The sequence below is a fragment of the Nuphar pumila genome, chromosome 4 (assembly GCF_984573655.1).
Source record: "Nuphar pumila chromosome 4, dmNupPumi1.hap1.1, whole genome shotgun sequence".
NCBI classification, from domain to species: domain Eukaryota; kingdom Viridiplantae; phylum Streptophyta; class Magnoliopsida; order Nymphaeales; family Nymphaeaceae; genus Nuphar; species Nuphar pumila.
In genome coordinates, this window is record NC_143252.1 from 106,565,377 (window position 1) to 106,637,465 (window position 72,089).

The 72,089-nt window shown below is 37.4% G+C and overlaps 1 protein-coding gene and 1 pseudogene across 2 annotated transcripts in view; one reads left to right on the top strand and one right to left on the bottom strand.

Annotated features, from left to right (window-relative positions):
• Positions 1 to 1,325: 1,325 nt before the first annotated feature.
• On the bottom strand, positions 1,326 to 37,997 carry LOC149840440 (putative protein S-acyltransferase 7; annotated as a pseudogene). The gene is made up of 5 exons (XR_016431685.1): positions 37,647 to 37,997; positions 21,168 to 21,350; positions 2,679 to 2,971; positions 1,924 to 2,182; positions 1,326 to 1,833 (listed from the first exon to the last, which is right to left on the bottom strand). The product of XR_016431685.1 is annotated as a putative protein S-acyltransferase 7 (transcript).
• Positions 37,998 to 68,305: 30,308 nt separating this feature from the next.
• The window catches only part of LOC149840441 (bidirectional sugar transporter SWEET14-like), a 5,105-nt gene continuing 1,321 nt past the window's right edge, over positions 68,306 to 72,089 (top strand). Inside the window, exons 1-5 of the mRNA XM_090005071.1 lie at positions 68,306 to 68,348; positions 68,539 to 68,575; positions 68,673 to 68,883; positions 69,001 to 69,162; positions 70,433 to 70,552. Coding sequence (XP_089861197.1) covers positions 68,306 to 68,348; positions 68,539 to 68,575; positions 68,673 to 68,883; positions 69,001 to 69,162; positions 70,433 to 70,552 — 573 coding nt within the window. The remainder of the gene's footprint in view (positions 68,349 to 68,538; positions 68,576 to 68,672; positions 68,884 to 69,000; positions 69,163 to 70,432; positions 70,553 to 72,089) is intronic.

Below are 72,089 nucleotides of genomic sequence, written 5' to 3' on the forward strand. Positions count from 1 at the left end.
CAATGGGCCTCATGAAAATGCATGGAATGTTGTACATTTCCACAAGAATCCCCATGTTTTCACGGCATTTAAATGCACCCTTAGGGTGGTGTTTGTAATACCTTACAAAGGAAGCCACTTTCCCTAGAGAGGAACACACAGAGGGAAAGTGCTTACCCATAGGGGGGAGGTATGAACCCATTTTGATGCGAGCATATAGATGTTTGTTTCGCCCCTCTTAAGGAAGAGTTCCTCTTTCCTATGAAAGAGGGTTACTTTCATAGGAAAGTTCAGGAAACAAACACCTCCGATAGTTGCTTTTATGATTTTTCACCGAGGCACTTGGAAACACAATGACCCATCGAATGCTATGTTCATTACCGGCCTGGACTTGAAGAACAGGGATGTCAACATCCCAGAAACATGGAAACCGGAGAATTGTTTGTTTCCGGTTACAGCAAAGAAAATAGTGAGCAGTGACGGACCATGTTAAGGAGTCAAGGACCATAGTGTTGTACCATCGGTATAAATATACAGTAGTTGAAGGGCAACCAATCAGGACCACCCTTTGTTCTAGCACCATGCATGCCAGAAAGATGGACTGCATTCAATAGAATGACTGCACCGAATATCCTGAGTACTTGATCTCAGGTTTTTACCAATTCTACTGGAACGAAAGATGGGACACTAAGAAGACAGGTTAAATCCAAGATGGAATCCAATTGAGCAGGGAAGACCTAGCATTATGACAACGAACACAATCTCTAAATGCTGAATTCTGTACTCATTAGAGATGCCTAATGAGTGAAGCCACAAGTCAAACACAAGCAACTAAGGTGCAAGTACTAGCCGCAAGAGATCTATGGATTACAGAGCTGTTCGAACGAAGTCATTAAATTAGTTCACCAAAATCAGAAAAACAAACTAACTCAACCATCTAAAGAGACTTAGATTAGAGGCTGAGGCTAAACCACGTCAAAACTTATGGAGGCTTTATAGGTAGATCAGATCAGCAACCCCTTAGGACCTCAAACTCCACTCTTGACGCGCAAAGTCCTCGTTAATTTCAAAAAACCAATCAAAAACCAATAATATATACTAACCAAACTGGCAAATGTAACACCACTCTAAATTTCAAAAGACTAGAGAAGCACTCTCACATTGATACAAACTTCACAACAACCAGTTTAGAGATGTGGTGCTAGTCTACCCCTTCTACAATACAATGACCTTACCCAACCTTGCAAAAGAAACAAGTTAGACAGGTGAAAAAAATATAAACAGTTGCCTGGTGAGGCCCAAGAAAGATTGGGCTGGTCAATTATTAAGACCGGCACAGTCATCCTTTACAAGCCTGCAGCAGGACTATTGGTCCGGTTTGGCTCACCAAGCCCGGTTGCCAAAGCTAACACTTCAGGTGATATCTCCCAACTTCCACTCTTACGGCCCCAGCTAGAACGCCTTGGATGTGTTGCAGCACGTCCCTATAGGCCTTACTGCTGGCATTGCATTCCGTTCAAAATCAGGAGGTAACATGTCACCAAGACTATTCTTGCTCTCCAAAACGTCAGTACCAAGCCTCCATTCAAAAGCAGTTATCCCTACGCCACCATCTCTCCATGCAGTCTTGCCACCTACCTCGATGTCACCAACTGACTTCCCTATGTTGGGGGTAATGAAACCAGCGTCAGCTGACCCTGCCGGAAACCCCGACTCCAACTGCACCCTTGCCCTGAATTTATTCTTTGAAGGAGTGATTTTTGAGAAGAAAATTTCCTTGAAATTCTCTACTACTACTTTGTTATAAAGGTTAGCTCGCATGTCATACCAATATCTAAAGTTTTCGTAAGTTGTCTGAAAAGAAAAACAAAGGAAAATTAGACAAAATTTCCTTCTCTTTTTTCCGTTCCTCAAAACAAGAACAATCGTGGCAAGACAAATTACCTGATTTTTGCTGATAAGATACAAATGGAAGATGCTAAGGCCACCCACAAACCAGACAGCTATGAAAGTATAGACAATCAACACGATTGAAGCAGGTGTTTTAGCCATTGCCTTCCAAATGCTGATCTCCTCAGCATCCATGATCCTCTTAATATACACCCAGCAAAACCCAAAGACATATATGCAGAGCATGGTTGTGGAGAAGACAAACATGAAGAAAAATCGGTAGTTTCTCGGCAAGACATCCATTCCAGTGACACTGTTAATCACACATTCTTGGTCATCAATTTTAGACAAACATTCTGACATTACACAGCTGCAGATAAGGTCATAAAGGCACATATAGCCATTACAGAAGCACTGACCCAAAAGACTGACCAGGTTTCAGCAGTTCTTACAAGTCTGACTTCATGCAGATTTCACAAAATTAAACATGCATACATCATTTAGTTCAAGCTACAGGAAAAAGAAAATACAACTGTCAAGAGGCAAAAGTTTTGGGACAATGAGTTAGACAATCAAGTCTAAAGCAGGTAAGATCCCAGACCAAGATCCAACCACAGATCAGGAACCTGAGATTCCAAAAACAGCAGATTATGTGACAAAGAGAACTAATTTATCATTTCCTAGACCAGCTTCGCTGCTAGCACTCAATTCATCTAAAAAATGCACATATTCAAGCATCAAGTTCCAGCAAAGATGCCTAAGATAAACAGATGTAATAAGGCTATGAAAGCTCAATGGCATTTACCTGCCCAATGCATTGCCCAACCCAAGGACAATGATGGTCAAAGCCCTCCACACAGTTATTGCAGATTGAACAGTGGGAGCAGCGAGGAGGCTGGTACAGCATACAGGTATCACAGTATTTGATCTTTACAGTGATGTCATTTACAACAACTTCTCTTATGCGAGGTAGACGTAGCTGTGGGGTTTGACCATCCCCAAGTTCAATATTGGCATCAAAGCCTTCTATTTCTGGAGGATGGGCATTACGGGGTATTATACCAGGATCCCTACCAGAAGTTAGAAGGAGAAGGCCTGAAATCTGCACAAAGAGTATAACACATAAGCTCTTGAAGTTAAAACATCAATTATGAAAAATATATGGATCCCATAGATCTTATCAACAACAATGAAAAAGTTCAAATATCTATCCAAGCATTCAATTTGTTCAAACTCGAGAAAAACATAGTTTTGAAAAAAGGATTTCCTATTTTCCTTGGAAAGGTCTAGGGGATGTTTAAATAAAAATAAAAATTGAAAAAGTTTTCTTTTAACAAGTATCATTCATGATATCATCATGATATTCTCATTGTAAAAATTTCTTCAACATGCTATTTTGAGTTTTTATTGTTTGAAAAATCGTTTAAATGCGATAAATTGAAATACCATGACAATTGGTGAGTAGATTTTTGCTAGAATTAAAGACCTCAAAACTAAATGGTCCTGTTAGTAACAATATAGAAATATCAGTCATTTCAGCAAACAGATGCACAGGATCAATATGGACAAAATTAAAATTAGACCCTCAAAATCAGGATAATTCAACTGAAAGTGTATAAAGCTAAAGTGACAAAAATTTTATGCACAAACATACATTTTACAAAAAGCTCTAGATGTGGAGTTACAGACTGTCAATTATGAATAAAAAGTCTAATATATGTCAAAAACATACAGTAAACAAATAATGATCAATAAAGTATATTCGTTTGATGTCAAGCATAGACTACATATTGATACGAACCATGGAATCCTTAAAGATAGATAAGTTTGAAACCCAGTTAAGTCTAATATATGTCAAGTTAAGTTTGAAACCCAGTTAACCCTTAACACAGGAGTGTCCAGCACCAGTACATGTATGACATGGGTACAACAATGGAACGGGGGGCTAGCAGAAGTACCCATATTACATAGCCTGTGTACTGACCATATTTCTGTAATCTCATCATACTTAACTTTTAAAAAGATTTGAAGGTTTTCATGCACAAAGCACCTGTAAAATCATATGCGGAGAAAAAGAGATGAGCCTATTGCAGTAAACTCTTGAAAATCACAAAAGATGAGATAGGTCACTCCAGATGACACCATCCATTGACTTATCTGTTCAGTTTTTTCTAAAGTGTTGGATCTTGGATATGTCTAGTTATGATCTATAAAATAGAGATCAAAGTGGTTGACAGATGAAGGGTCCAGAACAAGCATGAACTGTATAAGAGGGTCAAAGGAGGGGTATGTTCCATAAAAATGTGCCTGACAGTTTGTTTTCGCATTCTGCAAACAACAGAACTTGTGTTGTAATTCAAGCTTTGTTCTGCAGATGACCAAATGTGTAAACAATTTTACTACCAAGAAAATGCTAAGAAAGCATATACCATAGTTGCCAGTTGAGGAAGCGGGAGTGGGAAGCGGTTCGGGAAGCGGAAGCGGGATGCGAAGCACTTTCAAAATTTTAGGAAGCAGGAAGCATGGAACAACTTAGAAACGAACCAAGAATCGTCTCGGAAGCGGACTAGGAAGCGAGGGGGAAGTGAAAAAAGAGAAAAAAAATTAAAAATAAAAATGAAAATACAAAAAGAAAAAAAGAAAAAAAAGGGGAAAGCGAGTTTCACATAAATGGGAAGCGTGCTTCCCGTAAATGGGAAGCGCACTCCCCTAAATTGGGAAGTGTGCTTCCCAATTTTTTTTGCGCTTCCTAGCATGTTTCCGAAGCGTGACGTTTCAGCTGAAACACGCTTTGGTATACTCAATAAAAATATGTGGCCATTTGCAAATATGGCATTTGCAAGAAAGATGCTTTCAACTGCCTAGCAAAAGCATTAGTTGTGGAATGCGACCAAACAATTCCATGGAATACATTTGTTCAGAAAAATCTGATCCAATAAATCATCTGTAGCAAGACCACAGTTGGAAATGAACTGTGGCACTCAGCTCCCATCTGAAGGTTTGATTTCTCCTTTTGGACAGTTAAGACTTGAGAAATAGTATAAGATGGATGTACAACTAACTCTGCTAGATTTAGGATAAATGCAATGCGCCTCAGAATGGTCAGAACCCAGTTTAGTTCATGCAGAAAACATAGCCAGAAGGAGATGCTACAAGCACAGCTATTAAGCATTTACCTATCTAAAGTGCTTTTCAACCAACGATTAATCATCGTAAGAGCAAAATGGTCATTGGTGAGCTCAAACCATAGTCACTGATGTCATGCTTGTGGATCAAGGGTCAACAAGGCCCGAAGACCTTGGTATGCTAGGCATGATTATTTCAATTGTATAGGATTTCAGTATACTTGAAAAATTGGGCCATAGTTCAAATTTGCAGCCTCAGCAGAAAACCTTTGTAAGAATGCTTCAAATTTCAAACCAACCAACCCAAGACATAAATCTCAACCTACAGTTTTGGCTTCCAACATGTCCATGCATAATATCTACCTGCATTCCAATCTCTTGGCACATAAAATGCTGATAGAACTTGGAACACATTAGTATTAATGGAAGAAACACAGCAGAGTGAGAAGCACCTCAAGGGAAGAGGACCCTAGAAGCAAGAATTATGTTGCTCCCAAAGCATATGAAGAAGTTAGGTTTATTATAGGAAGCAAGTTTTCAATGAAATAGTAATAAAAAATGAGAAGAATGACTCCCCATCCCTAGAAATCGAGATTCCCAAACAGAAGAAGTTCAATTGTGAACTACCCAAGGGCCTGCATTTATTGTTGTCCTTTAACTCAGGTTAAATCATGTCAAATTACAATAGTGACCTTCATCATTAAGAGTTCAAACTGTTTATCTTTTCTTTTTAATGAGGATGAACAAGTAGTCAAGTACTTTTCAGTTTTCAAGGGACAATACAAGAAACCAAAAAGGACTTGCGTTTTCCAATATGGTGGATGTTGACATGAGGTCCCTATTTGACTGTTTTTCAGGAAAAATTTGACCCACATTTGGAATTTAAAAAATGTGAGTCCCATATTTGGAATCAGATGCAAAAGGTTGGCCCCTAAATGGAATTTTCCCTAAAGAAAACATAGTACATTCACTTCTAATTCAAGTCTCATCTTGCTTAATGTCTGGTTCTTATTTCACTCCCAATTTACTTTCCATGATTCTTAAAGATGATAAAACACCTAGTTTCTCACTTATGCATCCTGTATCACTTCTCGATTTTGCTTCCCAATGTGTGGCATGCACTATGTTGTAGGCTCCTAGCCTTTTCTATTATTGAGCCACCTTAGGTTCAGGCTTAGCCAGCTAACTTTGGTCAGCCAAATGCATTCCTTCATAAAGTAATAGATGACTTGTGGGGTATTGAATTTCTCCTGATTTTATTAAGCAAGAAATTAGAAGAGATTTTATCAAGTTTTTGTTATGATGTTGAATTTATCATAAAATTTGGAAAATTAAACGCCCCAACATTTTTCAGACCACCTCTTCAAGATGTGTCCAAAATTAGAAAAACTTACATCTATAAAAAAATTTGGGAAAATTTCACATAAGGACGTAGCTTTTACCTGAAATTTCAATAACAGATCCATGTTTTCATCAAAACTCTCAAACAAGGACTTAGAGTTAAATGTCAGGAAAAAGTTAAGATTGAAAATAATTCCACCCCAACCATATGTCATAAAAGACAATTTACCATTAATAATGAAGTTTTTTAGCACTGATACTGCCCAATACATATTTTCCAGCAGTAGTGCTGTTTGAACAAGATTTTTCATTGCCAATAGACTTTGGAGAAGTCTTCTAGAAAGAAAATCCTCAACAATTAAGTTCTTTTATGACTTTTTTTCTTAAACGATCTAAGATTTATTAAGTCATTTTACATGGCTTAACTCAAGGGCAAACCATGGTATGGTAACCAAATGGAGGTAACAGCAGGTCTATTTTAGCCAAGTTACACAAAAAGATAGGACTGTAATTAGGATTTTAAAAAATGCGACAGATCTGAAATTATGAGTTAAAGTTGGGTCTGTTTATGGAAATTTCTCTTCTTTTAAAGAACTTCCCTAAGGGCATGTTTGGAAACGAGAAAATGGTAGGAAAAATGCAAGTAAAAAAAAAAACTGGTAACTTTTTCAACCATTCCAAACAAGAGAAATTTTTTTAAAGAAAAGTTTTTCTAAAAAGTGTGATTTTGATATGAAAAATTCTTTTTGATTAGTGCAACCATTCACCCACACCACAACTCATCTCATGGGCTGCCACAAAAAGAGCTTCCTCCATCTTCATCTTCCTCCCACCCACCACCATTTCCAGCTCTCTCTCTCTCTCATTTTTCTCACATTTTCCATTCCGTTTTTCTCATGCTACACAAACAAGTGAAATTTTTTCATTTAGAAAAGTTATCATATAAAAAAATTTCATAGCCAAGATTCAAAAGAAAGAAATTGCAGAGGCTTTAAAGAAAATGGACTCCGTTCGAAACTAGCGCAATTCAATGAAGAGTTTGCCGAGCTGTCACACACAGTTAGCAGGGTTAGCTTGGCTGTGTTGGAACTCGGCCCAAGAGCCAGAAGTCTTCTTTCTGAGTTTTTCCTGTCAATCTGACAAGCCTAAAAAAAACAGTCACGTCTTCGTAAAAGGAAGGAAGCACTTTTTCTCTTGATCCGTGGCACGAGGGATGGTACGCCTCTCGTGGCTACTCCCCTGTCTCCATGCTACCCACTTTTCAGGTTTAAGGAAATCCTGCTGACGGCCCCCTGAACTGGATCCGCAGTTGGCCCAGATGGTATACCTATCGAGGCTTGAAAATGCTTGGGTGAGAAAGGTTTAGAATGGTTGACAAATCTTTTTAACAAGATTTGGCAGACAAATAAGATGCCTAATGAGTGGGGGAAGAGTACTTTGGTTCCTCTATATAAGAATAAGGGTGATATACAAGATTGTACAAACTATTGTGGTATAAAACTCATGAGTCATACTATGAAACTTTGGGAGATGGTGATTGAGTATAGGTTGAGGAAGGTTGTCATGATATCGGAGAATCAATTTGGTTTTATGCCTGCAAGATCAACTATGAAAGCTATACATCTTCTTATACAACTTATTGAGAGATATAGAGAGAGGAACAAAGATTTGCATATGGTTTTTATTGATTTGGAGAAGGCATACGATAGAGTACCTAGGGATGTTCTCTGGTGGACAATGATGAAGAAAGGTGTTTCTCTAAAGTACATTAATATAATTAAAGATATGTAAGAAGGAGTAGTAACCAATGTCTGCACTTGTGGAGGGGTGACAACCAATTTTCCTATAACGGTTGGGGTACATCAAGGATTTGCATTAAGCCCTTTCCTATTTGCTATAGTGATGGATGAGCTTACGAGATCAATTCAAGAAAATGTGTCGTGGTATATGTTGTTTGCTGATGATATTATTTTGATTGATGAGTCTAGAGTTGGGGTTAATGCTAAGTTAGAATTATGGAGACAGACATTGGAAGCAAGATGTTTTAAGTTGAGTAAAAGCAAGACAAAATATATGGAATGTCGGTTTAGTAAGCAACGAAGTAGTGATGGGAGTGTAGTGAAGCTTGGTCAACAAGAAATACTGGTGGATGACTGTTTCAAATATTTGGGATCTATCATTCAAAAGTATGGAGAAATTGATGGAGATGTAAATCATAGGATAAAGGTGAAAGTTTTCCTCTGCACCTGCGTTGAGAAAGAGAAGAGAGAGAGAGAGAGAGGGAGAGAGAAAACAATTACGGCTGTCACGATTTCTGTAAAAAGAAATCGTGACCTAACTTGTATATTTAAGATACATTACAATATGGGTCCGGGTCTGGTGTATCCAGACCCGATAAATGTAAAAATAGTTACATGTTACATATCGGGTACATGGATCGGGTCAGATCCAATGCCTATACACCCTTTTCAACCCCCCTCAAGTTGATTATGGTTTTGAACCATGAACAACTTGCTTTTAAGCATCCAAAAGCGGTCCTTGGTTAACCCTTTGGTAAATATGTCTGCAACCTGTCTTTCAGTGCTGACAAACTCAGGCTCAATCTCTTTTTCTTCAACCTTCTATCTCACAAAGTGTTGGCCGATCTCAATGTGCTTGGCACGACTGTGATGTACCGGATTGAAAGACATATTGATGGCACTTTGATTGTCGCAGAGCAAGGTAGTGTGGGAGATCTTTTCTCCTACTTCAATTAGAAGATGCCTGATCCATGTGACTTCGGCAGTGGCAGCAGCCATGGATTTATATTCAGCCTCAGTGCTTAATCTAGCAATAGCTTTTTGTTTTCTACTGCTCCAAGAGACTAAATTTATTCCACTGAAGGCACAATATCCTGATGTAGATCTTCGTTCGTCAGGATCTCCTGCCCAGTCTGCATCACAATATACAGTAATTTCGTGCTCGTCTTGGCCATATGATTGTGGTAAATATATCAATCCATCTCCAATAGTCCCTTTCAGATATCGAAAGATCCTCTTGACTGCTTCCATATGTCCAGTACGTGGCACATGCATAAATTGAGACACTTGATTGACTGAATAAACAATATCAGGTCTAGTGAATGTGAGGTATTGTAACATTCCTATTATGCTACGATACCTGGTGGGGTCATCACACAGATCTCCATCATGAGCGCTAAGTTTTTGATGAAGTACAGTCGGTGTTCCCAGAGGTTTGCAGTCTTTCATGCCTGCCTTGCTGAGAACGTCTACGGTGTACTTGTGTTGAGTGAGTGTCAAGCCATGAGCCTGGTTATCAACTTCTACACCAAGGAAATAGCGTAGAACTCCAAGATCTTTCATTTTGAACCTTTGACCTAATAAGTCTTTTATTTCTTGGATATGGTCCGCAGAGTTTCCTGTGATGATGATATCATCGACATATATTAATAGTAGAGTGGTCACAGACGGGCTTTTAAAAATAAATAATGAGTGGTCCAGCATGGAACGTGAAAATCCATGCTTCTGAATCTCTAGCGAGAAGCTATCAAACCAAGAGCGAGATGCTTGCTTTAGGCTGTAGATGACTCTTTTTAGCTTGCATACATGGGTTTTACAATTTTGTTCTTGATATCCAGGGGGTTGTTCCATGTATACTTCCTCCTTTAAATTCCCATGTAAAAATGCATTTTTTACATCAAGCTGACTCAACTTCCATCCATGTTCAACAGCCAGGGAGATGATGATTCGAATCGTTCCCATTCTTACAACCGGACTAAAAGTCTCATCATAGTCTTGCCCTGCTTCTTGGGTGAATCCTTTTGCTACAAGCCTGGCCTTATATCGTTCAATGGTTCCATCTGGTTTGTACTTGATTTTGTAGACCCATTTGCATCCGACAACATTTTTATCAGGTGGTCTGGGAATAACTTCCCATGTTCCACATTCATGCAAGGCTTGCATTTCATCATTCATGGCTTCTACCCATTTCATAGAAGCGGTTGCCTGATAATACATGATGGGTTCTTCGTCCTTATTGATGGTAGTTAAAAATAGTTGAAGATCCAAGGAGAAACTATTATAACTAACCCATCTATCAATAGGATGTCGTATGCGGTTTGATTTTCTGGCTGCAAGAGTACGAGAAGACGCAGGATTGGCGACTGAGACATGATCTGGATGACTTGATGTTGTCGGTCTCTGTCTAGAATAGACAATGCCTTTGTATCTGCCCGGTACTTCCTCTGCATTCTGTGACCCCGACGTCCCAGTGTTCTCAAACACCTCTCCTTCTTGTTGCACACAATCTGAGGAACATGCTTCATTGGAGCCAGCAAAAAGTTCTGAGCTCAGCCAAGGATAGTAAATTTCAGTTGGCATATTCGTTGTGTCAGCTCCGTGATCAAAATTTTGTTCATCAAAGACAACGTTTCTTGAGGTTCTGATGCGTTTATTGGTGGGATCATAACACCTATATCCTTTGTAATCATCTGCATATCCCACAAATCTGCACTTTTGAGCCTTGTCTTGAAACTTGTTTCTCAAAGACTGATCGATATGCACATAGCAGACACATCCAAAAACACGCAGATCATAATAACTAGGATGAGTTCCAAAAAGACAGTGATAAGGAGACTTATTCTCCAGAACAACCATAGGCAATCTATTTATCACATGCACGGCTGAATGGAAAGCTTCGGTCCATAGGTTGATGGGAAGATTGTTGTCATGGAGCATACTCATGGCACTTTCAACGATATGCCTGTGTTTTCGTTCAGCAATTCCATTTTGTTGAGCGGTGTGAGGACATGACACCCTTCTTCCTATTCCGTTATTTTGAAGAAAAGAAATAAAATCACGGGATGAGAATTCCCCACCTCCATCACATTGGAAAAATTGAATGGACTCAGAAAATTGATTTTTGACAAGGGAAAGAAAATTTTGAAACAAAGAGAAGACTTCCGACTTATTTTTTATGAAATATATCCAAGTGTATCGAGAATAGTTATCAACAAATATTAGATAGTATTTACTTCCAGATCCAGAAGCAATTGGGGCGGGTCCCCATACATCAGAATAGATTATCTCAAAAGGTTTTGAAGCTCTCTTATTAATGGAATGAAAAGGCAATACATGACTCTTGCAGGAAAGACAACTTGAACATTTGTGACTGTTCTCATCCCTATTGAGACTTTCTTTTGGAATGAGATTATTAGATACAAGTTTCTCAATAAAATGACTCCCAGAATGGGCTAACCGACTATGCCATAAGAATGGCTTATTACATTCAGAAATACTAAAAACATTAGCAGAAGAGGATGAACATGACTCTAATGAGGGCTTTGAATTCAGGTGGACAGGGCGAACAGCATGACAAGGAGCTTCTTCAAAGACATACATATTGCCTCGTCTCTTTCCTTCAGCGAATGTTTCCCTCGTGCGTAGGTCCTTGACCTGCACAGAGAAGGGAGTGAATTCAACTGAAGCATTATTATCATCAATAAGTTTGGAAACAGAGACAATATTTTTCTTAATGTCAGGGGCATGAAGAACGTCTGAAAGAGTAAGAGTGGAATATGATATGGGATGACAATTTTTCCAACATGAGAAACAGGATGGTGGGATCCATCTCCAGTGACAATCTTACTTTTTCCAAAATAAGGAATGAGATTAGAAATCTTACCTGCATCACTTGTCACATGAGTGGCTGCCCCTGAGTCGACAAACCAAGTGCCTTCATCACTCTGCTTCAATTTCAACTTTGACAACACAGATATCAACAGATCTTTAATCTCTTCATTATTTGAGAACTTCCTTTTGTTTTCTGTCTGTGGACCCTTTCCTTTATTCTCTGGATTATGCCAACAATTCGCTTTGATATGCCCCTTTTTGTTACAAAGGAAGCAAGTAGGAATGGATCTTGATCCCTATGCATGAGCGAACGTATTTGGAGTGGGAAGCAGACCACGCCCTCCGTGTCCACTTCGCCCTTGTCCTCCTCGTCCTCGTCCTCTACCATAAGTTACTCCTGTGGCAAAAACTTCCTGAGAATTTGTGTGAATGTGAGATTCCTCAGAGAACCCTTTCAGAGTCATCTCATACTGAATCAATTTTGCTCGCAACTCATCAAAGGTAGGAAGAGCAGGGAGACACAATAGTGAAGTGACGATCATATTGTAGTCGGATCCCAATCCACTCAGAGTCTGTTGTACCATATCACTGTCACTCACCACGCACCCTATAACTGCAAGTTGGTCTGTGATAGTCTTCATCTTGTTTAGATATTCCATGATGGTCATGGAATCTTTTCTCAGCATTTGAAATTCCCTCTTGAGAAAAACCATTCGTGCCTGCGAAACTTGTGAATATGTTTGAACCAATTTTTTCCAAAGTTTGAGAGCAGTACAATTGTCGAGAATTGCAACAAGGACCTCTTTGGACAGGGTGGAAGTGATATATGCAACCATCGACTGATCTTTCCTTTCCCAGTTGAGGTACTCTACGTTCTTGACATACACAATTGAACTTACTCCTTTGTCATCTTTTTCCTCTCTCGTAACAAATTCGAGTGGAGCGGGAGTGGTTCCATCAAGGTGACCCAAGAGACCTTGACTCCTTATAAAAGGAATGATTTGTCTCTTCCAGATCAAGAAGTTTGAGGTAGTTAACTTTTCATAAACGAGTTGAGTGAGAAAACTTGAAGAAAGATTGGATGAAGAGGAATGAATATCCATGAGGAAGAGTTTTAACAAGAAAAAGGAACCCTTTTTGTGTTACCAGAGTATCCACAGAGTGCTCAGTCTGCAGCCAAAGATGTTTGCTGATCGTCCCTTTTTTTTTTTACGGCTGAGAAATTCAAAAATCTGCGACCAGAGGCTGTCAGAAGAAATTCAGGCTGTATTCCAAGACTGAGTTTTCTTTTCTACTTTTGAAAGGTCGGATATTTAAGCAATGGAAAGAAAATCAAACTGTATTTTCAATGTGAAAGTAATGAGGAAAGGAAGAAAAAAACTGTATTTTCAATGTGGATCCCACTCGTAACAGTCAGAAGAAATATGATACGAGAAAGGGGTTCTGAGAGTCGATATCCAGCCCTGCCCGATATCCAAGCCCAGTATAAGAAGAGGGATACGCAGGCTGTATTCCAAGAAATTTGATGTCGCAGACCTGCCCGATATCCAGCCCAGTATAAGAAGGGATACGCAGAAAAGAGAAGAAAAAAAAATTGAAGGGATACGCAGAAAAGGAATTCACGCGAAACAGGCTTTTCCCTTTCTTGATGTACAGGATCACCGTGAACCAGGGTTCACGTGAGCTCTTCGTGAACAGATTAGGAATTCACGTGAGGCGTGAATCCACTAAAGGAAAAGAAAAGACTGAAGAGGGGAAAAACGAGAGATGGAGATTGGGAATAGAGGTAGAGAGAAGAAAACTGAAGAAGAAAAGAAGATGGGAGAAGAAAGAAACCTCAAACCTTTGATCTGTCGCACCTTTGGAATCCTCCGCAACCCCTAGATGGATCTTCGCTCTGATACCATAAAAGTTTTCCTCTGCACCTGCGTTGAGAAAGAGAAGAGAGAGAGGGAGAGGGAGAGAGAAAACAATTACGGCTGTCACGATTTCTGTAAAAAGAAATCGTGACCTAACTTGTGTATTTAAGATACATTACAGTATGGGTCCAGGTCTGGTGTATCCAGACCCGATAAATGTAAAAATAGTTACATGTTACATATTGGGTACATGGATCGGGTCAGATCCAATGCCTATACACCTTTTTCAAAAGGTTGGGTAGATGAAATGGAAAAGTGCAACTGGAGTGTTGTGCGATCGTAGAATGCCATTTCAGTTGAAGGAAAAGTTTTATAGGATGACAATTAGGCCTGCTTTAGTATATGGTACGGAATGTTGGGCTGCCAAGAGACATCATATTCAAAAAATGAGTGTAGCTGAGATGTGTATGCTTAGATGGATGTGTGGAAATACAATAAAAGATAAGATTCGAAACGAGGAGATATGTAAGAAGGTAAGCATTGCATCCATTGAAAATAAGATGAGAGAGAATCGTTTACGGTGGTTTGGACATATTCGGCGAAGGCCTAGTGATGCTCCAGTTAGAAGGATGGAGAAATGGGAAAATATATTAGTTAAAAGAGGTCGGGGTAGGCCTAAGAAGACTTGGATGGAGATGATAGGAAAGGATATGAATGCTTTGAACCTCACCGAGGACATGGCATTGGATAAAAATGATAAGAGGAGAAGGATTCATGTGGAAGACCCAGAATGATTTTCTTTTTTGGTTCATATCGCCGACCCCAATTGTTTTGGGATGAAGGCGTAGTTGCTGTTGTTATTGTTGTTGTTGTGATAATTTTTCTTGCTTCCAAACATGCCATTAGATTTCACCAAGAAAGCCAAAATCCTTTAAAAAATATCTCCCAAAAACTGACATCGTTAAGAATATCTCAAGACAATATTTATTACCAACAATTAGGTAACCCACAGAAATCAGTTAGGTACAATGAATACATGACACATAAATAGGCTTATCTAACTCTCCCTTCATGTGAATAAGTAATCCCCCCCTCCCCCAGCAAATCCAAAGAGGGTAGAACTTATTAGACACTAGAGTCCATGAAATGGCATGAAAAGGGATCAGATTGGATTTGTACTGGTTTCTACCCCAACATGGTATGGCTTGATGTAGATCTCCGACAAATCTCATTCAGCTAGATAGAGTTCTAGCACATGAAAGTCGAAGTATATACCTTATTCAACACAAACTGTCTTTTTGAGGATACACTGATAATGAGAGAAATTTCTGCATATCCACCCGAAGCGAACAATAATATCAGAATCCGACAAATCGGCCCAGACTGATTTACTAATAGGATACCCTGATATGTTCCAAAATTTCTCTTTAAGAACTATGAATGCACAGGCACATCAAAACATGTTAAAACTGGAACTGTAAAGAACATGAAGACCAGAGTAACAGCACAGAACACTCCACAAATAAAAATTTAGATAAAACTAAAAGGAACCCGATTTGGTGTTCTTGGCACAGACATGATAAAGATGAAATGAAATGGGGATCTTCAAAACACGAGCTTAGATTAACAAGAGCAAGTGTCAAGAATGACACTAAAGCATAACCCTTAAAAAGGGTATAACTGGAAACAAAAATAAAAATAAAAATGTATTCTTTATTGATATGAAAAACCAATTGCTTAAGAAGCATTGGAGTAAAATACAAGAGGGGCTGCACCCCTTTATATACACAGCTGAAAGAGGACTCAATAGAGCTGTTGGCCACAGTCCAACAGCTCTATTTAGAGCTGTTGGAACGTGTCAGTCCAACAGCTCTATTAAGAGTTGTTGGACTGTGTCAGTCCAACAGCTCTATTGCTAGTCAAGTCTGGACAAGACTTGACTACCAACAGTCATTCTAGTTCAAACTGAACTAGATGACATAAACACAAAAAATAAAAATAAAGGAAAAAAATTACAGAAATGAAAGAAATGAAAAATGTATTTATATATATAATAATATAATATTATTATATATACATATATGTACAATTTTACATTTTAACACTCCCCCTCAAACTTACGGTACAATGAGCGAAAGTTTGTCTAAGAGAAAGTGAAATCGGGGAGCAGCAAGAGGCTTTGTAAAGAAGTCTGCTAACTGATATTCTGAAGTGACATATGGCAGATCAATTATCCCGTGTAGATATTCCTCTCTAACGTAGTGACAATCCATTTCGATGTGTTTGGTGCGTTCGTGGAATGTTCTGTTACTGGCAATATAAATCGCACTTTTGTTGTCACAACACATTTGTGAAGCCTTTGTTGCTTCAACTCCCATGTCAGCAAGCAGTCGTCGGAGCCAAACTACTTTCATGGTCGTGGTTGTCATGGCTCTGTATTCAGCTTCGGTGGATGAGAGAGATACCTTCTGCTGCTTTTTACACCTCCACGAGATTAATGATTCCCCTAAAAAGACACAAAAGCCAGTGGTTGAGTGTCTGTTATTGGGATCACCTCCCCAATCAGCATCAGTATATGCAATTAAATCAAGAGAAGAGGAGGAAGATAAGAAAAGTCCTCGTGAAAGAGAGGACTTGATGTATCTGATAATACGCATGACTGCTCCCATATGAACAGAAGTAGGAGCATGTTGAAATTGACTTGTTGTATGAACAGCATGTGATATATCTGGTCTGGTAATGGATAGATAGGAAAGTGCCCCGACAAGCTGTCTGTAAGAAGTAGGGTCTGCAAGAAGTTCTCCATCATCAATCTTCATTTTAACATTAACAACTTCTGGAGTGTCGACTTTCTTATCATCAGTAATACCAGACCTGAAAACAATATCAAAAGCAAATTTAGTCTGAGATAATAAATATCCTTTAGGAGAATAAGCAACTTCAATGCCTAAAAAATATCTCAACAAACCTAAATCAGTCATTTCAAAATGAGATTTAAGAAGTGTTTTGATTGTTTCAACTCCCTGTTTATCGCTTCCGGTGATGATCATATCATCCACATAGAGAAGAAGCACAATGATCCCTGCATCAGAATTCTTAATAAACAAAGCAGTGTCAGTTAAACAGAATTGAAAACCAATATCAATCATAACACGACTAAACCTATCATACCAAGCTTTTGGTGCTTGTTTAAGTCCATAAAGAGCTTTTTCTAAGCGAAGGACTTTACCCTTAGGAATACTTAGACCAGGAGGGGGTTCCATATATACTTCTTCAACTAGCTTTCCATTTAAAAAAGCATTTTTGACATCCATTTGAAAAATAGACCATTTTTTTATAGAAGCTAAGGCAATTAAGGTTCGGACAGTAGTCATACGAGCCACCGGAGCAAAGGTTTTTTCATAATCAATCCCATATTCTTGGGCATAACCTTTGGCTACTAAACGGGCTTTATATCTTTCAAGAGTACCATCACTCTTGGTTTTAATTTTATAAACCCATCGACATCCTATAGTTTTCTTCCCTGGAGGAAGATCTTGAATATTCCATGTAGAAGCCTTTTCAAGTGCATCTAATTCAGCTTTCATGGCTTCTATCCATTTGATATCATTTTTTGCTTGAAAATATGTGGATGGTTCTTCATATGAGTGAATTAATACAATAACTGCCCTATATGTGGGTGAGAAAGACTCGTATGATACAAACTTTCCTGGAGGCCTCGAGATTCGGGTTGATTGTCTAGTTGGAATGTTAGAATATTTCTCAAGTGCACATGGAGGATTAGACTCTTGTCGCCTGGAATATTGAATACTAGTATCTCTATGAACTTCTTCATTTTCAACATTAAGATCAATAATTCTTTGATCATCATCAAAGTTAAGTCAAGGTCATATTCATCAGATGTTGATATTAGATCTAGCAAAAATGAGTACTTAGTGACGTCTTTTAATTTTCTAAAATCAAAGAAGCTCTCCTTTTCAAGAAAGGAAACATTTCTAGACACATATAGTTTATTATTTTTGAAGTCAAAACATCTATAACCTTTCTGGTTTTCAGCATATCCTAAAAAGGCACAAGGAATCGCACGAGGGGAAAGTTTATCATTTTTGTCAGTAAATATGAAACATTTGCACCCAAATATTCTTAGTCTAGAGTAGTCTGGAGAAATGTTCATAAGTTTTTCAATGGGAGTGATATTTTGTAACGAAGAAGATGGCATCCTATTAATGAGATAGGTGGAAGTTAAGGCAGCTTCTGCCCAAAAGTCTTTCGGGACTTGATTTGCTATTAATAAAGTCCTAGTGGTTTCTATAATATGGCGATGTTTTCGTTCTGCCAGTCCATTTTGTTGAGGTGTATAAGGACAAGATCTTTGATGTGTGATGCCATGCAATTTAAGATAATTTTGAAAATTTGTGGATAAAAACTCTCCCCCTGAATCTGTGCGAAAAATAGTAATATCATTTTGAAACTTGTTTTTAACCATATTATGAAAAGTTTGAAAGTATGAAAATACTTCAGACTTATGTTTGAGAAAGTACATCCACGTATGTCGGGAGAAATCATCGACAAAAATAACATAGTAAACAAATCCTCCTTTAGAAATTACTGGTGCAGGACCCCAAACATCCGAGTGTATTAATTCAAATGGTCTTGAAGAGAAAAAGGTTCTGTTCTGAAATGGTAATCTTTTCATTTTGCCGATAATACAATCTTTACAATCAAATGATTCAGAGTTACAAAATTTCCCTAGATTTGGAAAATGTTGGATTTTGGCTATATGTGGGTGACCAAGTCTCTTATGCCACGGTTCCAATTCTATTTTTTGAATATTATAACAAAAAGCTTTCTTCGGCATTTTCAAAAAATCCATGTAATAGAGTCCTCCTTCTCTATGGCCTTCCCCAATCAGCTTGCCTGACTGGCGATCCTGTACCCAACAACCATGAGAAGAAAAAGAAATATTACACCCATAATCAGAAATTTGAGATACAGATAAAAGATTTAAATTTAATTTGGGAACATGTCTAATTTCTGGAATAAAAAATTTTTTTCTTTTATAAATTTTTCCAAAATTTCCTATTCCTTCTATTTCAAGAGAAGTCCCATCAGCAATAAAGACCCTTGACACACTTGTTTTATTTTTAACACATTTGGATAGACTTTGATTATTTGGGGTCATATGAAAAGATGCACCAGAGTCAAGAAGCCAAGAAATTTTACCTAGATCAGAAAAAGATGAGGCTGCTGCGCCGGTTGAAGCTTCAGATGAGGAAGAGGCACCTTTGATGAGAGGCTGAAGAATCTCCATTAGTTGGGCCAGGGAAACTGGTGCATCCTGATCTTTAGGCTCTGATCCAGCAATTGCAGCTTTTTTTTCTCTCAGCTCCTTAAGTTTGGGACATTGTGGCCTGTAGTGTCCCGGTTCATGACAGTGATGACAAATAACTTTCTTCTTATCATAGTCACCATTTTGTCGGTTAAAGTGAAGAGGCCTATATGATCGAACATGATTCCCTAATCTAGACACGGCTAAAACGGAATCTTCAATTTTTAAAGAACCTTTCCGGAGACGATTTTCTTCCATTGTTAACTCTTCAATAGTTTCAACAATAGAAGGAATTTTTCCCCGGTGAAGTAGGGCCGATTTAGTGGTTTCAAATTCCGGCCTTAATCCAGTGATAAACTGGTAAAAATGTTCAGTATCAAGTTGTTTCTGACGAAGCTCGATGTCTTCGGCACAATGCCACTTTGGTTCTAAAAGGGAAAGTTCTTCCCAAAGTTCGGACAACCCATTGTAATATTCACGAATAGTTTTGTCTCCTTGTGTCATCATTCGAACTTTTTCTTGGAGGTTGCACACGTGTGCAATATCTTTAAGGGAATACATATTCTTAAGGTATTCCCATGCCTTATCAGCATGATCAAATTTGGCAAGACTTGAGCATTTTTTAATGTCAACGCTATTGATAAGCCATGACATTATCTTCGCATGAGATATTCTCCATTCTTTCCATTTCTTCTCGTATGAGGCAATAGCCTTGATTTTCTCTTCTTCCGATAAAGGGACCTCTTTATCTCCCTCCTTTTTAGTAAGAGATAGCTTAGGTTCCGAATCGGAACCATCCACAATCCCCCATAAGCCTTTTCCCCATATATGGTGCTTCATGATTGAAGCCCATGTTACATAGTTCGTATCACTTAGTTTCATAGGCATGATGGTGACTTTATCATTGTCATCCATCGATTACAAGGAGAGAAAGAATAGGGATAGAAGAGAAACAAGAAGGAAAATGAAAAAGAAAGAAAAAAAAACAATACAACAAGATGTGAAATCCTCTCCAATGAAGTGATAAAACACTTCGCTTCAAGTGGCGAACACTTTTGCAAACGGGCACGGAAACTGAGGCAGCTTTTCCTCAAGATTTAGTACTTCTGCGGCTCTGATACCATGAAATGAAATGGGGATCTTCAAAACACGAGCTTAGATTAACAAGAGCAAGTGTCAAGAATGACACTAAAGCATAACCCTTAAAAAGGGTATAACTGGAAACAAAAATAAAAATAAAAATGTATTCTTTATTGATATGAAAAACCAATTGCTTAAGAAGCATTGGAGTAAAATACAAGAGGGGCTGCACCCCTTTATATACACAGCTGAAAGAGGACTCAATAGAGCTGTTGGGCACAGTCCAACAGCTCTATTTAGAGCTGTTGGAATGTGTCAGTCCAACAGCTCTATTAAGAGCTGTTGGACTGTGTCAGTCCAACAGCTCTATTGCAGTCATTCTAGTTCAAACTGAACTAGATGACATAAACACAAAAAATAAAAATAAAGGAAAAAAATTACAGAAATGAAAAATGTATTTATATATATATAATAATATAATATTATTATATATACATATATGTACAGTTTTACATTTTAACAAAAGACTCGCGTCATATAATAACTAATGTTATGGGCAAAATTGAAACAAAATGAAAATGTAAACCCATCATGTTCCAAGCAATCGGCAGTCAGGTAATATGCACTAGACATAAGTTGAATGCCAGATGGAATATGTTTCTGTTGACCACGCTTATGTGTGCATCTTACAGACATCCCCATGGCTGTATTATATCTCTCATCACCATCCATCTTGATAAATACTCATACGTAAGCATATGTATCTATATTGTCATATCAAATGTCGAGAATGTTCTTGATCTGAGATTATCAACACAAAATTAAAACATCACATGAGAATAAAGAAGGTAAAGTGGACTAATAAACTAAAGACAATAATCTTCCTCAAAAAAGGAAAGGGAGAAAAAAATAAAGACACCAGTCAAGTACTCACATATAATGTGAATGCAACAGCAACCACCATTATTGATATCCCCCATTGTCCTTGAAAGTCATCCATTAATTTTCTTGCAACAAACACACAGAAAATAACCACAGGAGCCGCAATAAGGAATATGGTCAAAAACAGGGATCTTACATCTGGTCCAAAGATAAATCTGCGCTGAAGAAAAAATATCTGCAGAACATACGACAATGAATGAGACTAAGGACAGGCTTCAACTTGAGCCAAAAGGATATTATTCAAATGTGATACATCAAGAAAAAATGTTGAGAAATATAGAACAAGCTCTAAGCAAGCAACCTTTCATATGTAGTGGTCAAGTATAAAGACAAAAGAAATGGAACAAGAAGTCCATGGCAGTGAACCACTGTGATGAACATGAATAATATCAACAAATGAAAACAGTAAGCTACACCATCAATAGAGCCTAAGAAGATAGTCCAAGGCTGAAGCATGCCTCAATCTAAGAACTAAAGAGCCATTTGACAAAAGACATAAAAAATCAATGTATGGAAAGTAACAAAACTATTCATCACAAAATTGTACTATTTTCTCATTCTGTAAAGTCATGTACCTGATGCACATTCACTGAACCCAAGAAATGCAAAGCAACACTAACATCCTTTTCAACCTAATATCCTACTTATGACTAGTCTTGACTTTGCAAGATTAATTGACACAATGGTCAACTTAAAGCATCTAATAAAAAATTAGTTCCCTCATCTATTTGACTGCTATCATGCCTGTCAACTATTAGATGATGAAATTCCTCTCATGGATGTAAGCATCTATGATAAATTAGAGCTACAAGTCCTAACAATGGCTTTAAAGGTCTTTACCACAGTATTTTAAGAGAAAGGAGCTACGAATCTACTTCATGAATACCTTTTCAATCCCTAAAATAATTCTTAGGTATGCCAATGGTCATAACTAAGCGGTCAGAGGTCATACCAGAGTTACCGGAAACGCCTATAGAATAGGGGAAGCGCGCTTTCCCGGGACGCGCTTCGGAAGCGCGAAACGCAGCGCTTCCAAAACGCGAGGGGAAGCGCAGGTTCAATAAAGGAAGCGCGTCCCCCTTTAAAGGGAAGCACGTACCTCTTTAAAGGGGTACGCGTACCCCTTTAAAGGGGGACACGTACCCCGATAAAGGGAGATGCGTACCTCTTTAATGGGAGACGCGTACCTCTTTAAAGGGGTACGCGTACCCCTTTAAAGGGGGACGCTATTGTGGAAAGGTCAAATTTGCCCTTAAAAATTTTTTTTTTACACATGAATATATTTTTTACTGAGGATAAAATGGGTATTTTACAAAACCCGTGAAAAAATAAAATCGAAAAGGGCTTAGGGTTTTGTTTTTTCACGCGTATCTTCCGACTTCTCTCTCTCTCTCTCTCTCTCTCTCTCTCTCTCTCTCTCTCTCTCTCTCTCTCTCTCTCTCTCTCTCTCTCTCGAGTATTTTAGATAATACATATATATATATATGTATATAAACATATACATATATATGAATTACATATATTTTAACATTCGGGAGTCACCCATTTAGGCTCAAGAAGAGCTAATTCATCCCAAAGAGGGGACAAAGTACTAAAATAATCTCGGACACACATGTCCCCTTAGTGGATCTAATTTTATCTTGACAAAAATATTGTCTAGCAAGATCCTTTTAGGTATACATACTCTTAAGGAAGAACAACCATTCATGATCATCAAGTAAAGGTAGAAGATTGAGAAAGTAACCACGCTAAGATTTTGGTATGGTTTATGAACAATGTTGACATAAGAATTTGTGCCAACATTACAATAAAGGCTTTAAGGCGATCCTCACCAACGAGAGTTTTTTCAACACCTTCTTTGATTTTGGTGAGCTTCAATGATAGTTCAAGAGAAGTTTCCATCACAAAGCCCCAAAACTTCTTTCCTCTAAGGTGATTCTCTATAGCCGATGCCCACATCAAGTAGTTTGATCCATTAAGCTTGAAGGAGAGTTCCACCCTTGATTCATGCCCAATGACGATAAGAGATAGATTAAGACAAAGAGAATGATAGTACCTTTGTCACAATTTTAAATATCACGAGAGGCTTCAAAGATCAAGAGAACCCAAATGGCTCTGATACCATGTAATGAAGTAAGCAAAAATACAAATATAGAGTGTAGAACACTTACAAGTCCAACAATGGACAAGAAACAAAGAAAAAATATAAGTGAGAGAGAACTATATACAAAATGAAAGGGGAACACCCCTATATATACACACCCAAGAGGAAGAGGAGCCATTGGGAGCTCACCACACATGGAGTCGTTGGGGAGCTCCCAACGATCATATTTATAATTGTTGGGGCCCCAACGACTCCAAGGTGGGTGGCCCAATGCTCAAAAGGTGAAAGAAAGAAAAGATAAAAAAAAGGAAAAAGAAAATAAGAAATAAAAAGAATAAGTTGTTTAAACAACTTATTATACAAGTGAAAAGACCAAAATGCCCCTATCAAGCAATACAAAGAAATTACAGTTATATATATATATATATATATATATATATATATATATATATATATATATATATATATATTTTTTTTTTTTAAATAGTTACGTTCACTTAAGAATGTAATGGAGGTATAGGAAGCACAAGGAAAATGGGGAAGAAGATGTGGGTTGGAAGCTAGAGAAACGAGGAATAGGGGGGTTAGCTAGCTTAGGAAGAGAGAGCGAGAGAGGTTGGTGGGTTGGTTAGGTGATGGTTAGGGATAGATAAGTGGAATCTTAAGTAGTTAGAGAGGCTAACCACCTAAGCCTAACCCTTTTAGAATAGAGCACACTCCCAAAGAAAATTCACAAGTGAATGCTCTCCAAATTGCATTAAGCAACCAAAGTAAGACACATGAGTTATGATCCAAGACTTAGGTTGGATCTTATATAGGTCATGACCCTCCCCTGGGTCGGGTCCAACCCAAACCTATTTTATATGGGTTTTTTCACCTTGGTCAAAGGGGTGAGGCCATTTTGGTCCCCCCCCTCTCTGATTTTCACTCTCGTTTCTCTCTCTCTCTCTCTCTCTCTCTCTCTCTCTCTCTCTCTCTCTCTCTCTATATATATATATATATATATATAGAGAGAGAGAGAGAGAGAGAAGAAAGGGGGCTTTTGTGCCCTCTTGGATGAAAGCCACCCACCTTTATATTAAAAAAGTGGGTCTAGATCAAGTGTGGACCCTAATATAGATCTACACTTGATCTAGACCTAAACTCTCTCTCTCTCTCTCTCTCTCTCTCTCTCTCTCTCTCTCTATATATATATATATATATATATATATATATATATATATATATATATATATATATAGTTGTGTCCCCGTACCCTCATTTTTTAAAATTTCTATGTTCTACCCTTTGTACCCGTACCCATGTGACATATGTGATACGATATACCCCCTTGAATCTTTAATGCGATACGATACGATATTCAGTTATTTTAAATTTTATTTTATTTTTGTATTATGTGATTGTTATAATTTGCTTACTCAAAACCATTTTCTTTTGTTTGTTATCTAATGTGAGTCTTTAATAGTAAACCTTTTGTTTTAATTAAGTTAGTTTGTTACGATATAGTTTCACATGTTATAGTAGTACATGTGTATGCTTAACTATTCATAATGCTTACAATTGATTTTTTTCTATTTTATTTTATGATTTTTTTCTATTTTATTCTATGATTTTTTTCCATTTTTATTTTTTAAAACTTTTTCTGTTTTTTGTGTATTTTTATTTTTTATTTTTAAAATAGGATTTTTCCATATCTTACAATACGATATGATACAATATACGGGTTTTGATACAATAATTGCAACATTGATTTGGAGTTAACCAAGTAAGAACAAAATGAGGGGGGCTTTAGACGAAGGAATGCAATACAATTGAGGCCAGATACACATTTAAAATTCAATGTTATTATATTTAATTATGTATTTTTGTGTTGCATGGATTTTCTTTCATATTTTTTTTGCTGGTTCAGATCAATGTTGAAATAGGTTTGGTGGAGATCCTCCTTCATTAGTCAAGGATGCAGCACAAATGGATGCAAGAGAAATTGGAGTACTCTCGGTTAAAATGATCTTGTAATTGTCGCCTATAACATGAGATTAAAGAAAAGGTAACATTAAGATATACGTTAGTAGATTTACTTCAATACAACTTGTATTCTAATATACGTGTGAATGTTGCAGATAAAAACAAAGAAAATCGAAAAGATGCCAGAGAGGCAGCTACGAGCCCATCAATAGTGACATCAATATATTGGATGAGTGGGTAAAAGAACTTGGTGTCTTTGATGATGATGAGGATTGGAGGTAAGTGGAGGCTGAGATGGAAGCTCAGATGGGTGATGACAATGATTATGTTGGCCTAAAATGAATGTGGATGAAGGAGAAGAAGACAACTCGGAAGAAGATCCATCATTTAAATATTGTTTTCATTATGATTGATAGATTAGGACAAGGTTGTAAGTATTGTATCGTTACCTGTATTAGTCAGGCCCAAAATAAGATATGTATCGTATCATATCGTAAAAAATTTAAATTTTTAATAAAAAAATTTCAAACAAATCAGAAAAAATAGCAAAAATTCTAAAAAAATCATAACACATGAAACAATAATGAATTGCACAAAATACAACCATAAAATCACATATGAAGCATTTATGTCGCTATGAGCTGCATAAGACATCATCAAACATCAACTATCTCACAAGAACAATGTAAAATATTAAATATCTTACAATTAAGAATATGCCACATGACTCATACCTTCATATTACATAAATAAAAATATTATGGCAATAGTTGCACTCGATTTTCAATCGGTTTCCACTCATTACTTGAGTACTCCATTTTCATGCCGGATCATTTGATGTCATCTTTGTTGGAGAAGTGTTGAGCTTGATTTCTACCTTGATATAAATCCCTAATTTTCATGGATCCAACTTCGCGGTAAGTTGGCAAGGGGTTGCAGGGTGTGTTAACCATGACTACTAAGCAACATTTTACACATCTATCAATATCTTATGCAAAATCGTTGAAAAAATGGTAGAAATGCACTTTTACTATAGCAAACCGCAAAAGTCCTCTGCCTTGCACATAGATCGGCCCACAAATCGCTCATACGACTCATAGGGTGGCCCTCAAGAGGTCTTTCAAACATTAAAAAAAATATAATTCGGGCCTTTTTAAAGTGCGCCAAAGGTGTGTCATACAATACACCATGTATCATACAATACACACTCATATCGCGATATGAGTGTATCAAATCGTTATTTTTCATAATAACGATATCTATCATACCATATCGTATGATATGGTACGATACTTACAACATTGGATTAGGATGCTTCCTTTTTTGTTTTGTTATGTAATATACAACTTTGATATCAAACATTCATGCTTGTGAGTTGTGACTTTTGTTAAAGGCTTTTTAGGAGTGTTATCTATATTATATTGAATGTTTTACTAGTGTATGTTTATGTTTAATTACTCATAATGCTTTTATTCATGTTTTTTTTACGAATCCAACTTCGTGGTAAGTTGGGGGGGGGTTGCAGGGTGTGTTCACCTTGACCATTGAGCAACATTTTACACATCTATCAATATCTTATGCAAAATCGTTGAAAAAATGACAAAAATGCACTTTTACTATAGCAAATCGAAAAAGCCCTCTGCCTTGCATACATATCGGCTCACAAATCGCTTTCACGACTCCTTCAGTGTGTGGATGCCCCTCTAATGGCCTCTACACAAATGAGGGAGTTGGCCCTCAAGAGGTCTTTAAAACATAAAAAGAAATATAATTCAGCCATTTTTAAAGTGCGTCAAAGGTGTGTCATATGATACACCATGTATCGTACGATATCGTATGATATATGGTTGTATTGTACGATACATGATTGTATCATACGATACATGATTGTATCGTACGATACACACTCGTATCGCAATACGAGTGTCTATCGAATCGTTATTTTTCATAGTAACGATACTTACAACATTGGATTAGGATGCATCTTTTTTTGTTTTGTTATGTAATATACAACTTTGATATCAAACATTCATGCTTGTGAGTTGTGATTTTTGTTAAAGGTTTGTTAGGAGTGTTATATGTATCGTATCAAATGTTTATGTTTAATTACTCATAATGCATATATTCATGTTTTTTTTACGGATACAACTTCGCGGTAAGTTGGCAAGGGGTTGCAGGGTGCATTAACCTTGGCTACTGAGCAACATTTTACACATCTATCAATATATTATGCAAAATCATTGGAAAAAAGGCAGAAATGCGCTTTTACTATAGCAAACCGCAAAAGCCCTATGCCTTGCACACAAATCAGCTCACAAATCACTCTCACAACTCCTAGGGTGCATGGATGCCCCTCTAATGGCCTCTACATAAATGAGGGAGTTGGCCCTCAAGAAGTCTTTAAAACATAAAAAAAATACGATTTGACCCTTTTTAAAGTACACCAAAGGTGTCATACGATACGCCAATGTATCATACGATACAGTATGATACATGGTTGGATCGTACGCTAATGATATGATACACACTCATATAGTGATACGAGTGTGTATTGAATCGTTATTTTTCATAGTAACGATATCTATCGTACAATACTTACTACATTGGATTATGATGCTTCTTTTTAGGTTTTGTTATGTAATATACAACTTTGATATCAAACATTCATGCTTGTGAGTTGTGACTTTTATTAAAGGCTTGTTAGGAGTGTTTTCAGTATCGTATCGAATTTTTTACTAGTGCATGTTTATCTTAATTACTCATAATGCATACATTCATGTTTTTCTGAAATTTTTGGAGATTTTTCTATGTTTTATTGTAATTTTCAGATTTTTTGTGATTTTTAATTCAAATTTTTTCTCGTATCTTACGATACGATATGATACACATGTATCTCAGGCTCATGCAATATGGGTTCTAATGCGCTAATTACAACATTGCTCAAAGGTACTAGTTCTTGAAAATCTACATGCCCAAGATACAATAAACTAGGGTACTACATCAAAGGCAGGTTCGTGGCCTAATATTAGATAACCCTTGTCAACTACTACCAACCTAATTCAAGCAGGAACACCTCTATGCTCACTTACCATGCATGAACCCTGCTCAACTTATTTAAAATTTGTCAAAGTGGATCAGCGATGCTGCACCTTCCAAACTAGTTCTCTCACAATTACAGTCACCCTCCTATATTGGTGAATGCCAGGACCTTATGAAGCAGGTGAGTACCACTATTCTACCAAATTGGCAGCCCATGCTTCCTTTTGTATCCAATCCTGATGCAGTGGAGGGCACGAGGAAGCCTTCACGGTGTTTTGGATCTGGTGTGGCTGCTCTTTGCTGTCACGTGAGAACTCCCAAACAGCCATGTTAAGGGACTGTCTCAGGGCAGACCTACCAACTGATGTTGTGTGGGAGGTCGGTTGCAATGTTCCTGTTTGCTGAGATGGTTAGCGAGGTTGGTGCTCTTTGAAACAACGACGGAATGGAGGCTGTCCGCTCTTGGGGCTGACGTTGATGTTGATTCTTCAATGCACGGGTAGTTGTGCAACAACAAATAAATTAATGGAAAACGCTGACGCAAAGGATCTATCGATCCAGTCAATAAGTTATTATTTGTTGAGAAAGACTACAACGTAACCAGCAAGGAAAAATGAAAAAAAGGTGTTGTAGCAACTGGCAAGCAAACAAACAACATAAATGCAGTAGTCAAAAGGTTGCTGCCAAAGCTGACGTGAAGCTGAAACAAGCAATGAAGAAAAACCAGTAGGAAAGCAAAGAAGGCAATGACAAAAGCCAAGGACTGACAGAGGAATAATAAAATATTCAGACTGAAAAGAGAAAAGAACTCAAACACAAAATGACAAGAAACCAAACCATAAAGGATGTGCGGCTGAAGGAAATGAATAACAACGAAAACTATAAAAAAAGCATAAAGGAAAAAGGCTGCTGCAGTATTCTGAATTCTCTCCCCCCCCCACGCAACCCTAAGTTGGGTTATTTAAAAGAGTTTGGTTGGATCCGGGTCTCGGGTCCGGACCCAACTCGAAACACGGCTGTGTGCTGTTGGGTATGGGACGTGCTCTGCATCATTCTCCCCGGGTTGAGAAGAAGTCGGCTCTAACGACTTGTTGTCACCACGATATGTATATAAATCAGAGACATTGACAATAGGCAACATGTAGCGATATTCCTGGACGATTCTAAATTAAAGCCTGTAGATTGGTTTTGAAATTGACCGTCTATACCATCTGCTATGGCACCCCATGGAAGCACAAGCTGAATTTCTGTCCCTCCAGCACGCGGTCTTAAGGGTTTAGCTAGAATACCAACAATACAAGCATGCTTACCAAAAACCAGACCACCTTCTGAAAACTTCACTATATCTGCCCCGGATGCATAGTGGCTCTGCTCACCGTTCATAGAGGAATACCCATAAAGGATCTTGTTCCCAAAAGCAATCTCAAACGGAGTCAAAAGCTCATGGTGGCTGCTAAACCGAGTAATATCTAGTGATTGCCCAACACAGCCAGATTTGTAAACCTTCATAAATGTTTGGTCAGGTGGGTCAAGTCTCGAATTTTGGAGAATTCCTGGTGAGTCTTCTTGCAATTGTCGTTGTTGCTGGTCACTGAATGGTTGAAACCATTTCTGATGCAAAAGGTGACTCTCAAACTGGTTATCAAACACTGCATATGCCTCTTGCTGGAGCATCGTGCATCGAGCATCCCTGTGCAGGCTCGCTTCGATGGACTCTGATGGCACGCTCGACAGTTGGAGGTTCGCTGGGCATGGGTCGATTGTCACCGCACTCGGGTGGCCAACCACATCGACGCCCAATCCACCACTCGTTTTCAACGTGGACGTTGGGTGCGTGTCCACCGTCGATTCTAGGACAGCAAGCCGATCTTCGAATCCATCCACACGCTTCGACAGACTGGCTACCTCCTTCTCTAGGCGTAGCATATCTTCTTGCATCTCCGTCACCATGTCGAGCATCCGCTTCATGATCTTCTCTCGTGCCTTTCCGTTTGTAGGACCGTTCCTCGCCCCTTGTGTCATGTCGTTGACGAAGGAGGAGGGGTTGGGCTCTGATACCATTTGATGCAGTGGAGGGCACGAGGAAGCCTTCACGGTGTTTTGGATCTGGTGTGGTTGCTCTTTGCTGTCACGTGAGAACTCCCAAACAGCCATGTTAAGGGACTGTCTCAGGGCAGACCTACCAACTGATGTTGTGTGGGAGGTCGGTTGCAATGTTCCTGTTTGCTGAGATGGTTGGCGAGGTTGGTGCTCTTTGAAACAACGACGGAATGGAGGTTGTCCGCTCTTGGGGCTGACGTTGATGTTGATTCTTCAATGCACGGGTAGTTGTGCAACAACAAATAAATTAATGGAAAACGCTGACGCAAAGGATCTATCGATCCAGTCAATAAGTTATTATTTGTTGAGAAAGACTACAACATAACCAGCAAGGAAAAATGAAAAAAAGGTGCTGTAGCAACTGGCAAGCAAACAAACAACATAAATGCAGTAGTCAAAAGGCTGCTGCCAAAGCTGACGTGAAGCTGAAACAAGCAATGAAGAAAAACCAGTAGGAAAGCAAAGAAGGCAATGACAAAAGCCAAGGACTGACAGAGGAATAATAAAATATTCAGACTGAAAAGAGAAAAGAACTCAAACACAAAATGACAAGAAACCAAACCATAAAGGATGTGCAGCTAAAGGAAATGAATAACAACGAAAACTATAAAAAAAGCATAAAGGAAAAAGGCTGCTGCAGTATTCTGAATTCTCTCCCCCCCACGCAACCCTAAGTTGGGTTATTTAAAAGAGTTTGGTTGGATCCGGGTCTCGGGTCCGGACCCAACTCGAAACACGGTTGTGTGCTGTTGGGTATGGGACGTGCTCTGCATCAAATCCACTCAGAAATTTACATACAGGCCAATGCAAGACCCTTGATGGACATCAGCAGGTTCCTCCCCACCTTGCATACATAAATACCATAAAAGTATTCAAATTATCACTAAATCCATTACTCTTTTGTATAGATATCGATCTAACTTTAGTGATCTAATAACAAAATTCAATGAGCTCTAATTTATTTATGTATTTGGTTTTTTAGGTGCTCTCATGTCCCTCTTTTCAAAAATTTCCACATCATACCACAAGTACATGTAAAAATATCTCAAAAGAGATAATGTGCAAAACAAGCACCACCTTCACGAAGGAATATGTGCACAAAGGCACAAGAACACTTAGAAAAAATGTACCCAAGGCACAAATGAAGAACACAAATGCCAAAATATAAAGAATTTTATTGAACAAATTGGAGAACAATGCTCCAAGCATTGAATACATTTATGAGGGGGGTTCACCCCTATTTATACTAAAGAGGGACCCTTGGAGGGGCTCCCACTAGACGTTGGAGCCCCTCTAACGGTGGAGGGGTCCAACGTCTAGTATTGGACCCCCTCCAAGAGTTGACTAAGTCAACAAGAAGCAAAAGAAAAAGAAAGAAAAAAGGAAAAAGAAGAGAGAAAGAAAAGAAAAAAAGGAAAAAAAATGTACAACATATTCACTAATGTGAATATGCGCAAAAAGAGGAAAATACCCAAATACCCTTGGGGTTACATGATGTGAAAAATATATATTTATATATATAACGATAGATACATATACATATATGTATATGTATCTCTCTTTATATATATATACAAAAAATAGAGATACAATTTAACACCCTCCTTCAAACTTAGGGCACAATGACCGAGAGTTTGCCGAGAAGAAAGTTGAATCTTGGAGAGCAGAGCGCCTTGGTGAAGAAATCTGTCAACTAATACTCTAAGGTCACGTAAGGAAGATCTATAATTTTTGACAAATATGCTTCCCTAACGTAGTGGCAGTCCATCTCAATATGGTTTGTGCGTTCATGGAACATGTGATTTTTAGCAATGTAGATTGTACTTTTATTATCACAACATAACTTTGTGGGTCCTTGAACCTGAATCCCCATGTCTTGCAACAGTTGATGAATCCATACAATTTTCATGGTTGTAGAAGTCATGGCTCGATATTTTGCTTCGGTGGATGATAGAGACACCTTCCGTTGTTTCTTACATCTCCATGAGATCAGGGGATTCACCTAGAAAAATACAAAAACCTGTAGTGGAGTGACGATTATTTGGGTCACCTCCCCAATCAGAGTCAGTATATGCAATTAAATTTAACTCAGAAGATGGAAAAAAAAAACTCCCTTGTTTACGATTTCCCTTATGTATCTGACAATTCGAAGAACGACGCCCATATGGACGGATGTAGGAGCATGCTGGAACTGGCTTGCAGTGTGCACGGCAAGCGAGATGTTTGGTCTTGTGATGCTAAGATACATTAGAGACCCCACAAGTTGCCGATAGGGAGTAGGATTCTCCAAAGGAATCCCATCATTGATCTTCATTTTTTATCCCACAATTTCAGGAGTCTCACAGATTTTATCGTCAGAAATACCTGATCTGTCAAGAATCTCACACGCAAGTTTAGTTTGAGACAAGAAATAGCCTCTATGAGAGTAGGCTACCTCTATACCAAGAAAGTATGTCAAATACCCCAAGTCTGACATTTCAAACCTTTCTTTTAAAGTGATTGTAATACTTTTGATGTCTTTTATGTCACTACCTGTTATCAACATGTCATTAACATACAACAGTAAAATCACAATTCCTGCATTAGACCTTTTGACAAACAGAACAGTGTCAGTGTAGCATGAAGTAAAACCCTCTTGAATCATAACTTCATTAAATCGATCATACTAAGCCTTAGGGGCTTGTTTTAAACCATAGAGCGCTTTTTGCAAATGGACTTTTTCCTTTGGTACGCCCATGCCAGGAGGAGCATCCATGTAAACTTCTTCATTAATATCCTAATTTAGAACGACATTTTTAACATCCATTTGGCAAATGTTTCACTTTTTAATAGATGCAATGGTGACCAAACATCTTACAGTGACCATCCGAGCAACGGGGGCAAAGGTTTCTTCGTAATCAATATTGTATTCTTGACTATATCCTTTTGCGACAAGGCGGGCTTTATATCTTTCAAGAGTGCCATCACTCTTGGTTTTGACTTTAAAAACCCATTTACATCCTATTGATTTCTTTCCTTTTGGAACATATTGAAAGATCCAAGTTTTGGCTTTGTTGAGGGCTCTAAGTTCATTATCCATGGCGTCCCTCCATTCTATCATATCCTTAGCTTCTTCAAAATTCCTAGGCTCTTGATATGAGTGAATGGCACTAAGACATGCCCTATGTTTTGGAGAAAATGGCTCATATGATATAAATCTAGAAGGATTTTTCCTAGATCTTTCGGTTCTTTGAGAGTGGTTGGAAGATTCACTAGGATCACTATACTTCTCTATTGCACTTCTAAAGGTACTTTTATCTCTACGTGAATAGGTAATTGGTTCAACTATTGTTTCTTCTTCATGTTGGATGAGTTGTGGAGTACTTACACTTATGTCCTCATCCTCATTTAATTCATCATCGCTAAAAAAATCCGCGTTCCTAGATAATAATTCAAACAAAAAAGAGTAATCGGCATTATCTTCATGAGTTTTATGTTCTTCAAAACCACTCATATTTTCTAAAAAAGTTATGTTTCTTGAAACATATAGTTTGTCATTTCTAATATCATAACACCTAAATCCTTTTTGTGTTTCTGAATATCCCAAAAAAGCACAAGGGATAGTTTTGAGAGATAGTTTATCATTCTTGTCAGTGAGGACAAAACACTTACAACCAAAAATTCTTAGTCTATTGTATTCGGGTTCCTTTTTATACAAGGTTTTAAAAGGGGATATTTGATTCAAATTTTTGGATGAAAGTCGATTTATGAGATAAACCGATGCAAGAGCCGCTTCGGCCCAAAATCTTTTTGAAATTTTTTGAGAAATAAGGTCATTGTAGTTTCTATTATATGTCTATGTTTTCGTTCGGCTAATCCATTTTGTTGAGGTGTTTTTTAGCAAGACCTTTAATGAACAATTCTATTATTCTCAATGTAACTTTTGAAATCATTTGAAATATATTCTCCCCCGGAATCGGTTCTAAAAATTTGTAATTTACTATTGAATTGATTTTGTATCATCATATGAAAAACCTTAAAGGTAGAGAAAACCTCATGTTTATGTTTGAAGAAGTAAATCCAACTATATCTTGAGAAATCATCAATATAAATAACATGATATGAAAAACCTCCCTTAGACACTACGGGTGCCGGTCCCCATACATCCGAATGCATAATTTCAAAAGGCTTAGATGAAAACATAGTTCTTTGTCCAAAAGGTAAGCTTCTCATTTTACCAAGAATACAATCATTACAATTGAAATTATCTTTACATAAAGTTTTAGCAAAATATAAATGAGAGAGCTTGACAATATTTGGATGCCCAAGGCGTTTGTGCCAAACATTTATATATTTATGTTGGGCAACATTATAAAAAGATTGTTTTGGAATTTAAAGAAATTTCAATCAACTTCTCGGACCAACGATCCTGTATCCAACATTTATTTGATGAGAACTTGATATCACACCCATGATCCAATAGTTGAGAGACGGAAAGCAAATTTAAATTTAGATTGGGGATAAATCTAACTTAAGAAATAAAAAAATCTTGTCTTTCAAAATCTTCAGGTCCTTTTATTTCAAGAGAAGCCTCATCCGTGGTAAAGACAAAGGAAGGTGATTTTTTTTTAGTATTTAGAAAGAGCAAAAACATTTGGAGTCATATGAAAGGATGCACCCGAGTCTAAGAGTCTTACCTGGAGGAGAGAAGGTGGTCATGGCGGCTCCGGAAACGGATCCTTTGAGGAGAGGTTAGAGAGCTTCCATGATTTGATTTAGAAACAAAGTAGCATTGTTGGAAGTTGAAGGTCCTTCCTCTTTGGTTGGTTGGAAAGCTGTAGACATAGCCACCATCTTTTTTCATTTAGGACATACCGGTTTAATATGTCCCAGTTCTTTGCAAAAGTGGCATATGATCTTACTATAATCTCTTCTTCCATAATGCCCACCATCTTCTCTTCCTCCTTGACTTTTGTTGAAGTAAGGGGGTTTATATGTTTTGATATTATTCCCCGGTCTTGAGACGGCATAAGCACCCTCATCTTCATCCTTAAAAGGAACGACCAACACACTTAGATTGGTTTTATTCATTCCCAATCTAGTTTCTTCTCCACTTAGTTTGGTAAGCACATCTTCCAATGAAGGAGAAGAAAAAGAAGACAAAAGAGAAGACCTAGTTTGTTCGAACTCGGGTCTAAGCCCATTTAAAAAGTTGAAGAAGCGATCATCTTCTAATTGTTTGGCTCTCAATTCAATTGCCTCTCTACTCCATTTAGGTTCTTGGAGAGCAAGTTCATCTCAAATCGTGGATAACTCAGCAAAGTACTCTCTAACTAACATTTCTCCTTGTTGAAGAGTTAACGCCTTCTTTTGGAGATAATATTTATGGGACAAATCTCTTGAAGTATACATTCTTTCAAGATACTCCCATACTTGAAAAGCTTTCTTGAACTTCAAAATATTGGCATTTATTTTCGTTTCAACGGAAGAAAAGAACCATGAAAGAATTTTTTAGTTCTTCATCTCCCATTTTTCATGCCTTTTGTTGTATTCTTCAAAGGCTTTTTCTCTCTCTTCACCGTCAAGAACTTTGATTTCACCCTTCTCCATAATGGTGATCTTAGGTTCGGGTTCCGTAATGGTTCCTTTGACGTATCCCCAAAGACCTTTCCCTTTAATATGAGCCTCCATATTCCCGGCCCAAACATGGTAGTTGGAACCATTTAACTTAAAACCATGTGAAAAATGAGACTCTTTTTCACCCATTAGAGAGGGAAGAGTGGAGAAAAAATATGTACCACAAAAGGACTTTTAAATCTTATTTGATGAAAAATCCTTCCAAAATAATGAAGGAAGAAAAGCCCCCACGCCTTTCACCAAGAATCTAAAGGCATGTTTTTCGAGGTACTTGCAAATACGAAGAATCACACGATCTTTAATCTTCAACCTTACTCTGATACCATGTAAAAATATCTCAAAAGAGATAATGTGCAAAACAAGCACCACCTTCACGAAGGAATATGTGCACAAAGGCACAAGAACACTTAGAACAAAATGTACCCAAGGCACAAATGAAGAACACAAATGCCAAAATATAAAGAATTTTATTGAACAAATTGGAGAACAATGCTCCAAGCATTGAATACATTTATGAGGGGGGTTCACCCCTATTTATACTAAAGAGGGACCCTTGGAGGGGCTCCCACTAGACGTTGGAGCCCCTCTAACGGTTAGAAATCTAACCGTTGGAGGGGTCCAACGTCTAGTATTGGACCCCCTCCAAGAGTTGACTAAGTCAACAAGAAGCAAAAGAAAAAGAAAGAAAAAAGGAAAAAGAAGAGAGAAAGAAAAGAAAAAAAGGAAAAAAAAATGTACAACATATTCACTAATGTGAATATGCGCAAAAAGAGGAAAATACCGAAATACCCTTGGGGGTTACATGATGTGAAAAATATATATTTATATATATAACGATAGATACATATACATATATATATATATGTATCTCTCTTTATATATATATATATATATAGAGAGAGAGAGATACAATTTAACAGTACCTGTCTACAAGTTTTCATGTGATCTAGGCTAGAAGGCTCGTAATGCCTGCAATTATGGAATGGAAACACCACATCCAGTACGAAACTATGCTACTATTCTAGCGACAATTCTGAACAATAGTTAATCTCTGTAAAAAATTTATAGGATTCCCCCTAACAAAATGATCTTGCATACCATGCCTAAATAAGGAATATCCAATGCAGCAAGATTATCAATAACTGATTGATTCTAGTTTGAATTGTGGTGGTTGTGTTTGTAGTTTTTTCTGAATTTCTAGTCGGTTTTTAGGGTAAGGGGGTTTTAATCATTTTTTTCCTTTTGGTTTTTTATGATCTGTGGTGGATGAACCTTCTAAGCGGCTACTTTTTTTAGCTTGTGATAAAACATCATATAGTCTACAGTTTCATTTTCTTTTTGCCTGGTTTTAAGGAGATATTTTGCTTTAATATGCTGAGTGGAAATCCACTTGACTCCTTATTGTTCTATTTTAAGTGGGTACTATGTTTGGAATGGGTTATGTTGAGTATCTGATTTCAGTGGGAATTATTTGTTCCTTGATGGCGGTCAATATGAGTAATTGAGGATTACCACAAATGGAGAGAGAGAGAGAGAGATTCACGCATCAGGATCAGATTCCCAAACCGAAACACAAAGCAAGAGCAGATCAAAACCCTAAAAGAAGCTAATCGAAAAGGAGAGGAGAGGGGCTGGGATCGAACTCACATTGCTGCCCTTCCACACCCGGTAGACCATCGGCGCTTCCACGGCGGGGCCTGCTCCGGTGCCGCCGCCATCGTCGCCGGAGTTAGGCGGGGGAACCACGTACGTATTTCTGATCTATCGCCGGGGGATCTAAACCGGAGTCTCCGGAATCCGGGAGAAGAATCGGACGGAAAACGGAGAGAGAGAGAGAAGCACGGAAGACGAAAAGAAGGAGATGATCAGAGCACGGGAACAAAGGCTACGTCTCCGTCGGGGCTCTAGGTTTCCGGTGACCGGATCAGACCGTCGATCGGCGGATTCCGTCGGGCGGGAACGAACGGAAACGGCGAGACGGCGACATAACGCTTTCTGACAAAGCTGCGCTTGTTTTGTTATTTTTCATTTCCTTTTTCTCACTTTTGATTGTCTTCTTTTTAACGGACATCTTCAATGCGTAGCGGGTTTCATGAGACTCGGGTTGAGACGACTCGTATTTAGAATCGGATTGATCTCCTTCCTTTAACGATGCACACATGTCACTGGGTTAAGACGACTCGGTTTTCGAATCGAAATGATCTGTTTCTTTTAACGATGCACATGCGTCAATTGGCAAGTTGAAACCGGTTACAGTCTAAATCAAGCCTTTATCAGGTGCAATGTGATTGTCCACTTTAGTGTGCTGCTGCACCTGAATACTCGATCACCCACCATCTGCTATCGAGGGCCACAGCTGCCAGGCTGTACCCCAAAGATGACAGGTGATCAGGTGTAAAGCACATTAAAAGTGTGCAATCACATTGCACCTGATATTCCTCACACAGCTTCCCATACAATCAGCTCAGTTTAATCAAGCACACAGTCATACCGATTTTTTTGACTCTAGTGAGCAACGATGCACAACCACTCGATGGAAGTGATATGTAAAGTTTGAATACTATGAGCAAAACTACCGGCGGTTGAGTTTGTGGACTTAAATGGTTGTTAAAAACTGACATACACGATCAGTCATGATTTTGGCATAAGTGATATTACATGAGTCCTTGACTGAGAGACTTCTTGTTAGGGATGGCAGTGGACCGAGGCGGTGTCGGGGGACAATGCCTCAACCCAATTCTCATCTCAAAATTTTGTTTTTCATCTTAACCTTTATCCCTGCACTGGTTTTGATTTTAACCTTCATTCTCAGTCTATCTCATTTTATGTCTTTCATCCCCAGTTCAAATGGGGCGAGGCGAGATGAGGCCTCGTTTTTCCGATCCTTCCATCGCTGCCGCCTTCTGTCATCAAAGAAAGGAGAGGATTAGATCAAGGAGAGAAGATAGATTCGAGAAATAGTTGGTAATGATAAGGTACTCTCCTATACCTACTCTTATACCTAAGAGAAGTGTTAGATTTTTTAATTTTTTAAATGTTTTTTTATTGATCAGACCCTATAGATATGATCTATAAGCATTATTTAGTTGAAAACAAGTCTTTTAGATCATGTGCACATGCATGTATTTTAAAACCTTTAAAAATTAATAGCTCACAATGTATCAAAATTTTGTGACTTTAAAAAATCTTGTTTTTATATCCAAAAAACATGATCTAAAGTATGTTTCCTATCAAATAAACTATGTTGAGTACATCCATAAGGTTTAATTGAGAAGATACAACCTACAACCATGATTTTTAGTTTGTGAGAGTAGGTACTCCTCTCTCTCTCTATATATATATATATATATATATATATATAGATATAGAGAGAGAGAGAGAGAGTAGTGGTTTATTCTGTTTTGTGCCTACCACGTGTGAACAAATGGTTTTTGGATTGTTTTTAACAAATCTAATTTCGCAGATGCGTTCTGTATGATTGATTTGCTAGGAAATGACAGTTGTGGAGTTGCTAGGAAAGGACACTTGCATAGTGTTTGTTTAATAAAAAATTATGTATTTTAAATATTGCATATTTATGATATTTATTAGAATTTTATATGGTTGATTTTCCAACATTATAAAAGTCTACTTAGGTATCATAATCAGATGATGCAGGAGGAGACGATTCCTATAAAATCAAGCACATAAAACACATTTGTATAATCGGATTTTTAGGAAAACACACAAAAAAAAAACTTCTATATTGATCAGTAGACAGAGGTAAGCACATATGGGAGTGGGGCAGCTACCTTCTACTCTCTCTCTCTCTCTCTCCACACACATATATATCACCATTCATACAAACCATTGTACAAACTTGTAGTTTTGACACTTTCTTCAGATTTTTGTAAAAAGTATTGATAGAAATGTGATCGCTGACTCTTTGAGCGTTTGATTATGAGGTGATGAATATTTTCTTTTAAGCTTCAAAACTCATAAATCAAATAATATTGTAAGACTGCAATTAGAACAATAATGACCACTTTAAGTCATTCCCCAGGACTTTCCCTTCTTTTCACTCTTTCATGGCAAACCCTGGCGTGTTGTTAAAAACGAGGCTGGATCAGGTGCTATCACATCGCACATTTTTTATGTGCTGCTGCCTTAGTCTTTCCTATACAGCCTGTCATCTGTGAGACCCAACAGCCCATGGTAAGTGCTGAAGTACGCCAGCACATTTGAAATGTGCAATCGATCTCTTTTTTTTGTTACAAACGGCCCCTGAAGGAAAGAGGCAAAACTCCTCCTACCAACATGTGCTTCTACCTGCCTTGTGATTGATTACAAACTCTATGATTCATCGCCAAAGACATCACATTTTAGAGTGCTGCTGGTCCATTTGGGGACTAAGTTGTGGCTCTATATGTGGATTTGAGTGACTCAACAGTTTACAAGTGTGAGATTTTAGGCTACCAAGACACTCCCTTTGCATATTGGTAACACTAATTAACTATACCTTCATTGCTTGATTGCGTTTTAAGTAGATTTCGTTTGATGCAGTTGCAATCATTTTGTGACTGCTCAAGGAATGATGGATTCAAACAAGAAGTAGTTTTCTATCTATGAGAGCAGAATTGGAGACAGTCTTGATCTTGACATTTAAAAGGAAAACTATTTTAATGGAAGATAACATGGCGAGATGTAAATATTTTCCTAGTATTTAAATTAAGACAATAGTGCCCATGGTGTTGTTGAGCATAATCCATAAACACACACTTTTCAGATCTGAAATCCAGTTTATGTTTTCTGTAAGAAAAAACTCAAACCACACGAGAAAAATGGAAGCTAGGGATTAGCCTACGTCCATGATGAAAGCTCTCAATCATCACTCTTCTGATAGCATGATATCCATTGCAGAAATGTTAATACAAGCACTTTAAATGGAAAGATAGCTTAGGAGATAAGTTTACAAGATTGTAATTTTTGGAATTCTTATCACATGAGTTTATTTCCTTCTTCTCATTTATATCTTCTTTGCTGAAGGATCTCCTTGTATCTTTTCTTGGTTTTTTCAGTCTTATCTTCCTTGCTAGACCCCTCCTCTTGATTTCCATAATATTCAGACAGCTTTTGTAACTTCTCATTTGACGCGCGAAGTTGATCCGGGTCTGGGTCCAATGAATGATTGTTCTCTAACACTAATCTTACATCACAATAAAGCCGTGGATTAGCGACGACCACATTCCATCGCTATTCTGTCGCTAACAGGCTTAGCGATGGATTAGCGACGACTAGGCGACGGTATGCTTCCGTCGCCAGGTCCGTCGCTAATTGCGACGGAATAACTAGCGATATATTCCGTCGCCAATCCGCCGGTACTAAACGGCAACCACGGCTTGGCGACGGATTTACGTCCGTCGCTAAGCCATCGCCAGATTTATATGCATAGCGACGGATGGTTCCGTCGCAAACACGAAAAAAAATTATTTGAAAATTAAATACCGAGAACGGTACAATTTATATTTCCTGTACAATTTATATTTCCTGTAAATAAAAAACAAACCACACAAAAAATTCCATATAAAAGGAATCTACAACAATTAATCGTTTCACCTTAAAATTAACAAGTTCAATTAACTACAATTCAATAATTACATTTAAGAAACAAAAAAAAATAGAACTTCCAACACAATTCTCTAATCATCGCCAAGATTTTTTGTGTCTTCTTCTTCATTGCCTTTATCTGTCCCTTCAGCTCCGCTACGCTGATTATCGCTAGCAGCCTACACAAAAAAAGAACAGTCAGTATTAATAAACAAAATATAATAAAATAAATTACACACTATATGTGATTCTATCATGTGCTCATATGTGTTCTAAGGCAATAAAAAAACTTTATATGTGATTCTATCATGCTCATATGTGCACTAAGGCACGCAAAAAACTATATATGTGATTCGATCATGTTCATATGTGTGCTAAGGCAGTCAAAAAATTGAATATATGGTTATAGCATGCTCACATGTGTTCTAAGGTAGACAGAAAAACTCTATATGTGATTCTATCATGCTCATATGTGCTCTAAGGTAAGCAAAGCAAAAAACTTTATATGTGAATATATCATGAATGATATATGTTCTAAGGCAGTAAAAAAATTCTATATGTGATTTTGGCATGCACATATGTGTTCTTAGGCAGTCAAAAAACTGAATATGTGATTATAACATGCTAATATGTGTTCTCAGGCAGTCAAAAAATTGAATATGTGATTATAACATGCTCATATGTGTTCTAAGGCAGTCAAAAAAACTTTATATATGATTCTATCATGCTCATATGTGCTCTAAAGCAGGCACTTTATATGTGATTATAGCATGCTCATATGTGCTCTAAGGCAAGCAAAAAACTCTATATGTGATTCTATCATGCTCATATGTGCTCTAAGGCAGGTAAAGCAAAAACCTTTATATGTGATTCTATCATGAATGATATATGTTCTAAGACAATAAAAAAATTCAATATGTGATTTTGGCATGCTTATATGTATTCTCAGGCAGTCAAAAAACTAAATATGTGATTATAATATGCTCATATGTGTTCTCAGGCAGTCAAAAAACTAAATATGTGATTATAGCATGCTCATATGTGTTCTAAGGCAGTCAAAAAAACTTTATATATGATTCTATCATGCTCATATGTGCTCTAAGGCAGGCAAAAAACTTTATATGTGATTATAGCATGCTCATATGTGATCTAAGGCAGGCAAAAAACTTTATATGTGATTCTATCATGCTCATATGTGCTCTAAGGCAGTCAAAAAAACTTTATATGTGATTCTATCGTGCTCATATGTGCTCTAAGGCAAGTAAAAAACTTTATATGTGATTATAGCATGCTCATATGTGCTCTAAGGCAAGCAAAAAACTCTATATGTGATTCTATCATGCTCATATATGCTCTAAGGCAGGCAAAAAGTTATATATGTGATTCGATTATGCTCATATGTGTTCTAAGGCAGACAGACAAAAAATTGAATATGTGATTATACCTGAGAGGGACCTGCAATCGAAGATCCTCTGTTCAGCACAAGATTGTTGATCTCATCTCGGAGAAAGGGGGCGACGGTGTCATGGAAGTAGTCATTCATTGTGTCCTTAATGATCTGGCATACATCATCACTGGAAAGAATATGCTGATGCTTGGAGCTTATGTCGACGGAAGAAGTCGGTGAGCCGTAACTGGAAGAAGCAATAACTGGTGAAGTGTTCAGATTACTCTCAAACCCAAACACGCGACCCTTTTTGGGTTCACCTGCTGCAGTCACCCATGCTACAGGATCAAATGATGGATGCTGAGTAGCGTCATTGCCATATCGCTCTACCATTTGTTGCTTATATGCCTCCTACAAAATAATGTTTAAGGTATGCATTAATAATTAATGATAACATTATGATAACTTGCATATTGCAATGATTATTAATAGAATAAATACATACTGTTGTCGTTCTCTCCTTCTCTGATACGAAGACTCCCGTGGTCTTCCGTTTATGTGTTTCAACAAACACATCCTTATATGGTACAGTGTCTCCTTTTTCTGCTTCCTGCGAAGTTAAAGGACAAAAGATTTAGTTCACAAGTTTGCAACAATACTTATAAAATTAATATGATATATTGATGAGTTACCATTTTCTTCAGGTGGCTCCCAAAAGTCTTAGATCCACCTGTGTAGATGGGCTTTGGGCATTTTCGCTCGATTTTGTGCAGCCTTCGCAGAACGATTTCGAAATGCATCTCCCGCCCACTTATCGCACATTTCATCTCAATAATCTCTCTTGATAGTAATAGGGCCATGGTCATTCCACTGTAGTAGATCATCTATTACGTCAGATGCTTTTTTTGCTACAGTCTTCATAGTGTGCAGCATGTCTGCAAATCGATTGGCAATCACCTTCTGTCACACCTTCCTTGCATCATTTTCTTCCACCGTAGTTGCGAAGCGATTCGAAGCCTACAAATATTTTCAGAAAGTTAGTAGACATTACTTAAATAAATTAAATATAAAACACATTAACTATGAGAAACAACTGTATACCATGAATGAGAACCACAATATGTCTAACACCTCCTTTGGGTACTCTTTCCATTGAGCCATCGGTCCTAGTAGATGTTGAAGAAGTGAATTTCTAATCTCCCGTATTACTTCTTGTGGCTCAAACCTCGTGCTGCACATGAATTGGTATACAGTAAATATCAATATAAAATATTTATAAGATATGCAATAATTGAAAACAAAATACTTATGGTCGATTATCAATATACACTATTCGAATGAGTCTTCTTATGGCAGACTAAGAAGACCCTGCTTCCTGTGTTGGCTCATGACTTGTTTGATCAACTGGTGTAGGTGGGTCGTCTACAGGCGAAACATCATCTGTAAAAAAATACGTTAGACTTTCTCATAATACGCATTTGAACTAATCAAGCATCCAATTAGTTAAATGATATACCTATCACAAGAGCCCGTGAAGATGAAGGTTGAGCCTGACTACTACTGGATGAGCGACCACTGTAACCTCCACGAACCATATTCTAACAAATAACATATGTCATACAATACATTCAAGTTATTCACATCAAGTATTATAATAATTCAAATCATTCGCATCAAGTATTACAATAATTCAAATTATTCGCATCAAGTATTACAATACATTCAAATCATTCATATCAGGTACTGCAATGCATTCAAGTCATTCACATCAAGCATTGCAATGCATTCAAATCATTCACATCAAGTATTACAATGCATTCAAATAATTCAAATCATTCACATCAAGTATTGCAATAATTCAAATCATTCGTTGCATAAACTATAATACATTCAAATAATTCAAATCATTCACATCAAGTATTGCAATGCATTTGAATCATTCGTATTAAGTATTACAATACATTCAAATAATTCAAATCATTCACATCAAGTATTACAATGCATTCAAATAATTCGTATCAAGTATTACAATACATTCAAATAAAATTTTTAATCATTCACATCAAGTATTGCAATACAACTCATTCATTCGCATCAAGTATTACAATACATTCAAATAATTCAAATCATTCACATCAAGTATTGCAATGCATTTAAATAGAGGTTTGTATTACAAGATTTTGCACACTAGCTTGAAAATTCTTCATCGTTACTTAATTGACTTTCTTCTTCTTCTTCTTCTTCTTCTTCTTCTTCTTCGTCTTCTTCTTCTTTTTCTTCTTATTCGTTGTTTGCCCATCCACTTGGTACATCATTTGGATCACATTCCTCTATGAATGTTTCATCGACCAATGGAGATATGACATGCATATCATGCGCAACATCGTGACCATAAGCGAAGTCATAGACATCATCTGATTGATAGTAATCGTTGTCTTCAGCTAACTCATTTTCCTGTAACTGATCATACTCAGGGTATAGTTTGGACTTCACCTTGCAAACTGCCCACCATTCATTTCTATCTGACTTTTTTATACTTGAATATGAAGTATAATAAACTTGTTGAGCTTACGAGGCTAATATGAATGGTTCATATGTTCCAAACCTGGATTTATGATTCACCTCCACAATGCTTGAAGCTTTGTCGAGTCTTGTTGCAGTTGGATCAAACTAATGACACTTGAATAAAGTTACTCTGTTATTTATGCCTAAGTAAGTCAACTCCATTATTTCCTCTATAACACCGTAGTAATCATGTTCATTTTCACCATAGCTGCTACCCTTAACACACACGCCACTATTTATTGTTGATTTATTTATACCGTAACCTTTTGTATGGAATCGATAACCATTTACGATGTACCTGTTGTAGCATTGCACAACTTTGGTCGGACCATTTTCTAAATCACATATTTCTTGATCTTTAACATCACCATGGCGGACCTACGCACAGACATAAACAATGATTGTGATCACGATCAATTAAGTAACTTAGTGTTGTTTATAAGTACGAAATTTATGTTAGCTTCTTTACCAACTGTTTCAACCACTCCACAAACTTAGTTTCACGTTCTTTTTGTACTTCTGCATTAGTGAGATGTGAAACTTCTCTTTGCAACTCCAGATCAAATCGTCTGCAAACCACAAATACTTATATTATCGAGCCATGTATCCACATATAAAACATAAAAGGATTTATAATTGTGTTGCGTCTACATATACTTACTCGATGTATGGGTCGATCACTGAGCAATTAAAAAGAATATAGATGTGTGTTGCGTCTTGCTCTCGATCTGTCAAGAGTCTTGATCGGCAACTACCAAATGCATGCCCAAGTGGTTGAAATATCGACAGCTTGTTAGCTACAGTTACTTGTTTTCCATTATCGTTACGGGGCGGGCATGTGTAACGTGTTGGAATATGAGGTTCGAAGTACATAGATGAGAAATTTGAAATCTCTTCTAAAGTGTACACCTCACAAATAGAGCCTTCTACTATTGCTTTATTACGAACCTTTTTTTTGAGGTCGAACATGCATCTGGCAAAAATATATATTTCAAATTTTAAATATCTGTCATTAAAGAGACAAATATAAAAAAATATATACCTTTCAAATGGGTACATCCATCGATATTGCACAGGTCCACCAACCCTTAGTTCATATGGCAGATGTATGATCAAATGTTCTATAACATCGAAAAATGCTGGTGAAAATATCTTTTCTAGCAGACAAACAGTGGTGATGACAGAGTCATTGAGATTCTTTACATTTGATACTACCACCTCCGATGCGCACAATGTTCTGAAAAATCCGCTCAACTCAGACAGTACCCCCCATATAGGTTTGTCTAACATATCATGGAATGCTAGGGGTATCAATCGTTGCATAAAGATATGACAATCATGACTCTTCAACCCATATAACTGTCCATCGTCAATCTTCACAGCCCGAGCAATGTTAGAGACATATCCATCTGAAAATCTCAATTGTCTCAACCATTGACATACATGTTTTATTTGATCAGGTCCGAGCACGTACTTTGCCTTTGGTTTTAGTACTTTGCCATTATACTCTTTGAGTTCCAATTCTAGTCTTTTACATATTAATTTTAAATCCATACGGGCCTTTAAATTATCCTTCATTTTTTCTTTAACATTCATTACTGTATTGAACACATTATCAAACACATTTTTCTCCACATGCATCACATCCAAATTATGTCGTATCAATAGGGTCAGCCAATACGGTAGTTCCCCAAAAATAGATTTCTTCGTCCAATTGTGATCCTTCCCAAATCCACGAAAGGGTGTAGGACTGCGGGCATCTGTTAATACATCTGCAAAGTATCACAATCTTCTTAGAATCTCTATGCCAGACAATCTTGAGGATGGACCTTCTGTTTCAGTTGTGCCTGCTTTAAACGCATTCTTTTGTCGTCGGAACAGATGGTCACTGGGTAGAAATCGACGATGACACTCAAACCAGTAAGGCCTCCTTCCATGCCTCAATCTAAAAGCTTTGGAAACCTCCATGCAGTACGGACATGCCAATCTCCCATGTGTGCTCCAACCAGATAGTATACCATATGCAGGGAAGTCACTGATTGTCCATAGAACAGCGGCTTTCATGTTGAAATTTTGTTTTTGGTGGGCATCATACGTGGTAACACCGTCATCCCACAATACTTTTAGTTCATCAATCAATGACCTTAAATATACATCAAGATTTTGGCCAGGTGAGGTCAGACTAGGGATCAACAGAGACAAGAAAAGATTTGAACGTTTCATACACAAGCTTGGTGGAAGGTTGTATGAAGTTATAAATACTGGCCAGCATGAGTATGGAGTTGATCTACCTCCAAATGGATTAAATCCATCTGTACATAGACCGAGTCTAACATTTCGCACTTCCATTGCGAAGTTCTGATGAGTACGATCAAAGTGCTTCCAAGCTTCAGCATCAACAGGATGTGTGATCTTGTTTTCATCGTGTCGAACTTTATTTGCATGCCATCTCATGTGTTTAGCTGTCCTTGAAGACATATACAATCGCTGCAATCTAGGAGTGATAGGAAAGTAGCGGAGCGACTTGTATGAAACTTTCTTTGATCTCGTGCTACCATTGCCTCTTGTCTTTGGCTTGAACCGAGGATGCCCACATGACGGGCATGATATGTTGTTTTCCTACTCCTTGAAATACAACATGCAGTGATTTGAACATGCATCAATCTTTTTGTAACCCATACCCAGAGCGTTGACCATAACTTTCGCACGATAAAAATTTTGTGGCAATTTCTCATCTTTGGGCAACATACTCTTCACAATCATGCATAAACAGTCAAAACATAATTGGCTCAAATTATACTCGGACTTCAAATTCATTAGTTGAAGAACTGCAAACAAGATAATGTGACTCTCGCAACCGTTCCAAAGTGGCTCATCAGCATCTCTAAGTAAATCATAAAATCTACTAGCTGCATCGTTTGGTGATTCTTCATCTACGACAGTTCTTATATCACTAGAACTCATAGCAGAAACCAGTTATGTTCCTGCAACATCAGATATCAAATCCGTATATGGATTATCGTGCACCACATTCACCCGTGCATCAAAATCGTTTCTAAATTCTTCTCCATGAAACGTCCAGTTCTGATAATCACTCACAAAACCCTTCCTGTATAGGTGATGTCTAACGCTATGAGGTTCTATAAATCGATTATTCTTACAAATCTTGCAGGGACACCTAATCTGACCTGTGGGATCCACTGTACTGACACTTGCCGTTGCAAATTCTATAAAACTGTCAACACCATCCATATATTCATGCAATAACTCATTGTCCACTATCCTACGGTACATCCATTCACGGTTTGCAGTCATTTTCTTATGATGTTACGAATAATAGCCAAACAAATTAAAAGAGAACAATCAGAATGCTACGATGAAGAAAATATCAAATTTATCATGCAATATATGATGTCATGCAATAACAAGAATTTTGATGCATGTATTGATAACTTAATATTTTCATGTGCAAACTATTAATGACACGATACAATCATTTGAAACATGCATTCATTATACAATTTCACATGGAAGTCATAATCAAATTGAAAGTAACTACATGCAAGCATAGATACAATTACATCAAACATTGCAATACATCGTAATCATTCATATCAAATAAATGACAAACATGTACCTGCAGCAAACACACTTCAATATCTCACTAACTACTATCATACTTAGCATGGACTCCGTACTCCAAAAATAAGAATACTTTAATATTCATACATTAAAATCATGCTCAGCATGATCTCCGAACTCCAACAAAGCAACCCTAAGTATCAACAACTAAGTGAGTGTGTGAACAATAAAGTGTTACATCTAATAAATTAAATAACATGTGATACACTTGCATCACTTACTTACCACGGGGGGGGGGGGGCTTCTTTTACCTGTCTCTGAGGGTTGGGACCGGCGAACGGCGGGAGCAGCGAAAGAAGAAAAGGAAAAGCTATCTGGGATTAGGGTTATTTGAAAATTAGCGACGGCTTAGCGACAAATGAATTTCGTCGCTAAGCCAACATAAATCAAATTTACGGAACGAGCGACGGACTATATTCCGTCGCTAAGTAGCGACGGACTGGATTCGGTCGCCAACATCGTCGGCAAATGGTGCAACCGTAACGACAAACCATTACGTCGCAAAATCCGTCGCTAAGTAGCGACAGACTATATTCCGTCACTATGTTCGTAAACTTCATTAATTATAGCGACGGATGTTTGTCGCTCAGTAATCCGTCGCTAATCGCTAACAACATATTTTCTTGTAGTGTTATCAATGTTGGGAAACGTATTAGGGCACACTGTAGACGACCATGAAAGGCTTACTCAAGGGTTGTCATCATGAAGTTGGTGATAAGTGAGCATTGGCTAGCATGTGTGGATCTGGAATTTTGGACTGGGTACATTGCATTATGGAAAATACAAGAGCATTGATTGAAACACACAATAGAGAAGGGCAAATGGGAAGGGTTTAGAGTGTTGGGTTCATTTATAGCCCAAACATTTACTGTTGAAAACTTCATTCGAGGGGAATGGTGGGGTTCCACTGAAATCACCTACGCTCTTGGCCTATGAATATCATAATGTCTCGTTTTTTTTATACAAGAGATTGCCATTGTCACGGGCTTAGAAGCTAAGGGCCCTGTGACGTAGCTTCAGGTAATCACAAACACCGAAAGCAAGCTTTTTAAGCGCACATGGTGGTCCGGAACAGGCATTAATTTTATCTTTAGTTATTATAATTATTTTATTTTATTTTTGTATCATATTGATCTTATTACAGTTATCATCCATCTTACAGTTGTTATCCCTTAGCTCGTTATTATAGTTATTGCATGAAAGATGGATAATAAGATCAATCCCTCCGTGTAATAGATATGAATATTCGCCTATTCTATTGAGGGGGCAAGAAGGCATGCTCGTATTGATTATGTGGTTGCTATTAGTCATGCCATGCTTCTCAGAATTGTACCTAGAAAACTTTGGTAACCAAATCCTTCATCGTAACCAATATCTACATTGTGAGCATTTTACTGCTTCACAGCTCAACAAAATGGGTATAAGAAATGAAAATTCATTTGGAGAGTTTGGGTGTTTTCTGCATGGAAGCTTATCTGGATTGAGAGGAACAATCACCAGTTTCGCAACTCCCAATCTGATCACATAGCCATACACTCATGCCATCGATGGGATGTCTCCCCCAAAGCAAGCTGGAAGTGGCCTGGAACTCAGCTAAACTGGATTGAGGGCAACAAGATAATGATCTAGGCCTATTAGAGTGTTCCCTGATGGTGAAAAATTTAATTCTTACACCAACAAATCATGAAATTTAATAGTAGTCACTTTTATTTTAGTTTTTATTTATGTTTCATTTTGTTTCTTATTCAATTTTTACATTTAATTTTTTTTATTCCTTGCTTAGCATTTTAAAATGCATCGCTTCTCGCTTCAGCTTCTTGTATCTTTTCCACTTTCGCTTCCTAGTCTGATAACCTTGATTCAATCCCGAGAAACCACTGTTGTATCTTGGACTTCCTGTTACAGGCCGAGAGGCGCCACAATAATTGTATTTCTATTTCAGTGTCTGCAGCATAAAACTCTACTAATATTTTTGATGAAATATGAAGCAGATGAAGGTTATTGAACAGAGGAGATGAGAAAGTAGGACCTGTGGCTGGAAACCGGTTCAACTGAACAGATGAGAGGTGTTGGAACATTATTGCCAGTTCCAAGGACACGCTGTTCTGCTGATAAACAGCTCCAAAACGTGAAAAATATCATGTCCAATTTTAACATGTCATACAACACCGGTGTAAAGTGGGTTGTACGTGTGAACTTGATCATTTGATCTCTTAGTTTAATAAAGGTTGACTTTAAAAAGCATCCTAGAGATAGAAATGTTAGAGGTTTTAATGGATGTTGTCAATCAAATTATTCTGTAGGGCCATTTGGTACAACGAAAAAGATCTAAGGAATCTTTTTAAAGTAGATCAAATTTTTTATGAAAAAACACTATTTTATGACCCAGAAAAGATTTTGGATCATTATTTTTATGAAAAAACACTATTTTATGACCCAGAAAAGTATCATCATACATCGGGTGGTTTTTAAAGCCTTATAAAAACCTATACACACATCGTGATTGGATGTTCTAAGAGTCGATTCTCATTAACAGAAACATGTAGATCACGTCTTTGAGGTTAGTTTCATGAAAAACAACCAAAAAAGAAAAAAAATTGTTTATACCTCGTATCGTTATTACTAAATGTTATCTTTACACACACACACAAGCCTCTCCTATATAAATTTTCTGGTTCCGCCCTTGACAAGGCTGGAGTTGTCAACTAAATTCTTGTGAAAATGTAGTTAAAAATGGCTCATCTCCTCTCCCTTCTGTACTCTGAAAACAATTAAAGTTTTTTAATTTAGCGCTAAATGGTGAGTTATACTAGCGCTAACTGGACTGCGCTAGTATAATAAACGTTTTCTGACGCACATAAAAAGTGCGCCAATATAAAGAGCTCAGTAATTCGGCATATAAAAGAAATACTTTTCACTCTTTTGCAGACTCTCTCTCTCATGCTAAAAATATCTTCTTTCATTGATGTTATTTTACTTAGGGCCATTAAAAAGTGGTTTTTTCTAATGCACATAAAACGTGAGCCAGTAATTCGACATTTAAAAAAAAAAATCTCCTCTTTCACTGGTGCTATTTTACTCAGTGCCAGTAAAAAAAACTTAATTTTAGCAGTAATTTGGCATTAAAAAAAGCTCCTCTTCCATTGGTGCTATTTTACTTAGTTCCAATAAAATAGTTTTTTTTTCTAGCACACATAAAATGCGCCAATAAAAAAGGTGGATTAAAAAATGAGTTTCGTGCGAGCTCTCTGTATTCACTGACGTCCATCGCCTCTCTCTCGTTCTCCTTCGCTCTCTGTGTTCACTGGCCACCACCGCCACTCTCTCTCTCTCTCCCTTTCTCTCTCTCTATATCAACAGCAAGATGGTGCTCAGCCTCGGCTCAAACTCCACTCCCACCTTCGTGGTGGCAAAGCATGATGACCTCTCGCCCGCGATGAGCTCACCAACATTGTTGGTGTCCCCACCTCGAAGCACACCAGTTTGTGTATTTCACAGTTTGTGTATTTAGCACCTCATCTGATGACCTCTATCCTCATCATCTTCTTCTTCTTCTTATTCTTCTTTGCGGCCTCTCCATTCTGGCGCAAGATGATGCTAATGCCATTTCGAAGATGGATCCAACACTCCTCCTGTACCATTCCGCAAGGATCTACAATGGGCTCACAAACCTCACCGGGATCCTCAACAGAGAGATCACCAGTAATTATGATTTATGCATCGAGAACCCATGAGCTTTATGTTTTTTTTGTTTTTTTTCACTTTTTCCATATTCTCATTGCTTTATTTTGAATTTTCATGAGTTTTTTTGTGTGTTTGATTGTGATCTGTTAACATGTTTTTGTAACATCAATGGTAAATTGGACATAGATTAGGTTGATGTCGAGAATCAATGTATGTTTTTCGCTTCTCACTGCTTAGTATCAATTTTTTTGTGATTTTTAAAAAAAAATTGCAAATGTTCATATACGAGCATCAAAACTGTCATGTGCATTATCACTGTTTTCTTTGTTGTATCTCTCTCTTTTCTTTATTCTTTATGAATATTACTCTTTGTCATCATTATTTGAAATATTAGGATCCGTAGGAAGTTATTTGAGGGCTTTGAACAAGTGAATGTTTGATTTTTTTATTTTCACAGTTTGTGTATTTCACAGTTTGTGTATTTCACAGTTGGTCATCGTCGTCATTTACCCGACATTTTCTTTATCAGTTTGTGTATTTCATAATTGTTCAGAGGTTTTGTATATTTAGGGGATTTTTTTTCAAGTATGATTTATGATTTTTCAAGTTTTTGATAAATTTGAGCTCTGAATTATACTACTATATTAGCCACTTTTACTGGTGCACTTTTTTTAGTGTGCTAGTAAAAAATATTTCACTGGCACTAAGATTGATTGAATTGATCATGTCTTAATTAAAGAGATTTTCTTATATGTGTGTGTGTGTGTTGTGGGGTAACATTTGGTAATGGCACCATTAAGAAAGGCTGATTAATTGAATTAATGATGTCTTAATTAAAGAATTTTTCTTATATGTGTGTGTTGTGGGGTAACATTTGGTAATGGCACGCACTATTTCAAATGTTGAAAAAGGATTCTATGACTATCATGGAATACTTGAATAAAATGAAGACTATTACAGATTAGTTAGCCATCGTGGGGTGTGCAGTTAGTGACAAGGATATGGTGCAATAAACTTTGAGAGAGGTAGGACCCGATTACCATATGATAGTTACTTCCTTATTATGTTTACCAGATTTATCTGCATTTAAAGATCTTCGTGCCAAACTTTTTCAGTATGAGATGACTTTGAAGGGATTTTCTGAAGAGACTCATATTCTCATTGGAGCACAAAAAGTGCTTGCCATAGGGGTTGCTTATGGGCGAAGACGTGCTAGGTACACTACAAGAAAAATATTAATTAGCGACAAAAATTTGTGATAGATTTTTTTGTCACAAATTTGCGACAGATTAGCTAGAGAAAACTATCTGTCACTAACATTCGAATGATTTGTGAAATTAGCGACGAAACAAATTTTGTCATGAATTCGTTGCTAATTAGCGACGGATTCGCAATGAAAAAACTTCCATCGCTAATCTGTCGTTGCTTAGCAACGGATTCACAACAAAAAAATTATGTCTCAAACTCTGTCGCAACTTAGCGACGAAAAGTTTTCCATCGCGAATCCGTTAGCAATGGATTAACGACGACATTTTTTCATCGCTAATTCATAATACAAGAAAAACATTAATTAGCGATGAAAAACTTTTGTTGTAAATTAGCGACGGAATTAGCGAGGGAAAAATTTTCTCGCTAATTCTGTCGCTAATTTTTTATTTAAACTGACCCATCTAGGACACAAAATTTTTCCTCTCTCCCCGTGCGAAATTTAAACTGACCCAAAAGTCGTTTTATTTAAACTGACTTCTTCGTGGAGGGCCTCCTTGACTTCTCGAACGAAGATGACTTCGTGGTGGAGGAACGCGAGGAAGAAGAGGAGTCAGAGTCACCGGCGCTAGAGGACCAGGCCGACCCGACCTCTCCGGTCTCAAATGACTCTTCTTTCGCTGGTTTCACCGACGTTCTTAACGGCAATGAGCTTTCCATCCTGGTAGGTGGTTTTATTTTCTGAGTGTGGCTTTTCGTTCTCGGACTCTGTTTTTTGGCCTAACGATTCTGTTGGGGGTTCTGGTTTCAGGTCAATGGATAAGTGAGGGAACCAGGTCGGGAGGGCACCGAAGAGCGCATCGGTTCGGAGGTGCAGCCACTGCCTTGTGCAGAAGACACCACAGTGGCGGGCCGGGCCAGACAAGCAGGGAACCAGGTCGAGAGGGCACCAGAGAGCACGCAGGAGAGTGCACCGGTTTGAAGGTGCAGCCATTGCTTTGTGCAGAAGACCCCGCAATGGCGGGCCAGACCAGGCCAGACAAGCGGGGAACCAGGTCGGGAGGGCGCCAGAGAGCCCGTCGCCGGTTCTGAAGTACAACAGTTGCCTTGTGTAGAAGACCCCACAGTAGTGGGCTGGATCGAACAAGCGGGGAACCAGGTCGGGAGGGCATCGGAGAGCGCACCGAAGAGCACATCGATTTGGAGGTGCAGCCACTGCCTTGTGCAGAAGACCCCACAGTGGTGGGCCAAGTCGCTCAGGTCTAAGACCCTGTGCAACACCTGTGGGGTGTAGTACAAGTCTGGCCTATTGCTGCCAGAATACCACCAAGCAGGGAGAATTTTTTTTTTTAAATTTACTGATGGATTAGCGATCAATATTATCCGTCGCTAATCTGTCACTAAAATAGTGACAGATTAGCGATGGATAATATCCATCGCAAAACCAAATATGTGCTTATTTAGCGACAGACTCACAACAGATCATGTCTGTCACTAATCTGTCACAAATTAGCGATGGAAGTAGCGACAGATCAGTTCTGTCGCTAATTAGCGACCAAAAATTTATGATGGACGCTATTCATCGCTAATATGTTACCAATTCATCGCTAAACAGTTTAGCGATGGATTAGTGATGGATTAGCGATGGATATCGTTCGTCGCTAATCCACGATTTTCTTGTAATGGTATGATTTTAGAGAGAAGGGTGGTCAAGGAAAGAATGGACAAGGAAGTCGTGGCATATTACCTACACCCAACATTCCTCCTAATCCGCAGAGACAAAGGATGATACCAACTTATTTTTTATGCAACAAAAGAGGGCATATCAAAGCTAATTGTTGGTTTAACCCCCAAAATAGAGAAAAGCAATCAGAGACAAGAAAGGGGACAGATAGTTTGAGGAACAGTGGAGAAGTCAAGGAGTTGTTATTGTCCGCCTTAGCTGAATTAAACTTAAAACAAAATGATCAGGGCACTTGATATGCTGATTCCGGTGCAACCACTCATGTTACTGGTGATGCTGGTAAACTCCTAACTCTTGTTCTTTATGTTGGTAGAAATAATTTAGTCACTGAGGATAGATCTCGCCACCTCATTTCTCACATTTGAAGCTCGGTTATTTCTATGTCAAAATCCTTGCTCACTCTTTCAAATGTCATTCATGCCCTTAACATCAAGAAAAATATTGTTTCTGTTTCTAAGCTTGTTGATGATATTACTGTTTCAGTTGAGTTTACTCCTTTTTCTATTCGTGTCAAGGACCTTCACACGAGAAAAATGTTCATTGAAGAAAAACGACAAGGCAATATGTACGTCTTCCAAGAGAATCCTTCTACTCGTGTTCGGCCTGTTGGTTCCACCTTGAAGCTTTCCTCACCACTCTCTTCAGTACTTCCTAAGAGTGTCTTTAGTCTTTCCGAATGTTTTGAGTTGAATCTTTGGCATGGTCGTCTGGGTCATTATAGTGGTCATTTTATTGAAAAGTTTGTTTCAAACAGTCTTATTCCCAAATCAAGTTTAGGTTTAAGTGTTGATAATTAAAAATGTTCTAGTTGTCTTCAGTATAAGAGTCATGTTCTTCCATTTCATTCTATTAATAAAAGAGCTTCAAGACTGTTTGAAATTATTTGTTCTGATGTTTGGGATCCTACCCCAGTTTTCTCTATGTCTGGAATTAGATATTATCTCATATTCGTTGATAGTTATTCTCGCTTCACATGGATCTTCTTTATGAAATGCAAATCTGAAACTTTCAAGTTATTTCAGAATTTTCATTCCTTTGTTAAGAATCAATTCTCTGAAAATATCCTTTGTTTACAATGTGATAGAGGGGGTGAATTCTCCTCAAATGATTTTATTAATTTCCTCCAAACTAATAGAATAAGTAGGCGGATGTCTTGCCCTCATACATCTCAATAGAATGAAATTGCTGAACAGAAGCATTATCATATTGTCTAGAGTGTCATGAGTATGATGCATGATAGTAATCTCCCAGTTACATTCTGGGCAGAAGCCTTTCATTCAGCAGACATGTCATAAACCGACTGCCCATGAATATCTTGAAAGATAAATCACCCTACTTTTCTTTGTATGATGTTTATCTAAATTATCATGATTTGTGCGTATTCGGCTGTGTATTTTATGTTCATGTTAACAGTTCAATACAACACAAGTTTCAGAATAAGGCCTTGAAGTGTAGATTTGTGGGATATGCTGATGATTATAAAGGGTACAAATGTTATGATCCTGTGAGTAAGTGCATCAAAATATCCAGGAATGTTGTCTTTGATAAATTAAACTTTGATCATAATGCTAACACTCCTGAAATTGAGGTTTATCATTCCTGGTTGAACTCTGATCTCTTTTCTAGTATTGATGATATTTGCCCTTCAGAATGTGATCAAAGGAATAAGGGAAATATCATGCCTGATGTCACATAAAGGACTCATGATAGCATGGAATCGGAACCACTCTTGCTTCTCGAAAGGTATAAAGGCATTGTTTACTCTCGACGAGAGAAGGAGACTTCTCCTATCTCTAATCAGGAGATCAACTCTTCTTCTGCTTCTATTTCATCCTCTTTTCCCATAAGATTTGCTCGCCCTCGACATTCGATTGAAAGGTGGGTTAGTTATGAGAATTTCACTATAGACTTCTAGCTCTTTTAAACCTCTTTAGGTCCCATAATATTTTATCAAGCAACAAATTCTAAAAGATGGATCAAAGCTATGAATGAAGAAATAGAGGCTCTTCATGAATGTGGTACTTGGGATATTGTTCTCAGACCATAAGATAAAAATGTTGTTGGATCAAAGTGGGTGTATAAGATAAAGTACAAGCCAGATGGTACTATTGAGCGATATAAAGCTGGACTGGTTGCAAAAGGCTTCACACAGGAGCAAGGACAAGACTATGATGAGACATTCAGTCCGGTTGTAAAAATGGGCACCATTAGAATTATATTATCATTAGTTGTTGAGAAACAGTGGACTCTTAGTCAACTGGATGTCAAAAATGTGTTTCTACATGGAAATCTAAAAGAGAAAGTATACATGGAGCAACCTACTGGATATGCAAAAGGAAACTCCAAAGAATATGTGTGCAGATTAAAGAGAGCTATATATGATTTGAAGCAAGTGTCTCGATCTTGGTTCGACAATTTTTCTCTTGAAGTAGAAAAATATGGTTTTAGTCGATCTCTTCTTGATCATTCTCTCTCTTCATATTCAAATGCAAAGATATAGTTACACTATTATTGTTATATGTAGATGACATTATCATTACAAGTAATTCTAATGAGCATATTAAGCAGGTCAAAGAGCTTTTGAATCATAGGTTTAAGATGAAGGACCTTGGTAAACTGTGGTATTTTCTTGGAGTTGAAGTTGACAGGACCACTGAAGGCATGACACTTACTCAACATAAGTATATCATTGATGTTTTGAGCAAGGTAGGTATGAAATATTGCAACCCTCTAAGCACATCCAATGCACTTCATTAGAAACTCAGTTTCCAAGATGGAGAATTGTACGAGGCCCCTACGGGATATCGCAAGATAGTCAAGATGCTTTAATATCTCACTTGCACTTGACATGTTATTGTCTATTCAGTTAATCAGGTATCTCAGTTCATGCATGAGCCACATATTGGGCATATGGAAGTTGTTAAACACATTCTTCGATACTTGAAGGGAACTATCGAAGATGGTCTTTTGTATAGAAAGAGTACAAATGAGCATGACGCACATGAACTTCTTGCTTACAGAGATGCATATTGGGTCGGAGATCCAGATGAGTCCAGGTCAGTCTCTGGATACTGTGTTTTCATTGTCCTAAATCTAGTATCCTAGAGCAGTAGGAAATAAAAGGCCATTGTGAGGTCGAGTACAGAAGCCGAATATAGATCAATGGTAGCTGCCACAGCCGAAGTAACTTAGATCAGACACCTGTTGACAGAAGTAGGAGAATCGATATCTCGATGTCTTCTCTTATATGACAATCAAAATGCCATTAACATGTCTTTTAATTCCATCTACCATAGTCGTGCCAAGCATATTAAAATAGATCAACATTTTGTAAGACAGAAAGTTGAAGAGAAGAAAATTGAACTTGAATTTGTTTGGACCACTGATCAAGTTGTTGACTTGTTTATAAAAGGACTCATCAAGGACTGATTTTGGATGTTGAAAGGCAAGTTGTTCATGGTTCAAAACCATGTACAACTTGAGAGAAGGTGAAAAGAAGTTGTCAATCATATCTACCTTGGGTTTGGATGTGAGATCCAGACCCAACTCAAATTTGTTATGTCACATGTTCATTAATGGCTCACTTGTATTTTAGTCTATTATGTAGAGGGTTTTTTAGTACCCTAATATTTGTATTACAAATACTTAAAGAAAAGCCTGATACGAGATCCCTATTAAGGGTTTTTCAGCAGCATACGTTCTCCCCTCCATTCTCTCTCTCTCTCTCTATTCTTGTGGTTGAACCTTAGAACCTTCAATCTCTAACAAAAATGGCCCATCTCCTCTCCCTTCTATACTCTCAACAATATTCTCATCTTCTGAAACAATGAAGCTATTTAACTTAGCACTAGAAAGTGAGTTATACTAGCGCTAACTGTACTGCACTAGTATAATAAACTTTTTCTGACGTACATAAAAAGTGCACCAATATAAAGAGCTTTTTTTAGCACACATAAAATGTGCACCAATAATTTGGCATATCAAAAAAAATCCTTTTCACTCTTTGGTATACTCTTTCTCTCTCATGCTAAAAATCTCCTCTTTCATTGACATTTTTTTTACTTAGCACCATTAAAAATTGTTTTTCTGACACATACAAAACATGTGCCAATAATTCAGAATAAAAAAAAAACCTCTTCTTTCACTGGTGCTATTTTACTTAGTGCCACTAAAAAAGCTATTTTTCTGGCACACATAAAACATGCGCCAATAATTTGGAATTAAAAAAAAACTCCCCTTCCTTTGGTGTTATTTTACTTAGTGCGAGTAAAGAAGTTTTTTTTTCTATCACACAAATAAAGTGCGACAATAAAAATACACGGATTAAAAAAGAGAGTTTTGTGGGAGCTCTCTGTGTTCACCAGTGACCACTGCCTCTCTCTCTTTCCTTCACTCTCTATGTTCACCGGCCACCCCGCCATGTTTTCGCATTGATTGTGATTTGTTCACATGTTTTCACAGCATCAATGGTAAATCAGATGCATATTAGGTTCATGTCAAGAATCAACCTATGTTTTTCGCTTCTCACTGCTTAGTATCGATTTTTTTGTGATTTTTTAAAAATTTTGCAACTATTCATGATACGAGCATCAAAACTGTCATGTGCGTTATCATTGTTTTCTTTGCTATATCTCTCTCTTTTCTTTTTGAATTTTACTCTCTATCATCATTATTTGAAATATTCGAATTCGTAAGAAGTTATTTGAGGGCTTTAAACAAGTGAGTGTTTGATTTTTTTATTTTCACAGTTTGTGAATTTCACAGTTGTTCATCGTCGTTATTTACCTGACATTTTTTTATTAGTTTGAGTATTTCACAGTTGTTAAGGGGTTTTGTACATTTAGGGATTTTTTTTTCAAGTATGATTTATGAATTTTCAAGTTCTTGATAAATTTAAGCTCTGAATTATATTATATATTCACATACTCTAATATGCAAACATCATCGAATTGAGAGGTTAAGTTACTTTGCGAATGTCCTGATGTTCTTACACTCAAATATGCAAATATCATTGAAATGAGAGGTTAAACAATTGCTCAAATATCCTAATGTTAGTACACTCTGATGTGTGAACGTCATCGAATTTAGAGGTTAATCAACTACATTAATGTCTTGATGCTCGCATACTCTATGAATACCATGGTTTGCATCCTCGAGACACAATATGGTATCAGACATGCAACTTGGCAACTTGAACGAGTCAACTCGATGACTCGGGTGAGTCAAGGTTTTTTATTTAAGTTATTAAAAATATATAATATATATTTTTATAGTACAAGAAATTTTAAATTAATATATGAGTGTGATCTATTACATATAATAATACAGATAACTTAATAACTTATGGTGACAAATATTGGCAATATTTTTAAAATATCAGAGTAAAAATAAAAATATGTTGGTTCAATATTTTAAATTGTATAATGACATGATATTTGCCAAATATCATGATATATTTGATAAAATATAAATTTACTTAAGATATTTATGTTATATATTTACAAAAATATTATGATATATTGATATTTATTTAAGATATTTTGTGTCTAAATTTACAAAATATAAAATTTCCAAATATCATGATATATTGACAAAAAGTAAGTAAGACTTAATCGAGTCAATGGTTGACTCGACCGAGTTTGGTACTAACCGAGTCATATGCTTTTCTTAACTCGGTTAAGGCCTGATTCGAGCCAACTCGGGCGAGTCACAAGTTGACTCACCAAGTTTGCTAACCATGGTCAATACATTAATACATTCAAACATAGTATAAAAAAATATGTTATTTACATAAAACTTGTTATTTATATAAAATTTATGTTTCTTTAAAAATTAAGGTTCACAAAGTTGAGAAATCTATGGGTTACGACTCTTGTGAATATTGCAGATCTTGTGTACATGCTCTAAGGTCATGGAGTTGCTTATCCTTTATAACGAGTAGCTCTTTTTGGACTTGTGGAAGCTTTACCTTCATAATGAAAACATCTTATTGGGCATGTAGAAGCTTTTCCTTTATTTTAAGTAATTTATTTAAGCCCATTAGAGTTTCATGCATTTGAGAGATTTCAACCTTTGCAACTTCTAATTTTGTCTTTGCATTCATCTGATAAGTTGTAACTCTCACTCCACTTGAAGTCTTTTTATGCTTCGAACTCTTAGCTATGATATGCTCGGAACCCTTGCATTTATAAATAAAGCACACACACACACACACACACACACACACACACACACACACACACACACACACACACACATATATATATATATATATATGAAAGTTTGATATTAAAATTATGAATATCATGTGTTATGACAATGTGTACAAGACAATTAAAGTATATAATTTGCATTATCATCTCATTGCCCCTCTTGATGCTAGAACTGCCTAGCAATTATTGGTTGTGGGCATTTATATACCCCTTGGGAACATCTACATCAGAGTAACATGTAATGTTATCTACACCACCATGCTAGTTCCTTGAGGAACATGGTGGGATAATCATTTGACTAATCCTTTAAACAACATAAAATAATTTTGCTCACGGAGGAAGGGTGTCGTGTTTGGGTGGTGGCTAACCATAGCCAAGCTGCCACACTACTTGACTCGTCATTTTTTGTTTGACTTCATTTATGTTGTGCATTCATATGTCCTTTTTGGTTCATCGCATAAGTATCCACATCTACATCATCATCTTACATTTTCTCCATTAGGGTACCATGTTATCAACATAATAAAGTTTATTCATTAATAAGTACAATGCATTATTGAAAAAATCAATAACCCATTGCTTTATGTATATTCACTTAAGCTTCGATTAGCATGTGCAACTTCGCATACCAAAGGGCCCTTCCAATGATATGATGCTTTCATCTCTGATCTCTCCCTTATGTGACATGTTTCATATTGTCATATGTGAAAACCCATGTACTAGGTCCTGTCTAAGGGGCCTTACAACATTTATGTGCTCTTATATCCAAACCTGTAAAATGAATAAGTTGTGCTACACATATTACATCAAGGATCACAATCATGTTATCATATAAATCAAATTAAATAAAGATATTATATTTTGTACCTCTAACAAAACTAGCATGCTAGCTAAGTTTTTTTTGTCCTGCTCCACCTGAATCAGACTTATATATAGATGTGCAAGTGAAGTTTTTCCTCATACAAAGTTATTGACACAATCCAGGTCTTGCACATAAGATGCATGGATTGCCATCCCACCAGTGTCGATGAATGCACATATGCTAACAAATTACAATAGCAATGCCCTCAACTCCATGTTTGGTCTATGAGTGGCCTTCTCTCCCATACAAGTTATATTCTTCTTCAATCTCCTCACTTCGATATTGTCATATGTCATCATCAATCATGACAACTTGAGCCTATCACCTTTAAATGCATCATCTGTTGCTTCCAATAAAATTTAACATTCATACTTGAAGTTTTCAAATCTTAGTGCATTTATGGGTTCCCTATATCACTTTAATCTTGTGATACATGCCACGTCTTCAAAAGTGATGTGAGCTCAAATTTGAAGAATTAGAAAGTGTTAATATCGAGATTCTTAAATTATATCATAAAATCTATAATACTATGACCAATAATCTATGGTTTAACCTTCAAGAATTGTTGAAAGTGAATTTGATATAATCATTCCTTTTGCTCCCTTGATAACATTACAAACCACTCGTGTGCTTGGAACCAATAGAACTTATGTGTCAAACACTGTACATCCTATACTATTTGTGGCTGCAGGTCCTATAATGACAATAAAATTTACATGAAATCAATCACATATCACACATCAATCATTAAATATAACATTAAAATTTATTCATTGTAATATACTAGTTATAACTACTAACATTAACAAAGAGTTGATCCACTATTACATACACATAAATCATTAAATACATGATCATGAATTGCAATATATAATTGGTTCTCTTACAAACACACTTTATACACTCATATACTACAATTTAATCATTGAACATAACATTAAAGTTGATTCATTGTACATCAACAAATAATTGATACATTATTGCATACACATCAATCATTGAATACATAATCATAAATTATAAAATATAATTTGTTCTCTTATAAACATGCTTTATGCACACCTACATATCATAGTTTAATAATTAAATATAACATCAAAATTAATTTATTATGGTATACTAGTTATAATTACATATATCAACAAATAACTGATTCACTATTGTATAACATCAATAATTGAATACATGATCATGAATTGTAATATATAACCAATTCTCTTATAAATATGTTTCGTACACACACTCACATATTATAATTTAATCATTGAATTTAACAGTAAAATTGATTCATTGTAGTATATTAGTTATAACTATATACATTAACAAATAATTGATTCAGTATTACATGCACATCAACAAATCAACAAATTTAGAAAGTATTTATGCACAAGCACTGGGCCTTATGACCTGCTATGACCTTTTTATAAGAGCATGTACTTCTTCCTTCATAGGATGATCTTTTCCTTCCCCCTTCTCCAACCTCTTATCACTATCATCCTCCACTTCAATTCAGTTATCCTCTATCTCCACCTCAACCTCCTCTCTTTGATAAGGATTTAACTCTACTCTCTCATCACCCACACACTCACTTTTTACCTAAGCATTGACCTCCTCCCTTTGTTGAGTTTCTTCTTCTTCCCTATCACTACTCACACTCTCACTCTTCATATCAGTATTGGCCTCTTTCATTTGTTGAGTTTTTCCTCTACCCTTTCACCACCCACACTCTGACTCTCCACATCAGCATTAACCCCTTTATTTGCTTGAGGCTGCTCTTTTTCATTCTCCACTCTCTCCTCCACCTCAGCCTTGGCCTCCTCCCTTTGCTGAGATTCCTCCTCTACCCTCGCCACCCTCATAGTATCCTCTGTTCATCTTATCATTATCACTACAAGTATCTATATCTCTTGTTTCTTTCAGTCAGGCTTGTAAGTTCAGAAAATATGCGAAGATAAGAACATTCATAACACATATTTGTGAAGGTCTGACGTACATTTGCGGACTTACATTCTGACTTTAAGCAAGTTTTTAGTTAAAAAAGTTTGCATGACATCTGCGTGATTGTCAAGACTGCCACAACTATATGAAGTAAACCTGTCAAGCTTGAACTTTTAAATTCTAGAAGGTTCACATCGGTCTTGAGAATCTCATAAGATCCGTGCATTTCATATGTGAATCTCATGTGTTGAGATTCAAGTTAGACATGATCACAAAGAATTTATGTGAATTTCATTATATCTGTGAAATGTTGATGCAAATCTCCTTTTTATTGAGATGTTGCGACTTTCAGACAACATAGGTATCTATCGCACAACATCAACAAGTCTACTTGTGAAAAAGGTAAAAATGTCATAAAAAAGTTAGGAATCAGATCTTTTGGACATAGAGAGGATTTCATCAAATTGTTAGGCAAATTTCTGAAATCACATCATTTTATAAAGACAATACGGTCATTTTTGTTAAATTGTTACCAAAGGTCATTGTGTTTGACATAAGCCCTCAAATAAAAAACAAGGCACATGATCCTTCACACACCGGAGGGGACAGAGGGTGCAACAAGTGCCCCGGATATGTGACACAATGAGTCACGCAACATTATTTCATGTGGGGCCTGCAATTTATTGCTATGGGTCCCACACAATGCTGTCATGTGATTGGCTAGTGTCACATAGCCTGTCACTTAAGCACTTCCCGACCAACCACACAGAGCCCCGGTTGGTTCTAGTGATAGAGTTGATTTTGTTATTTGTCGCCCTCCCCGGGGTAGGGAATATTTTATGGTCCTAGAGGAAGATGTTCAGGCAGAAAATATTAAATGTAGGTACGTTGTGCAGTTCATTTATATGATTTGGACATGGGGGAGAGTTGACATGTTTCTAATTAAGAGATTGTGGTAATTCATTTTGTTTATCTTTTCCATTATTCTAAGAAAGGATTACTGATGGTGCCGATCTTGATAAGGATGAGGAGGAGAAATTATATAACAAAGTTTTCATGTTTATGTGCATTTTAGTGCAATTAAACATTCCTACTAGTTACCTCGACACTATAAGAAAATTAGTGGCCTCCTACTAGTGGTTGGCTTTGTTTGACTTACTGTTCAATCAATTTGCACCTTTGTGTTATTTTGTAGTTAATGAAGTCGATTGTCAATTGTTTACTATTACAACTGTGGTCATGATTAATGAACTTTCTCTTTCATTCCCTACATTTTAGCAAAGCTTTTAAATGTTTTGACTTTCTATTGGCAAGAGTTTGTTAGCATAGCTATTCAATTTGGACGATATATATATATATATATATATATATATATATATATATATATATATATATATATATATATATATATATATATGGATAATGCTAGATATTCTCAAGAATCCCAGTTATCCGTAGGTGTTGGGCAAGGTTTTGTATTTTTATGTACTTGAGGAAAAATTCTAGCTCCCTTTAATCATCTATTTTATTAATATTTTCAGTAGAAATGAAGAAACTTCTGTTAGTGCGCCAAACTTTTGGTTCATTATTGAGACTTCATCCCTTCCTTTTAAGGAACAATGCCATAAAGCCTTTGACTTTGTATCATGCTTTCAGCTGCATTCTGTTTTCAAGTAAAGGGGACGTGCTTGAACAAGAAAGCCTCCTGTGTTAAGGCACCATATGTTTTAGATTGTGAAGAGTCAAGGCACTCCATAAATCATCACCGGATATGATCATTACACCATTGAAAAACAAATTGCGGTTTATGGTACTCAGGAGGCAGTCCGACCACTGAAATTCCTTGCTTGGCTGCACTACAAACTCATATATATATATATATATATATATATATATATATTATATATATATATATATATATATAAAACATGAGAGAAATCACCACTTTGGTTTGGATGTCAGATTATAGGTTGGGAGGTGGCATGTTGACTACGGTCCTGTTTTGGTGTCAGTGGTGTAAAATTTCATGAGTACTTTCATCTTGCCCATCGAAGACATTTTTTTGTTGGCTTCGATCTTGAGGTAAGAGATACACATCCTTGATATCAACTGTCTATGTCCTTCAACTTGGACACCTTAAGCCGACCCACCTAACCATGAGTTAGGTCCAGTGTATATCATGGTGTAGCAAAATGCAGGGGTTGGCTATGTGCTACTTAACCAACAGTTTGTTTTTTTTTTACACAAAGCATGAGACTGGGCCATGAGTGGACCTCTTTGAGCAGACCTTCTTTCGTTATGTCAAAACTCAAAAGAAGCAAGAAGGGCATTAAATAATGATTGGTTATCGAATGATTGGGCAAACCCCATCTTAGTGTTATGAGAAAGAGGCATCTGGAAGACCCCTTTGTCCCTGATCTCTTTTTGACTCGCAAATAAAGTCATTCTAGCATGGCTGCTTTAGGGACACGTTGGTCATTCTGTAAAGAAGTGCAAGCTTGTTCCATGGTGCCTTGTTCACTGCGCTACCCTTGATGAGAGAAACTACAGGTCAGGATGAACTGTTCAGGTTTTTCAGATGGCAAAAATACCCATAAATTAGTAGAAATTTACGCATCGGCGTTCTTTGACAACAACTTTAACCAGCTTGTTGACATATTGCAAAAGCTCAGTGAGCCCCCATATTGACCTTGTAAGTAGACAAACTTTGCTCTCAACTCAGTTCTGTCCCTCTCATTGCAAGAGAGAGAGAGAGCAAAAAGAATGACAAATTAGATTCACATATAGTCTCATTGGCAACTAATTACTTTTGGCTTCATACAAAAAATATCAACCAAGTTGCATGGTGCTCATGTACTAGATAACCAAACAACTTGAGCCCCAAACTTTCGGATTCAGCACCGCAACCCATATCTACCAAGTTGCATCATGCATGGTGATCATTGTACCAGTCAAACAACTTGGGGGCTCACGCCAACTGATGTTTCAGTGGCCAAATCCAGGCAATTTGATGTACCATGATGGAATTTTGAGACCTAGAAGTGGGATCCAGAACATAATAGAAGTGGGATCCAGGCAAATACTAGAAATGACGTGTGAGCATGGCCAAGAAACGCCTTGGAACTCTCTCTCTCTCTCTCTCTCTCTCTCTCTCTCTCTCTCTCTAGGTTGGCTCACGTGAACCTCGCCAGCTAAGCCCACCTCTGCACGCCTCAACTTCCCCCAGCCACTTGTAACGCTTACTTAATCATTCAAGTCTTTCCAATGAAACCAATAATACACGTCAGCCCTCTCCCACCACCATCTCCCCCAACCAAAAAATTCAATACCACACTCATATAACGTGCCTATAAATATGTATAGCATGAGCACCACCAAACCAAGCCCAAGGGATTGTTTTGTGCTAGAGTGTGTTCTCTTTTGCAACCCTCTGGCCCTAACAAGCACTAGGGTTTCTCGGGTCCCATTTGAGTTGCAGCCATGGCCATTGCACATCCCTTGTCCTTCACTTTTGGCCTCCTAGGTACACCAACTAGTGTTTTCAATCAACTAGTGTTTTCATCGACTTTTCCTTCCTCCTATGTTTTCTTGCATAAAATGAAGATCCCAAATTACATTGGGTTCTTCTTCTTTTTTATTAAAAACTTTTTTTCCCCATAATTGTAACACATATTAACAAAGTTTTGTCTCTTTTTTCAATTGTCACAAATCAGGAAATATTGTGTCATTCATGGTTTACCTTGCTCCAGTGTAAGTCACCTTTTTTATGGTTCTTCTTTATTCTTTCGAGTTTGTTTCAAGTTGGTGACGAATGAGAGTGAGTAGGGTTGTGTGAACTTGCATGCAGGCCAACCTTTTATAGGATTTTTAAGAAGAAATCAACTGAAGGGTTTCAAGCAGTACCTTATGTGGTGGCTCTCTTTAGTGCCATGTTGTGGATTTACTATGCCATCCTCAAAAGCAGTGCCTTTCTCCTCATTACCATCAACACGGTTGGATGCTTTATAGAGTCCATTTACATCATCATGTTCATCATCTATGCACCAAAGAAGATCAAGGTATAACTCGTATACGTTTATGAAGATGAATCATAGTTCCTACGTACGCAAAGCGAAAAATTATCATCAGCACTATCATCTTAACTTCTGAGTGTGGTTTGATATGGGGAGTTTCAGATCAAGACGATCAAGCTGCTGCTGCTGCTGAACGTTGGGATCTTCTGCTCCATTCTGTTTATTTCTTTCTTGTTTTCCAAAGGTGCCAAACGCTTAAAGATCATGGGATGGGTCTGTGGTGCCTTCGCTGTGAGCGTCTCCGCAGCTCCTTTGAGCATCATGGTATTCTTTTTGTTTTGCCTATAGCAAGTGATTTTTATCTTTTTAGCTCTAAAGAAAAAAATATTTGACAACTTATTGTGTGTGCATGTAAGAGAGAGTTGCCCGAAACTTCTTTAAAAACTCCGAAGCTCACTTCTCAAGAAACTCGTTTCGGAAGTGCAAAACCACACAAGCTTCGGTTACCTCATGAGAAACTTGCCACTTCCGTGTACTTTCTTTTTCAAAATTTATGCTTTTACAAAAAAAATCTACTTATATGCTGAATACTTTTGATAAAACACTTGAAATTCGTTTTAAACAAAGCACACATACGGTAAATTTTTGCATTTCTTTTTACTTGTTTCTATTGTTGTTTCTTGTTTGCTTCCCCTTATGCTGCTGCTGCTCTCTCTCTCTCTCTCTCTCTCTCTCTCTCTCTCTCTCTATATATATATATATATATATATATATATATATATATATATAGAGAGAGAGAGAGAGAGAGAGAGAGAGAGAGAGAGAGAGAGAGAGAGAGAGAATCATCTTTGGCCCGTAGAGCTCTATGCCCATCCAAGAAGGTAGGAGAAAGTTGAATTATAAGAGAGGAACAAAATGTTTGTTGCATGAGTTTTTGTCCCCACACCAACGCAAAAGGTGGTAGCCCTTTTTTATTTTTGAAAGAAAAAGGTGGTTGTCTTATCAAAGCCTTTTTTGAAGGCGGGTTGTTGTTAAGTCACGAGTTAGGTTCCTCGTTCCTTCAATTCCTTACAAATTGAAAACTGTTATAGAGAGAGAGAGAGATGTGGGGAGCCAGAAGTGTTTTAAGAGAGAGAAACGTTCAGTTAAAAAATTGGCCTGAGTTGGGGTGCTGAGTCAATTCTACTTGATGCTTACTGGCCGTCACTAAGCAAAGTGTGCCAAAGTGTAAGTTGATACGGTGCAGCATGCGGCCATATTTCCATACATGTCTAGTAAATGATTGGTGCACTTTGCAACTATGACCAAAATCGGTCTAAACATGATTTTGCAGCCACGTGTAAATCTGAATATTTGTTATATCCAATCTCTAGAAAAGAAAGAGCTGACCACGCTGTACTACCATCACATGAGTGTTTTACTAAATTCAGATTCTATCAGTAATGGTGGGAAGCAGTCCACCAAATTCATGAGTTCATATGTGGCCATCAATTAGCTTTTTTCCTCAATATAATTGGCCTTTTTAGCTTTCTTCTTGTTAATAGATGATTTATTGACGTAATCCTGTTTCAATTTTTTTCTTTTTTTTTCGCAGAGGTCGGTGATACGCACCAAGAGCGTAGAGTTCATGCCTTTTTCATTGTCCTTCTTCCTCACCCTAAGTGCTGTCATGTGGTTCGCTTATGGTTTTTTCATCAAGGATCTATTCGTTGCGGTAAATCCCTAAACTACCTTTTACTTTTTACTTACAAATAGTAAAAAATTAAAAGTCAAGGGATGATTTTCCACACCTTGACTCTAATGGATTACTCTTCAAATGCTAAAAATCATATTTTATGGTACTTATGACAAAAACTAATTATGTTTGGTTGAATTATATATATATATATATATATATATATATATATATATATATATATATATATATATATATATATTGTGGTTGCCCAAGAGATCTCAACTCATGTGGCAGAGGTGACTCGATCGCGAAAGCCGAATGAATGTCACAAGTTTGAAACTCATGGATGTGCATCCTTTGCTTCATCGCTTAAACTGGAACAAGGATCCCATGATTTGAAATAGGATGAGTTCCATCATACATTCAATCCTAGCCATCCAGCAGAGCCATTCAGCTGTTGATTGGATGGCTAACCAATCTTATTTCAAATGATGGGATCCGTGTAAATTAAACTGCTTGAACTTTTTTATGAGCAACGAGACTTGGGTTTTTACATGTGCTTACAAGTGAGTGAGGTGGCTTTCCTTGGTTAATATATATATATAAAAAAAAAGACAGAGAGCGGTTCCATCTCTGAACCAACCAACTTTGGTTGGACTTTTAAAACTTGAGCCACAAGTTGGGTTGAGGTTCATTCCTCACATCCTGAGCTTAAACTGAGGGACAAATTTCACTGGACCAGACCATCAACAGGGTCAAGGAAACAAGGGAGGATAAGGTGCGATGTGATTGTACACTTTTAGTGTGCTGCTGCACTGATCACCCACCATCTTTGGGAACAGTATATCAGCTGGGAGGCCCAACAACAGATGGTGGGCAATCACTGATCAGGTCCAGCAGCACACTTAAAGCATGCAATCACATTGCACCTTATCTCTGTTCCAAGGAACTACCTGCCCATTTTTTAGTTTCTTTTCCACCATGGCAGGTGCACATGCAGTGTAGCTTGACACGTTCACAAATTCTCTTTTTGGCATTATATGTGCATTTGAAAGATGGGCTCATTTCATGTTTTTTCTCTTAAAAAAGAAAAGGAAAAAGGTGGTATTTTAGCATCACTATCATTATCCTAAATTTGTTTTGGCATATCTCTAGGAGTCCCAATAAGCGGTTCTTCCTTGGAGAATTATAAAAGCAAATTCTCCTATATGAATTTTATTAAAATTACCACAACTGGTAACCCCACAATTTCATGTCTATAAAATACCATTAAAATACTTTTTTTGTGTAAAATAAATCTCTATTTGTCACCATATTGCTAGGGATGGCAGTGGGGCGGGGCGGGGGACAAGGTTTCCACCCCTGCCCCGCCTCAAAAATTTATCCTCCACCCCCGCCCCGCCTCCGCGGCGGGGATGGATTTTATCCTCCACCCCCGCCTCCATCCCCGTTTCATACCCTTCATCCCCGGTCCAAACGGGGATGAGGCGGGGCGGGGCGGGGATATTGCGGGGAAAAGTGGTCGGGGCGGGGTTGGGGCGGGGATTAGGCGGGGATCGTGGCGGGGGCGGGG